We start from the raw sequence: 72,089 nt of genomic DNA, 5'->3' as shown, positions 1-72,089 counted from the left end.
TGCTGGAGTATGGAGTATGTGGCATAGCATTCAATGTCTGCCATAGGGTCAAGACATAGCATAAAATTAGAAAGACTAGAGCCATTGCTTCTTCTCCCCTCTCCACCACCATTTCATGCTTACCCTGAGAAGTCAGTCCTATATCTAGCTGGTCCTGTTTGAGTCCAGAGGCCTATGATGCTGATGATGGACTGCCTTCAAGTCAATTCCTACTAATGGCGACCGTATGAATAGGGTTTTCATAGTAAACGGTATTCAGAGGTGGTTTACCATTGCCTTTCTCTGAGACTGAGAGGCAGCGACTGGCCAAAGGTCACCCCGTGAGGTTCATGGCTATGTGGAGATTCAAACCCTGGTCTCCCAAGTTGTAGTCCAACACCTTAACCCAGCCTTTCCCAACCAGTGTGCCTCCAGATGTTGTTGGACCACAACTCCCATCAGCCTCAGCCAGCATTGCCAATGGTTGAGGCTGATGGGAGTTGTGGTCCAACAACATCTGGAGGCACACCGGTTGGGAAAGGCTGCCTTAACCACTACACCACACTGGCTCTCCCAGAGGCCTAGGACTCTTAGAAATAAGAACCTGTACTCAGAGCATTCTGGAATCCTGGTCTGGATCAAGGAATGGCTCTGCCATACATAATACAGCAATCACACAACTGGGTTGTTGTGAGGATAAAAATGGGAAGGGGTGGAAAAGGTGGCATAATAAATAAATAAATAAATAAAATGTTGCTCTCCCTCTCCCTCACACACTGTTGCTAATAACAACAGGGAGCATTCTCTGGTACCAGGGAAAATATATAAGGTGACCAACCACATACTCTCTTGCTCACACACAGAGTACACACCTACACTAAGTGTACACACACAGACCACAAATACACGTGCATTTCTCTGTCCCTCTCACTCACTCACACACACTTCACATATACACAACCACACATCTCTCTCTCCCCCCCGCAAGTGCATCTCCCCCTCTCACAGACACCACACATGCATACATACTTCCCCCTCTTTTCTCTCTCTCACACACAAACACATACACACACTACACATAGATCTCTCCACCCAAGTTCTGCCAGGTTCCCCCCTTGCCTTTCCCATTGCCACATTCCACCCTGGCTCTGAACCACCAAGATTTGCCTTTAAGAAGCAAAGGGCCCCAGAGTGTGCAGGAGAGTAGGATGCAATGGGTTAAAGCATTCTATTCTGGCTCTGTCCTACATGCCTGACCAGCTGCTATTTTGGCTTTTCCTATGAATCCCATCAGATTCTCTTAGACTCTGTGTCTGGCTTACCATCTTATTTTATTTTATTTTTGCCACAGGTATGCCCACTGGCTCTGCTTAGGGGATTCTAGTATTTTTTGGAAACCCAAAATTGGAAACCCTAAGTCCCAAGGCACAGATTCACCCTCTTCATGCAAGGCAGATTTAGCTGGCCTTCTAAACACAAACTACTTTGTAATTAGTCACTTCAATTTCTACCGCTAAACTACGAAAAAAAAACCCTCAAAAACAACAAGTAATAATTAAGCTTACAGATCTTTACCTAAAAGGCCAATTCTATCAGCAGGCCTTGATGAGAATGAAACCATCCCAGACAGATTATTGTATAGATAACAGTTTGGAATTGTTCCCTGTTAGTTGGCTGTTTGATAGCATTTCCTCTCCCCCCCCCTTTGTTTGTGCCTTGCTATTTGGGAAGTAATTATGCCCAAAGAGTGGCCAGCCAGCATTCACTCGTTAACTCAAACTATATCAATTTTATGGAACTTGCCATTCAAATGCCATTTTCTCTGCTTAAATGTCAGGCCACATCATTTAATGCAGCATCTTTCCAAAGCTGAACACTCAGTGGGTCACCACATTTGGACCAACTTGTTTGCGTAATGGTTCTTTAGAAGTGAATAACCGGTCATTAGAGACAATGTGCAACAAATTATTATTGGCTCTCATGCCCTATCTGGGTCATTTGCATCAACAACATATGCTGATTTCAGACTAGAATTGCAGTGGGAAACCAAGAGCTTCATTATGCAAGATGTCTATGTAGAGCAGAGCACTCCCATTTTGAAGCTATGAAATCCTTCTGGCGCTCTTCTAGAGAAAACAGGAGCGGAAATGGCAACAGGCCTTGCAACAGCTCTGTAATAATTCAAACACTTATTTTTAGCACCAACATCTCCCACTTACATATTTTACACTCTAGCCTTGCCAAAGAGAAACATAAATAATGAGTCAATACATACACTACATATATTTCAGGGGGGAAATGGTCCTCCAGTTAGATTACACTTTGTTTTGGCAAGATGTCATCTGTACACCTGACCTAATTAGATTGTTGTAATGATCCTTGGACTATTACAACAGTGCATAGACCTCTGCTGGTCAGAAGGGGCTTTTTTTTTTTTTTTTCATTTATGACAATCCAGTCCTAGATAGAATAGCTTCCCATGTTGCCTGAGGAATCTGATACACCTTACTTAGACCTACACCAACAAAAAGTGTTCCAGTGAAGGCCAGATAAAAATTAACTTGGTTTACTGCAAACTTTCTTCATAGGGAAAGTTGCCACCGTACCAGGGTATAAAACCTTTGGGGAATTATAAAACAAAATACAGTGAAGGGGGGGAGGCTAACTGATCCCAACTCTAATACATACCAACAGTGCATAGGAGCATTGGCCATGCCAGGAACAAAGAAACTCAGCAAGCCAGGTGTTGCAAAGGTGTCAGGAAGATTGTGGGGCACCAGAACAACATGTTTGCACATAGCCCTGACGTTGCTTTGGGACACTAACCATTTGGCAGCAGAGAGCACTCTATATAGCATAAGCCCTCAGCTATTAGAGTTGGGAGTTAGGCTGAAGGGACGCAAGCAGACTGCCATTTTGCCATTTACTCACAGCCTAAACAGGGGTTGGGACTTGGTAGACACATTCTGTCAGATGTGTATCCTCTGAACCAAGTCCCACCACCACCACATGCTTTAAATTGCCTGAGGAATGGCCCTAACAGAATATGTGGCTTTGGAGGCGTGTGTGCCCCATTGTCTCAGCAGGAACCTTTTCTCACCTATCATTCAGAACGAAGAAATGTTTTTTATAATGTTTTTTAATTGTAATTGTGTTTTAACATGTTTTTTTAGAATGCTTTTGGTTTTCATGTTATATTGTTCCCTGGATATATTTTGCTGCCCTGGGCTCCTTTGGGAGGAAGGGCGGCGTATAAATGTAATAATAAACAACAGCATTTTCAATATTCCTTTTGTGTATATTTGCACATGAAACAGTGTGGGGGGAAATATGAGGATTCCGTAACGGTCATGAATGAGAGGGAAGAGCATATGTGACCAAAATAAAGAAACTACAAAACATATTCAGATCCCAAACTCCTTCCCAACACAGGATCCTCTATGCTAATGGAGAAAGCCTCCTCCTTGCTAGGTAAATTTTACCTTTGTACAGTAGGCTAATTTCATGACACACATCCATCCATCTCCATCCTCCATTCAGGCAATTCAAAAGAGCATCAGAGTTCAAGCTAAAAACTGTTAGCTAGATGTTAGATGCTAAAAAAGAATTTGAGGAGCACATTGCTAAGAACATAAAAACCAACAACAAAAAATTCTATAAATACATTCAAAGCAGGAGACCATCTAGGGAGGCAATTGGACCCTTGGATGATAAGGGAGTCAAAGGTGTACTAAAGAACGATAAGGAGATTGCAGAGAAGCTAAATGAATTCTTTGCATCTGTCTTCACAGTGGAAGATATAGGGCAGATCCCTGAACCTGAACTAACATTTGCAGGAAGGGATTCTGAGGAACTGAGACAAATAGTGGTAACGAGAGAGGAAGTTCTAGGCTTAATGGACAATATAAAAACTGACAAATCACCAGGCCCAGATGGCATCCACCCGAGAGTTCTCAAAGAACTCAAAGGTGAAATTGCTGATCTGCTAACTAAAATATGTAACTTGTCCCTCGGGTCCTCCTCTGTGCCTGAGGACTGGAAAGTGGCAAATGTAACGTCAATCTTCAAAAAGGGATCCAGAGGGGATCCCGGAAATTACAGGCCAGTTAGCTTAACTTCTGTCCCTGGAAAACTGGTAGAAAGTATTATTAAAGCTAGGTTAAGTAATCACATAGAAGAACAAGCCTTGCTGAAGCAGAGCCAGCATGGCTTCTGCAAGGGAAAGTCCTGTCTCAGTAACCTATTAGAATTCTTTGAGAGCGTCAACAAGCATATAGATAGAGGTGATCCAGTGGACATAGTGTACTTAGACTTTCAAAAAGCATTTGACAAGGTACCTCACCAAAGGCTTCTGAGGAAGCTTAGCAGTCATGGAATAAGAGGAGAGGTCCTCTTGTGGATAAGGAATTGGTTAAGAAGCAGAAAGCAGAGAGTAGAAATAAATGGACAGTTCTCCCAATGGAGGGCTGTAGAAAGTGGAGTCCCTCAAGGATCGGTATTGGGACCTGTACTTTTCAACTTGTTCATTAATGACCTAGAATTAGGAGTGAGCAGTGAAGTGGCCAAGTTTGCTGATGACACTAAATTGTTCAGGGTTGTTAAAACAAAAAGGGATTGCAAGAACTCCAAAAAGACCTCTCCAAACTGAGTGAATGGGTGGAAAAATGGCAAATGCAATTCAATATAAACAAGTGTAAAATTATGCATATTGGAGCAAAAAATCTGAATTTCACATATACGCTCATGGAGTCTGAACTGGAGGTGACCGACCAGGAGAGAGACCTCGGGGTTGTAGTGGACAGCATGATGAAAATGTCGACCCAGTGTGCGGCAGCTGTGAAAAAGGCAAATTCCATGCTAGGGATAATTAGGAAAGGTATTGAAAATAAAACAGCCGATATCATAATGCCATTGTATAAATCTATGGTGCAGCCGCATTTGGAATACTGTGTACAGTTCTGGTCGCCTCATCTCAAAAAGGATATTATAGAGTTGGAAAAGGTTCAGAAGAGGGCAACCAGAATGATCAAGGGGTTGGAGCGACTCCCTTACGAGGAAAGGTTGCAGCATTTGGGGCTTTTTAGTTTAGAGAAAAGGCGGGTCAGAGGAGACATGATAGAAGTGTATAAAATTATGCATGGCATTGAGAAAGTGGATAGAGAAAAGTTCTTCTCCCTCTCTCATAATACTAGAACTCGTGGACATTCAAAGAAGCTGAATGTTGGAAGATTCAGGACAGACAAAAGGAAGTACTTCTTTACTCAGCGCATAGTTAAACTATGGAATTTGCTCCCACAAGACGCAGTAATGGCCACCAGCTTGGATGGCTTTAAAAGAAGATTAGACAAATTCATGGAGGACAGGGCTATCAATGGCTACTAGCCGTGATGGCTGTGCTGTGCCACCCTAGTCAGAGGCAGCATGCTTCTGAAAACCAGTTGCCGGAAGCCTCAGGAGGGGAGAGTGTTTTTGCACTCGGGTCCTGCTTGCGGGCTTCCCCCAGGCACCTGGTTGGCCACTGTGAGAACAGGATGCTGGACTAGATGGGCCACTGGCCTGATCCAGCAGGCTCTTCTTATGTTCTTATGTTCTTAAGCACATATTCCAGCCATGCAAAAACACTCAAGGAAGGTGCAAAGCGGGGCTGGTGAGAGGCCTGGCTCAGGAGGGTGTGTGGCCTAGAGAGAGCCCTGAGGGCCCAATGCAGAGGCCCACCTGGTAGCCATGGTCATCAGTGCATTCAGTGCTGCTCTGACTTGGTCCACTGGCCTGAGGGTGGTATTCAGCTAACTGTTTGCACTAGCAGAACAACTCCAACTAGCGCAAAGGTATTTATTCCCTCTCACCACCCTGCACACTCCCTAAATCTGTTCTGGAATTTTCCCCAACTCGCTGGAGTTAGGGATGTCGTGGGGGCTTGGGGGGGGAGGAGAGGGGGGGAAATCCATTTGTGCAAGTTGAAGTTGTTCCACTAGCTCAAAAGGTTATCAGAGCTTGGAAAAGTTACTTTTTTGAACTACAACTCTCATCAGCCCCAGCCAGCATGGCCACTGGATTGGGCTGATGGGAGTCGTAGTTCAAAAAAGTAACTTTTCCAAGCTTTGGCAGGTCTGATCATTTGCATGCTTATTTCTTAGTGGTCCACTGAATGTCTGTAAAAATCCAATTAAAACTCATACAGCATTTAGCACAGCACATTACAATTGCTACAATAGGCAGGAAAATCATTATGTGGTCCACCAAGATTTGCCCACCAAGAACAGATGCCCCAAAGGAATCCAGCTATGGGTTTTACTGCCACCAGAGTGTCTGAGGGCATTTTTCAGACCTTGGAAAAGTTACTTTTTTAAACTACAACTCCCATCAGCCCCAGCCAGCATGGGCACTGGATTGGGCTGATGGGAGTTGTAGTTCAAAAAAAGTAACTTTTCCAAGCTCTGGATTAGCTGAATACCACCCTGATCTTTTTGGAGGAAGTACGGGATTAAAATGTAGTAAATAAATAAACAAACAACGCTGCTGACAGGGTAGTCACAACAGCCTAGATAAATCAGATACTCTGTAAATCCACAATTTTATATCTTATACATGTGTTCTTCCTTTCCTTCCGACTGTGGGTAGTATTCAGTGCTAGTACTACTCAGGGCAGACCCACTGAATAGATATGGCTAACTTATTTTCATTAATGTATGTGGGTCTACTCTGAGTAGGACTTAGTTGGATACAACCATGTGTGTTGGTAGGATCCATTTGTCAGAGGTTATTTTCCAACAGTTGTATGTGATTTATACCCCACAGTCTCAATGATGATCCCATTGCAACTGGACACTTTCGTTGAATTCAATGCCTATCAGCGATTGCATTAACTGTCCCTGCCCACATGCTCTATCTGTTTATTTGAAGGTCTGCATGAAGCCGATGAGGACACAACTGCAGGAACATGTCTCTGTCAATGGGGCATGCATGTTCAGGGTCCCTGTTCACATGGAGAAAGTGATGTTCATCTAGACTCTGTGGCAGACCTTCAAATGGATCCACATGAGGCAGAGATGAGGCCAGATGCTGTGATCCTGCACCTCTCCCCTTGCACATTCAGTGTGCAAGGATGGAAAATATATGCCTTTATTTCCTTAATAGCACAAAGCAGAAGATCAATAAAAGCTGGGAAACATTACAGTATAGAAAGATGAAAAAAGAATTAGGAGACAAAAATGCATGCCATGTCCTACAATAATATAGGTTCATATAAAAACAAAATGATCCTCTGGGTTGATTATATGGCAAAGAAATGATGAGGACAAGAAATAAAAATGGGGTAAATCTTATGTCATCTTACCATCATTTGCTTATAACCTCTTTCACTCTTCTGGCAGGGGACATGTTAATTTCCTGTTGCCCATAACTAAGAGGCACAGTAGAAAGGCCCATTTTAAGCATTCACAGGGATTTTCAGTAAATTACATTTCATGCTGATCCCTGCTTTCCATTGTACCCAAATATATAGGAGGTAGTCGCAGCAGGAAAACAAAATATTTGAATAGAATTATCATATGGAACTAATCCTCCCAAGTTTAAATTCCCTGTCATTTCCCTATACAAGTGAGTCCAGATTTTAAAGAATTCATTTACATGAGAGCATTACCTCTCCCCTCCTCCCATGTTCCAGGCATTGTGAATATATTTTGTGCAGATTCTCCGGGTTGCATATAAAAGCTTTTAAAGGAAAAATCTTTAGGAGTCAAAAAATCAGATTGTATCAGATATAAATGGCAGGATAAGTACTTTTGCATCTGCTGTAGCAACAAATGAAAGTGTCGTTGGTAAAAAACACACACCTTAATTTAGGTAACACTTCTGATATATATATATATATATATATATATATATATATATATATATATATATATATATATGCATTATGTGCACTTAGAGCATGATGTGAACTTAATAAGCGGGAAGCTTCTAAAATTATGGCAAACAAGAAAAAATCAGACTTGTAAAGATCATATTAAAACCTAGATGATTTTGTACTGGGAAATACAAATTGTTTTTTCTTTATGTAAAATTCCCCCCAGCCAAATAAAACAAAAAGGATAATGAATCTGAATACCAGAGTGCAACATTTTCTAGCCTCCCTAGTGCCTCAAATTTTTTAATGAAGGAAATATCTCCTGCTGTGTCTCTCATCAGATGATCCAATAACACTTTTATTAAAATATAGAGTAACACAGCAGCTAGTTTTAAAGTAAAGTCTCTGTACAAAGTAATAAGATTTTGGCTTATAAAAGTGCTTAGGTTTTCATTAAAAAGATCAATGAACCAAATATAAATTTAATCTCATAAAATATACACACTGGTTTCATAGAACACAATGTAGCAGGATTGTAATTTGAAGGTGATGGAACAAATCCTACAAACATGAAAAACCACTACAGAAATGCTCAGGTGTAGGTTCACATCTCAATATCCTATGCATGTGTACTCAGAAGCGAGTCCTGATGAGTTCAGTGGCACTTACTCCTAGTTAAGGATGCATAAAGGATTGCCTTATGGAGTTTTCACAAGAGAGAGGTACCTTTTTGTTAATGTTCATTCCCGTGTTTACATTACAATGTCTCTTTAATCTGAATTGTGCATGTTCTTAACATCAATTTTTTACACTCTTAATTATACCAACTCTGCCATTTTCTAGTGCTAGATTCCAGGATGGTATGCTCTTTCTATGCTAATTCCTCACTAATAAGGTTGCACCTGTCACTCAGTCATACCCCTAAGAGCCTACTTAACTCCTCCTCCACGGATTCCAGTCAAATCAGCTGTTGCAAAGACTAGCAGTCCTGTCTCTCAGGCATAACTGGACTCCTGCCGGGAGGAAGGGCGGGATATAAATCAAATAAATAAATAAATAAATAAAATAACTTATCCTGAGTTTGAGATTGTCTTCCTTCACCCTTTGGCTTGGAAAGCGGATGGGTAAAACAAGGGTAGAATATAGTGAGGTAATGGAGGTGTGAGAGGAGCTGCAGAACTACGGTACTGAACAGCTGTTTTCTCTTCTGAGAAGCCTGATAATGAGAAAGCCTGACTCTCACTGAGCTGAGGGATGCCATGGGTCCTGGTTCACAAAAGGCAGTCCCTGATATCCAAAACGGTTTAAAGAGAGAGAACCAGAAGTGAGATCTAAGTCCATTTGAAAGATAAAGAAACAGAAAACAGGAGAGCAGTAAGTCTTGAAGCTGCATATCAACAGTTAGGATCTGAACAGCAGACTGATCAGGTACACAGGTCACCTGGTCACAGTCTTCCTCCCCACTATGATGAGATGGTATTGCATTTCTACTTAAACTATAGGGCTTTTTTCTATATTTGCATAAATTAGCATATGCAAATATTACAAAAATCTGTGCCACCCTTTTGCCCCTTTTTGATGATACATTTCCTTTTTTCATGGCAATGCATAAATGGCTTCCTTGTGAATACAGCAAAATGCTGAGGACATGATCTAGCTAAAGTTAAGCTATTTAAACTCCCATCGATTTCAACATACTTAAGGCTGCAATTGCAAAACTCACTTAACTAGTGTGACATACTTCTGAATCAACATGCATAGGATCATGTGTTGCATTTTTCCCATTGAAATCAAACGGACTAAGAGAGCAATCCAAACCCAAGATCCACCAGGATACAGCAGATCTCTGGCTCAGCCGGAGCTATGCCAACATAAATTGCCACCCTGGGATGCTACTGGGAAGAAAGGTTGGATATAAATCTAATAAATAAATTAAATATAAGACAGGCATCATCTCTGTTATCTTTATGCAGGCAGTTAAGAAGATGCCCTTTTGCAATAGTTGACTTTTGTTTTTATTGTATTTTTAATGTTTTTATTGTATGGTTGCTGGTTTTTTTAACTACTTGTAAACCACTTTGATGTTTTTAACAAAATAGCAGCATACAAATATATTTATAAATAAATAAATAATTCTGTGTTAGGAAATGTACTGGGAGGAAAGGTGGGATATAAATGTAGTAAATAAAGACCCTTCCTGATGACTGAAGAACAAACACTTTGCCCATTCAGGTTGCAAATAAGAAGTCAAGTTGAATGCCCATTACTATTTGAGCTAAGAGTTGCAAAAGCCTCTGAAAATGATATATTTTCTTGGTCTGAGAAGCAGATGAAATGCCTTGAAGGAACCTGGTGTAGTATCATCTCTGAAGTTCATAAGCCTCACTAGTAATTGGATGGGAGTCGGTCATGGAATGCCTGTACTTGCTATGAGCTCCAAGAGTAGGACATAAATGTAACAAATAATTGTCTCAGCAAGTTTTCAATCTGTGGGACTGGGTTTTCAACCTTTATCTCTGGCACATAAGTAGGATGTTCCATACAAAATGGTGGAATGAAGGACAGCTTTATAGTAGTGATGGGTATATTCCCCCAGATTTTATTGAAATCGGGCCTAGCAATTAGATCTTTCTGAATGTCATACTTTTAGCATGTATGTTTCCATAAAGAATTCTGCATTGACTTGTATTTGCCAGACCCAATCTGTGAGACCCCTGTCCCTTTATCTAGTGGTTGCTGCTGTGACAGCAGCTGTTTTTCTCCCTATTCCTCTGTGATGGCAGCAGCAGTGAGGGAGGAAGTTTTCACCTTCCATCTGGAATTGTGTTAAGGTAACATTCAAGAGTCTAGGAGCATTGGGTTTCATAATTTTCCAAGGACACCCAACATTAGTATTGAGCATGATGAGTTGCTGAGGTTCATATTTCAAATCTAAGAATTATGAACGTCAGCAACAGCATCCTCCAAATCCTATTTGTGCCCTCCATGTGTTTTTGCACTCTAATTCCCGCAAGCCCCGGCCAGGAATGAGGGGCAGTTTTAATCCAATAACATCTGGAAGACACCACATTTGCTCTCCCTGCACTAACTGATAAACTGCAAGGGGATAATCAGGAGCTGTCTTCTGACTACAGTATGTGTAGGATTCATTTTTATTATATCACTAAAATCTGTTGCAATTTCATTATTGCAAACCAGTCTTTACAGGCTGCTGCTGTCTGCCAAGGTTCAGTATGTTCCTCCAATTCTCATGTTATGGTTAAACTATCACTAAATGTACCACCTTGTAATGAATCCCTTTATATCCTTTGCATAAATTAAAATAATAATAACTTTATCATTTGATTCATTTGAAGCAATTCTCAGATTAACTGAAATAGTTATTGCCATCTTCAAAATATATTACAAATATAATTGATATCTACAAGAAATATTGAATGAGAGATAAAAACACCCTGGGAATAGTCCTGGAGTACAGAAAACATAACCCGATAAGCAAATGGAATTGCAGAAAGCTGCACATTATTAAGCAAATCAGATAAACAGAAATCCAATATAAGCTAGCTAGATATCATTTTTAAAATATGACCAAGTGGCAATAATGATTTATTAGGTTCACATTCCAATCCTAAGCAAAACTCAACAATTCATAAAGAATAAGCAAGAGCCCAGTACATTGGTAATAGGACACCATAAACCTTTGTATAATAACAGCTTAATTTAAACCCAAGATCCACTGGGATGAAAGAGTTTGGATTTGGGGGATCTTGGACTTTCATGCTGGTGTACATTCCTCACCCCAGTTGAGCTGGAGATGGGACAGCATAAATCCTTCATAAGCTGGCAGAACTTCAGATGGCATAAATCCCCCCCAAAAAAGAGGTGTTCTGGGGGAGTGGTGAGGGTGGAACAGGGCAAGGAGAGACTTGCACCTGTTTCAAACCATGTTCAGCTTGGTCACATGAACTAGGGCCCAAATTCAAAATTCAGCTCTACGCTCTACTGCCAGCTCAGCCAGCAGTAGACCATCCCAGAAGCTCCTGAACAGAGCTGAGGATAGGGCTAACTTATGCCAAGGTGGTTTTATTTCCAATATTTAGGAACTAAAAAAATAAAATGGACTGCCTTCAAGTCGATCCTTATGGCTACCCTATGAACAGGGTTTTCATGGTAAGCGGTATTCAGAGGGGGTTTACCATTGCCTCCCTCTGAGGCTAGTCCTCCCCAGCTGGCTAGGGCCTGCTCAGCTTGCCACAGCTGCAGAAGCCAGTCCCTTCCTTTTCTGCAACTGCCAGCTGGGGGGGCAACTGGGCTCCTTGGGACTATGCAGCTTGCCCACGGCTGCACAGGTGGCAGGGCACATAACCCCTGAGCCACTCACTGTGGGTGATCTTTAGCTGGCCCTTTACATCCAGGAGACACAAGCAGGGATTTGAACTCACAGACTCTGGACTTCCAGCCAGGCTGTCCTCCCCACTGTGCTATACCAAGTGTCCTTGCTGCCAAATAAATGATAGCATCATGTGGAGCGTTTGCTAGCACACCCGTAAAGAAGACTTGAGGGGGAAAATAAGTGATAAAATGGTTATATTTATTAAATATAGCAAAGCTAGAAGAACTGCAAAACCAATTTACTGAATTAACCACATCATAAGAATCCGGGCTGGTGGGTTTATGTAACAAGGAAGGATAATATCCCTCCCATCTCCTGGGCATGTTTACAACTGCAAACCATGGCCACACAGCAAAGGATTGGAAGTAAATTCTCCCTCCATGCCAAGTGAGCCTTGGATATGTAAACCTGAGACATGCACCATGGCCCTGCTGTCCAGCATTCACCAAGGTATGCATGGCAAGCATAAATGGCTCCCTCATGCCCCCCCCGTCACAGGTAATGGAAGGTTACTAAAGAATGTGTTTAACCAAATGATGCCTCTGTTCTTTAACTAACTAGTTCTTTAAAATTCTCTCACTTGCCTGGACTAAATGCTAAATAAACAAATGCTCACCCACGCCACTCCAAAAGCCAATTAAATTAAGCAAAAAGAGAATTCCTAAAGGCCGATCAGGGGCTCCCCCAAAAATTCCTACTCAGCTCCAGAAAGACAATTAGCAAAGCTGACACTGTAAAGGGAGGTTGGGCAGGCACCGCTTAAGTAGTCTGACTCATGGCTTCTCCTAATGGACTACAGATCTCCACATGTCTAACATCAACTCTTCCCCAGGAGAAACCACTCAAGGCTTTTCAGGTGAGGGGTTGGCAAATTCCCTCTCCCCTTAAGAATGGGAGCAGCATTCTCTACCTCTGTTCTGTATTAGCAACATCCCTATTTTTATACCTACAACTACCATAAAAGTCAATGCTTTTTAGTAGGGATAATGTCCTCCTAAAATTCTCCACACTGTTTGTAGTAGAGAAATTCGAGGAAGAGGTATTTTGCTGAATATTCTTTGTTGGGAGGGATTTTCCAAATGTTTCGCTCAGAAAACTCTCTTCTGAGGATGTTCCCAGATGGGTGTTATATAGTGAATCAACGCTACTCATGCATGGAAGTGTTTCACAGTATCTGCAAAACATCATCAGCATCGCTAGGAACATTATATGCTAAGGACTTTTTTTATTTTTACAGGCTTTTTCAGAAGGATGAGTTGACTTACTGGCAGTACTATTTCTTTATATAACTGTTCTATCTGAAGCACCCTGAGAAGTTTCCCTCACTGGCAAAGCACAAAGCTTCCCCTACCACCTGCCAAATGTGTAGGAGGAGCTGTCTCTAGTGGGATCATTATCCATAGTAGCCAGCATATAGCCCTAAAACGGGGTGTTCAGAGGCTGGGAGGGGCTAAGCCGGTTCAGGATCTGCTAGATCCTGAACCAGTTCCAATGCCATTGTGTGCAGCAATCATCCTGCCCCCTGTCCTGTTGTGGCCACCAGCAGGGCTGCATATGCAACCATGGCCCTGCAACACCATAAAGCCTTACTGGTCAGTGGCCAGGATTTGGATTGCCTCCTTAATTTTGAATGAAACTCTGTTGTTAGTTCATATTGGTAGATGAAGGAAGCAATGGGCTAAAAAAGGAAGAATGGAAGGAGTAAGTTCCAAGCCCATTGCTTCCTTCAACTATGTTAAAATAATGTTAAACAATATTTTATATTGATGAGGCATCCCAGTATGCCCAAAATTCATGGATGGCAGAGCTTGGGAGGCCATTTTGCCAAATATTTCCCAGGCATTTGATAGACTAAGATGATACTTGTTATTAGTGTGCTACCAAAGCTTCCTGTGGCTGTTACCAGCTATGTTTGTCCTGCTTTATGGTATAATTTATTTGTGTGTTTTAACAGTGTTGTATGCCACTTCAGCTAACAAGTGACTAACTAGTCTAATAAATAATCAGTCATCATCATCTTCTTCATTATCAGCATCATTTTGAGGGGACAACGAAAAAATTATCCAACAGCAAAGGAGGAGCTAAAATTCAAAAATGTCAGAAAATTCTTATAATTCAAGTTTTTCAGTGCCAGGAAACCTATGCGCATATGTCCATATTTAGTTGAGAAAAAGAATGTCAAGCAAAAATAGCATGGATTTTGGCATGCTCTAAGCTTGGGCAAATCTACCCAAAAATAGATTTCTATAACAACAGTTATATTCATGTTAAGGAAACATAGGCTAAATATCATTGAATGGGATTTAACACAAAATAATTGGGCTGTTGTGACAATGTTCAGAGTCCTCAGAAGTTTTATCATGGAAGAAAGGCAAGGAGAGTTGTTATGTCTCCTGTGCAAAAGATGCAGCCAAGATCACCAGTGAGTTGGCATGTTAACATAGACAAAAGCAAAGCAGTCAGATAGTTGTGTCAGTGGTAGACACATGACAGCCCAAACATGGTTTTGAACAACTTCCAAGCTAATCTAAAAGCAGACATGGGGGACCTGTGGCCTTCCAGCTGTTGAAATCCAGCTCCTATGATCCCTGACTTTTGGCTATGCTGACTAGGACTGACAGAAATCCAGCAACTGGAGAACCATAGGTTCCCCATCCCTGATCTGAAAGCACAGGTCGTGAACTCTGAGCAAAAGACTAGTTTGCACAGAGATTTTTTAAAATTATCTGTTGCTTTGTGTTATAACTTCTTTATGTAGAGCTGTCAAAAGTATAATTAGATTTTAATTACTTCTTCCTTTCATATTAGCATTAGGAAACAAAATTGAGAGATACAGAGTTTGATGTTTATGAAAAGGGAGTTTTCTGGTCCACGGTCAGTATTCTACAGAACTAAACATTTTGGTATCAACAGAAAGACTGGGGGCTCATCGATATGGTGGTTTAGTGTGTGTTTGCTGCTACTCTCATCTTCTTTAAATTTGCATGGTTAACTTGATGTTACTGGCAAACAGAAGCTATCACATAGTTTCCCGCCTGTAAATCTGTACTAACCCAATCCTCTGATAATACGAAAAAAGAAGGGAAAAAATCTTCACTCCTTATCTCTAACTCTTGCAGACGCTTTGCTCCAATGCTTTTAGGGGGATGTATCAGTCGTTCCCCTCTCCACGCCCACTCCCTCTTCCTCCCTTTGTTTATGAAAGTTACTGGCAGAACAAACTGAGCATGATCGGTTGCCAAGTAACCAGGGGGAGTGGAAATGTTAAATTAAAGGCTGTGGTCATTAGGAAATGCATGATTGATGCTTTCCTTCAGTGTGAATAGAAAACACTGTGTTTGCAGCTGGCATTGAGCTCTTACTGTGGACAGTGCACATAGAAAAAGGAGGTAAAAATAGCATATTTAGTATGAAGTAATGCTCCAACGGGGATAAGCTCTGGGTTTTAAGATAGAGCACACCAGAGGTCACAAAGCTTTTGGGCCCAAGAAAACATTTGCAAAACAGATAAACTGTTGTGAGCACCACACAAGCACACACACTACAACCCATTATATTGAGTACAACAGAATGTTTCTTTCAGAGGGGTGGGGCAGGAAGGGGACCCTGCAGGTGCCAGGAAGGTATCTGAGCCATATTGGTTATCTCTGCAGTACACAATAACAGAGCTTGAGATGAAGGGAAAAACATTGTGATTCTTTGTTTTGTGACATTTAGCTCTAGCATGTCATATATTTTAGATTTCGTCAACAACTTATGAGCATCATTGGAGAATGCTTGGGGATTTTTTAAAGAGTGCTAGATTCACTCTTAATGTAGTTCTACTATATCACATTGCCTTTACATTTTATCTTCTTTATAATCCAAGTTGTAAATACTAATTGCAGCTCAGAAAAAAAAAACTAAGAAAACATCCTGAAAGGCAGATTTTTAAAGCTCTGAGAGCTGCAGACAAGCCCCAGAAGCCCTGGGGGAGCCATGCAATCCCTAAGCAGAAATGAGTAGAAATTTAGTCCATAATTGGACCATGTGTGGTTTGTCTCAGCTTTGAGTTTCTCCAGTTTGCTGACATCTTTTTTACCCTCATGGATGATAAAACACTGCAAAACTGTAATCCTGGTGAGATTGTAGATATGTTTGAATCAAGATCCTTTTCCTTCAATGCTTTACTAATGTGCACACCTGTCTGTGTGCACCAGTAAAACATGATGCAAAAGACTCTTGATGCAACCATACATACAATCATTCCAAGATTGTTTTCATGCAGTGTTTTATCAATATACACAAAAGTCATGTAGAGGGTGTGATACGTATCATGTCTGTCTTATTTGCTTTGGCTCCCTATGATAATTCCTTGGCTGTTTTGCCTGATTAGAACCTCCAGTTTTGCTTTGATTTTTGCTCTTTGATGAAATACCAAATTTCTATCTGACATCTCTATCTGACACCAGACTGAAAAATAGACTTAGAAAATACTCCAGGTATTAATTTGCCTTTATTCTATTATATATCTATATGTATTCCCTTCAGCTTTTATGCAACCTGCCTACATACCCACTCACCCAAGACTGAAATGATCCATACCATTTGGCTAATGTCAACATGGTCATCTCTATGACAAATGACAAGCAAAGGAAGCTATAGTGGTCCATTAAAAAAAAGCCAGTATCTGTAGATGGGCATCACCTTTGACCAATTTTTTTTTTTTTTTTAAATAGCAGGTTTTCAAGTTAACCAGAACTCATCAAGCTGGATGTTACACAAAGCAGAGGGTAGAGGAAAGTGGGGGGAATGGTTTGATGTTGTATCCATGATGTTTGCATTTAGACTAAGCCCCAGATAGAACTTTCCTTCTCAGTCCATTTTGGGACTTGGTCTAGATCTACTTTGATCCCCTGCTTTGCAGAATGTCCAGCCTGATGAAAGTGTCTTGGAGAACTCAAAAGCTTGCTTGCTATTTTGTGACATTTTAGTTGGTCATAACAAAGGGATTGCTTGGCTGTGAATTTTGGAAGCCATATGTAGGCTTGACTATCAGCAGATATTGCCTGTATTCATGTGGCCTGCTCAACATGGGCTCACTAACAATCTAGATTTGTGTGCCACTGATAATGATAATGGGCTGTCAAGGAACTTAACTTTAACTCATTATTAGTGCAATGTCTATTTAGAACAATAAGCCTCCACATTCTAAGACAAAGAAGAAAGTCTAATCAGATAATAAAACTGATTAATTATACAAAGCATACCTTGGATTCATTATCCATCAGATTTTATATTATGATTATTTTTATTATAATAATGCATCCTACTTTTATGGATTTCTTTGAAAAGAAAACATTAATCCTACAAAGAAGCCCTATGTCTTTGTTAACATGAAATGATAGAAGCATTACGGAATTGTTCCACAATGTCATTATCTCCTAGCATTATCATAACTGGTGGAAAAAATAAAGAAAATAATCTTGTATTTCTATTTATTCAGAGCCACCATTGACTATAACCATTACATTTTTAATGAGTCTCTATCAAATTTTTTCCCACTTGAAATCTATTCCTTTAAGTTCCTACATTTGTAGATGCATAGAAAGAAACAATCCAGGAAAAAATTCTTAAATTGTTATTGACTGATTGGATGCATTGTTTTAAAACAACTTCTCTGTAACTCAAGGCAGCTTACCTTTTGAATAACAGCATTACAAAACACAAGCAGGGTCAGGTCTGGTCAGTGCCTGGATGGGAGACCGCCAGGGAACCATATGTAAGCCGCCTTGGGTTTCAGTCATGAAAGACGGGGTATAAATGTAATAAATAAATAAATAATAAAACCAGCCAATCTAATAACATCCGTCAAAAACAGTTTACTCATCCCAACTAAATGGCTGACAGTATAAATGAAAGGATGACAGGGAAAAAAAGAATCAGGCTGCAAAGAAGAAACCATGATTTAAGCCCTGTCCCACCCCTGCAAGAAACAGAAACTGACTTAGGCCGAAGCCAGACATGAACATGAGAGTGGCAGAGGTTGAGAAGCAGAAGCTGTTTTAAAAGAAAGGGCCAAGGAGGAAAATTAAAGGGAGAGTTGCTCTGGAAACTACTACAATGCAACAGCCTGGCAGAAATTATTCTGAATGATCTGTTAAACTGTTTATATATATTATACCCACTCTAGACTAAATTGTATATTGATGTTTTATTCTGTTGTGAACCGCCCAGAGAGCTTCGGCTATGGGGCGGTATAGAAATCTAATAAATAAATAAATAAATAACTATCCAAAGGCCTGCTGAAACATGTAAGCCATACATCACTTTCTAAAAGCAATGGGGAAAAGGTAGACTTGGTGGCAAGTAGCACCAAGATTGTAATTGGGCAATTGCTGGCTGGGAAGTGAAAAGCAGCTTTAGCCTTCCCAGCCCTTCCTAATTGCACCTGCTCTTGTTCCTGAACCTGGAGAACTGCAGCCTGTTGAAGAGTCTGAAGGATGAGCCAGCTAGCCCCACTCTGGAGAGCAACTGTGGCTTTCTGCACGATCTATTTAATGCAGTATCATGTTGTTTTAAATACTCATGGCTACCCCTCCACAAAGAATCCTTAGAACTGTAATTTGTTAAGGATGCTGAGAGTTGTTAACAGACACCTATTCCCTTACAGAGATACAATTCCCAGAGTTCCCTGGGAATAGGGATTGATTGTTAAACCACTCTGAGAACTGGAGCACTGGGAAAGAAATAGGGGTCTCCCAACAACTTTCAACCTGTCTACAATAAAGCATTGGGTCGTGGGAGGGTACTTATAAAAAATCCATAAACAGAGGATTTTTTTAAAAAAATAATCACAAAATTACAACTTAAATTCACCCAGGCCGATTAACAATTTAGCAACAATTAATAAGTGGTGATGTATAATTTAGTTTATCTCAGTTCATATCTTTAAATATTAATTAGTCTTACCTAGGCAAAAGAAATAATATTAATTATGCTGGTCTCTCATTTCATTACATCTCCCCTTGCATATACTATAGCTTTAGAGAACGCTGAAAGTGAAAAGATATGATTTGGTAATAAATTAAAATAGCAACACAGAATGATGAACTGTAGTCAGAAGGTTAACATAAGATATAATCAGTGGAGTAATGGCATATGAGGTATGCCTCGAGCCATACTAATGCTTGAATTTTAGAAAGGTTAGAGATGAAGCAAAAGTTTGGAACGTGTCAAAAACCATCAAAATTCAGATTTAGATGTTCAGATTTTATCTTCACACCTGACAGTTAAATATCAGAATTGAATTTTGGCATCAAAACTTGTAATTATTTGCTTGCTAAAACTGGCTGGAGAAATTAATGACTATAATATTTACTAAATTCAGTTGCAAGTTTATCTTTCAGATAATGTCAAACGCTGCTGCTGTGGCATGTTAGCTGTCAGGTACTATGAAATGTTGCCTACTCCATGTCAGATTCTGTCAAATACTGGCCGCAACAGTACGCCAGCTGTCAGGGAATGTCAAATACTGACAGCCATATCTCAATGGCAGAGTAAGCACTTTCCATTTATGGATCTCAGTTTCCTTCCCCCAGTCTTTACTTTAAAAGGATCTCAGGCTGAAGGGCTGGGAAAGCCCTTTGTCTTCGAGATGGGAAAGCTGCTATCAGTCAGAGTAGACAGAACTGGAATAGGTGGACTAGTGGTCTGGCTCTGTACAAGACAGCTGTATGTGTACACATGCAAGATCAGACACTGTTATTGCACATCAGATGTCAGATACTGGATGGCAAACATTCAACAATTATTCAGAGAGTTTCTATAGATGCAAACAACATTCAGAGAGGAGAATTTGATGGTGGGATGGGGAGAGGAATTCAGCTCTGGTAAAGGTGTTAGGGCTGCACCTCAAGTATTCTGGGGATCCTCAGCAGAAGCTCCTGGTTGCAAAGACATCTGGTTGGCCGCTGTCAGAACAGAATGCTGGAGTAGATAGGTCTTTGGTCTGATCTAGCAGGGCTCTTCTTATGTTCTTATTCAACTGCAAGTGCTTAAGAACAAAAAGGGAATTTTCAGGGGGCAGAAAACACACTGACACAGTACTCTTAAAAAAAAAACCCAAACATGAGCATTTGCAGTGTTCCTTCTTTAGTGCAACTGTTTTCTCTCCTTTGAGGCATGTTGGTATCGCAGTCCTATGAAGCCAGTCAGATTCGGTTATGTGGCAACCTCATTGAGGCAAACAGAGGCACATTGCCCTCACTCGAAGTTTACATCCCCATTTCCAAGGCAATTCGACCTATGCTTCTTCTCTTGCCATGCTATGATGAAATCACTGCAGCATGGAAAGACAGAGTATGCCTGGTCACCTTGGTAATGGGGATGCATCCTTTCTTGTCATCTAGTGGCATTTTATTGCATTGCTGAGGGGGCTTCATTGCACAGAGACAAGCTAGGGAACATAGACCTCATTGCCCCAGGGACAGCAATGTGTTCTTTATCTCACTTTTCCCTTTTGATCCCTCATATAGTGAAAAGCAAGCACTTTCCAAGAAGCACCATTGGGGGGCACTATTCCACCACCACCACCACCCCAAAAAACTCATGGAAGATCCCTACTTTATAGCATCATTTTGCTGGTGGTCCAAAATGGTTGCTAAGCTCTCCCTGTACTTGACAGAAGATTTGCTTTTCTCCCTTCCAAAATTGCCCCTGTTTCAGATTCCTAAACACCCCTCCCCAAAATTAAATTAAAAGTAACAATTAACCTATTTTTCTCTCAGGTTCAGAGTCCTAAAAAAAAAAAAAAAATCAGTGGGCAATTTGATGTCACCAAACATCTCATTGTCTCTTTGTATCAAAATTGAGGAGAATAGAGAGACTTGTCTTCAAATACTTCAGTGATGTGACTAATGAATGTATCTGTATAGTTTCTTATGTGATGTTCTTTGTTAGCTCACAGAGAAAACTTTTACTGTAATTATTAATTATATAAACTTGTAGGAAAATACATCATTTTTGAAAAGTTGTGCTTTTCCATTGATAGATCTGAACAAAACATACTACCATATAAGCAAGGTCTTTTTAAAAACAGTAATCATAATTGGATAGACATTTTGCCTGGTATAGCTAACAATTTGCATGCTTAAGTAGGTGTTCATATGCACTAGCTGGTGTTGCACACATTGTTCCTTGCCCTGATACAACAGCCAGGATTTTGAACATATAGCACTATTCCTTCAGGACCCACCCTATTCCTGTGAATGTAATGCATGTGGTGTTTTTTTTTTTTTTTAATACTGTATTTTAAATTTCTGGAACCTGCCCTGGAACCTACTGGTGAAGGGCAGGCAACAACAACAACAACAATAATGCTATTAGGAACCTAAGAAACACCTTACAACGAGTCAGAATATTGCTCCATCCAGTTCTGTATTGTCTCCATCAAGGGTAGCCAACAGGATGTTGTTGGACTACAACTCTCATCACCTGTGGCCATTGGCTATGCCATCTGGGTTGATGAGAGTTAAGAGTCCAATGTCATCTGAAGGGAATAACATCGGCTACCGTTGGTCTACACCAGGGTTGGGGAATCTTTGGCTTACAGGCCAAACTTGGCCTGCCAGGCCTCCCCATTTGGCCCACAAGACTGTTTTTGGGGAAGCCACACCCATCCACCCACCTTACACCTCATGTCATACATGACATCAAGTGTGGGGTAGCTTACGGCGGGCCTTCAAAAGAACAATTTGAAGCTCAAAGCACTGCTCTTTCAAGCTGCCCCACGAGGCTCCTTTCCACCTCTGACATCAGGGTTGGAAAGGAGAATGGCAGGGAGACTTGCAAATGGCATGGGATTTGGCAGGTGGGTGAGATAACCCACCCGTCAATCATGTGATTGACCGGTGGGTTGCCTCACCTACCAGTCAAAATTGGCCAGAATGGAGGGGCCAGAAAAAGATCTGGTCCCCAGAGCCAAAAAGGCTCTCACCCCTGGTCTGCACTGGCTGGGCCTTGCAGCAACTCTTCAGGGGTCTTTCAGACCTCTATCTGGAAGTACTGGGGATTAAAGCTGGGACCTTCTGTGTGCAAATGATGTGGTCTGGTACTGCTTTATCATAGAATCATAGAACCATAGAATAGTAGGGTTGGAAGGGGCCTATAGGGCCATCGAGTCCAACCCCCTGCTCAATGCAGGAATCAGTTCCCGTAACTGCCACTTCATCCACCAAATCATCTCTATTGGTTAGAATCAAGTCAAGGATAGCTGATCCTCTGGTTGCTTGCTCCACTTTCTGTAGGAGAGTTATCTGCAACACAAGTCAGAAATTTCTTGGAGGGGCCATGTTTGGCCGGATTTGTCTCCCAACAGATTTTGAGAGAATTGAAATCCTCCATTACTGCTAAATACTGCTTTATGTCCCTTCCCATATGACATTGGTTTTGCAGCCGAGGGTTGAAATAAACAGACAGACACCAAGGCTGCGTTGAACTAAGGGCCACTTTATTAAACTTTAAACTTAAATTAAAATGCCCAAAAAAACATGAGGGCAGCGGCCTGAAAAAAACACGCCTCAAAGGAGGAAGAACATAAAGTTTTCCATTGCTCTAACAACCCAAGGAGCAGTTGCGGTGAAAAAGGCCATCTAGCATCGGGGGAAGGGGTGCTCCCTGGCCCAACCCTCCAACATATGCTATACTCGGAAATCCTCAGTGGAATCCATGACACCCTGGGCTTTAGCAAGAAATGCAAGACCAGCTTACTTACCCCTTAGGGTTCTGACTGAAAGGCCCCATTGTCTACCTTCCATGGAGAATTCCAGTAAATGATCAACTAGAATGGGCCACAACTGAAGATAGCCCCTGATGGCTCTAAAGTCATGAAGCTCCCTACCTGCTCTGTTATAACTGGCCAGCGTGCTGGGGGCAAGCGATAAACCTATCACCCTCACTGACTCCGCTCTCCAATCTCCCAAAGTGAGGGTGGGACGACATCCTGCTTAGCCCTGGCGAACGGTGCCAGCTGGTGAAATCTCTCCATTTGTTTCAGTGACAGAGCATCAGCAATGCTATTATTGATGTCCAGGACATACTGTGCCCGAAAGAGAATACTGAAGCAGAGACATTGAAGGACGATCGCCCTTACCAAGCACATGACATTAGCATTCTTGGATGTAAGGAAGTTAATCACCTGAACAGTAGCCATATTATTGCACCAAAAACGGACAGGAGAATTCTGTAGCCTAACTGCCCACAAGTGCACTGCCACTACAATAGGGAAAAATTCGAGGAAGGTTAAGTGTCTAGTTAATGCAGCCCGAACCCAATCTTCAGGCCAGCCACCCTTACACCAAGAAGTGCCAAAAATCACCCCATAGCCAAAAGACCCAACTGCATCTGAATGGACCTGCAGCTCCACCTCCAGGAGGTGTTCTTCTCGCCAGAAGGAAACTCCATTAAATCCCTGCAGGAAGGATGTCCACATGGCTAGATTGGCACACAGGGCAGCCGTCACTCAAACCCTATGATGAGGCCTAGACAGCCTTGCCATGATGTCATACACCCATCACAGGAATGCCCACCTGGGTGCAATAACCCTGCAGGCAAAGTTCAAATGCCTGGCCAGCTCCTGGAGGGTGGCAAGGGACACTTTCTTTGCTCGAGTAACACTGCAAATCCTCTCTTGCAATGCATCGAGCTTAGCCCCGGGAAGCTGGCAACACTGAGCCTTGGAGTCAATCTCAATGCCCAGAAAGGTAAGCACAGGTGAGGGCCCCTCAGTTTTTCAGTGGCCAACAGGACACCCAGCTCCTTAGTAAGCTTGTAAAATTGGGACATAAGGTAATGACACTCACCGGAATCCTTACTGCCCCCACAAAACAATCATCCAAATAATGCACCACAAAGTCTAACCTGGTTCACCTCCTGAGGGCCCATTCCAAAAAGGAACTGAAACGCTCAAAAACTGAGCAAGAAATTGAGCAGCCCATTGGCAATGTGTGGTCAACATAAAATTGACCCGCAACGGAAAAGCCGAGCAACGCAAAATCCTCTGGATGGACTGGCCGGAGCCGAAGGGCAGACTTAATGTCGCATTTTCCCATAAGGGCCCCTAAGCCACACGAGTGCACCATGTGCACTGCAGAATCAAAGGAGGTGTAGCAAACTGTGCACAACTCCCCTGGGATAAAATCATTAACTGACATACCCCTAGGATAAGAAAGGTGGTGTATAAGGCGAAATTCTCCTGCCACCTTCTTAGGTACTATACCCAGGGGTGAGACCCACAATGAAGAGGTGGGGGGGTAGAAATGGACCCAGCACCTGACCAGCTTGAACCAAGTTCAAGGTTCTAGTTTTGGTGTAGAAAGCCCTATACAACTCGGGACCAAGATACCTGAAAGCCCGTCTTACCCCTTATATACACAGCAGATCACTGTGCTCTGCAGGTGAGGGCCTCCTACAGATACCATCTTATCAGGAGGTTCGTTCTGTACAATATAGGAAATGGACCTACGCTGTGGAATTCCCTCCCCTTAAATATTAGGCAGGCACTATCTCTGCTATCTTTTCAGCGCCTTTTGAAGATTTTCCTCTTCCAACAAGCCTTTTAAGTTGAGACCTATCCCAGTCTGCATCTGTGTTAAAATTGCTTTTAATATGTCTTTTAATATCATTAACCCTTTTTTAAAAGATGTTTTAAAGGGTTTTTTGATGTTTTTAATGTTGTTTTGTTTTAATGTATTTTAAGGTCTTTTTATGATGTTTTAAAGTGTTTTTAGTGTTTCTGTTTGCCTCCCCGGGTTCCTGCTGGGAGGAAGGGCAGGGTATAAATAAAATAATAATTAATTAATTAATTAATTAATTAATTAAACTTCCTTCTCAATCTTTTCTATAATGACGCCTTCAAACCCCATAATCGACTGAGATTACGAGACATGAAGTCTATCCGAGGGCCCGAATATGGGATCTGAAAACCAAAGGAAAAACCTTGTAACAAAAACTGAGCATCCTTGACGGACGGATACCCTACCACCAGCGCTTTAAGAGCATGTAGTTTAATTGGGGAGGGTCCCTTTTCCTGCCGCTGCCACTGGAGGAAGCTGCTTCCTACTGCCCTGGGACTCCCTAGCCCCACCCCTAAAGGGTCAGCCCTATGTGCAGTTGTTGCAGGAGTGAGCTCATGTTTAAAGTGGCATGGATTCCTTGTACACAAACCTTGGAGCTGAACTCCCAACACAGCAGGCAATGTTGAACCCCCTGCCCCGCAGTTATGTGGGAAGGATGTGCTACTGATGGCCTATGTAAGAGATGCCCACTGTCGCTCCTGTCCCCCATCACCAGCCTAGCAGCTGCCATAAGCCAGAGCCATAAATCTGGCTCCTCCTTGTCCCTTGGTAATGTCACATCAAAGGCCGCCCTCATACAAAAGACCTCATCATACAATGACCAGGCAGAGCCTGTAAACTCCATGTAACCCCTATATGTGATGTCTAGTTCTTTAAGAAGCAACAGCCCCTTCCAAGGCTGCCTCTGCAATATAACTCCTGCATACGTCAGGTAGGAAGGCAGCCAATTGGCTCAAGTCCTGTCCACCTTCCTGAGCTTGGGCCAATCATATTTATTTATTTATTTATTTTTATTTTATTTCATTTATATACCGCCCTAAGCCTGACGGCTCTCTGGGCGGTGTACATAAGAGATAAAAACAACACAATATATAACTACAATAAATATAATAAAGTCAAAAACCAAAAACAAACAAATAACAACAAAAAGCAAACAGCATCATAATACAACACTAAAAGTACAGTTAAAATACACTTTAAAAACAGATTAAAATACACTTTAAAATGCCTGGGAGAATAAAAAGGTTTTCACCTGACGCCGAAAGGATAGCAGCGTCGGCGCCAGGCGCACCTCATCAGGAAGACTGTTCCACAATTCGGGGGCCACCACCGAAAAGGCCCTAGATCTAGTCACCACCCTCCGAGCTTCTCGATGAGATGGCACTCGGAGTAGGGCCTTAGATGTTGAGCGCAGTGTACGGGTAGGTTCATATTGGGAGAGGCGTTCCACCAGGTATTGCGGTCCCATGCCGTGTAAGGCTTTATAGGTCAAAACCAGCACTTTGAATCTAGCCCGGAAACAAATAGGGAGCCAGTGCAGACGAGCCAGAACAGATGTTATATGAGTGGACCTTCTGGTCCACGTCAACAGTCTGGCCGCTGCATTCTGGACAAGCTGTAGTTTCCGAATTATCTTCAAGGGCAGCCCAACGTAGAGCGTATTGCAGTAGTCCAATCTAGAAGTTACCAGAGCATGAACAACAGAGGTGAGGTCATCACCGTCCAGATAGGGACGTAGCTGGGCTACCAAACGAAGATGGTAGAAAGCATTCCGTGCCACCGAGGCCACCTGGGCCTCCAGTGACAAGGAAGGATCGAAAAGAACTCCCAAGCTACGAACCTGTTCCTTCAAGGGGAGTGTAACCCCATCGAGAACAGGATGAACATCCACCATCTGGGCAGGGGAAGCACTCACCAACATCGTCTCAGTCTTGTCTGGATTGAGCTTCAGTTTGTTCGCTCTCATCCAGTCCATTATCGTGGCCAGGCAACGGTTTAGTATGTTAACAGCCTCACCTGAGGAGGATGAAAAGGAGAAATAGAGTTGCATGTCATCAGCATACTGATGACAACGCAACCCTAAACTCCTGATGACCGCACCCAGCGGCTTCATGTAGATGTTAAAGAGCATGGGGGACAGTACCGATCCCTGTGGGACTCCACAATGGAGAGTCCAGGGTGTCGAGTAATGTTCCCCAAGCACTACCCTCTGGTGACGACCCACCAAGTAGGAGCGGAGCCACTGCCAGGCAGTACCCCCAACTCCCAACTCCATGAGTCTTCCCAGAAGGATACCATGGTTGATGGTATCAAAAGCAGCTGAGAGATCAAGGAGAATCAACAGGGTCACACTCCCCCTGTCCCTCTCCCGACAAAGGTCATCATACAGGGCGACGAAGGCTGTTTCGGTACCAAAACCGGGTCTAAAACCGGATTGAAATGGATCAAGATAATCAGTGTCATTCAAGAGCCCCTGGAGCTGGCCGGCAACCACCCGCTCCAGCACCTTGCCCAGGAACGGAACATTCGCCACAGGTCTATAGTTGTTCAAATTATCTGGATCCAAGGAGGGTTTCTTCAGGAGTGGTCTCACCACTGCCTCTTTTAGGCAGTCAGGGACCACTCCCTCTCTCAAAGAGGCATTTATCACCTCCTTGGCCCAGACGGCGGTTCCGGTCCTGCCAGCTTTCACCAGCCAAGAGGGGCAAGGGTCCAGCACAGACGTGGTCGCCCGCACCATTCCAAGGATCTTGTCAACATCCTCAAGCTGCACAGACTGAAATTCATCCATACTCCCTATCCTCTCCCTTCTCCTTATCCTTTTTGGGAGGCTCCCTATAGAACAGAAAAAAATAGATCTATGTATTCCCCCCTCCAAATTTTTTCTTTTGTCATAGGGAGCAGATGAAAGCCCCGAGGTGCTGACATCTCCCCAAAGGGAATGGCACTCTCCGCCACTGCTCCCAAAAGGGCCTCCACATCTGTGGAACTTGCCAAAGCTGAGGGCTAGTTCAAAATAGTGGCAGCAGCGCCACTCACTGGTGTGGACTGGCCCACTGCCTGGGGCTGCCACACTTGGTCACAAGCCACCATAAGCGGCTGTTGGGAGTGTGCCATACCCTCTGCTCCCTGCATGCCCCCTTGAGTAGACCTCACATCGCTTGCTACAGGAGGTGAAGAAGTCCAAGCATGACCTGTAGTCCAGTATGGATACCCCCAAGGAGGCAGCCCCCACCCCGGCCAGCCTCATTGAAGAGCTGCATAGCCCTGCTCACCTGATAAGACCATTGAGGTGGCTCCACCACCGGACATTGGTCAGAGGTGAACTGAGCGCTCGCCTCCTCCCTCACTGGAACCTGTGTAACACCGCTAGGTCCTGCTTCCAGTGCATCCAGCCACGCTAAAATTAATTCCAAAGCACTGTGGTTAGCCACCTCATTGGCACCTTTCTTACCTGCCTTGGCCTGTTTAGTTGGCTGGGTAGCCAACGGCCCTGCATCTTTCCTGGCCTGCATATTCCAATTTTTCAATGCGTCCAGCTGGGTTAGTATTGCAACCAGTGCATGGTCCTCCACCTCCTGGCCGCCCTCCAAAGGTGCTCCCCCCAATCCCTTCTTCAGAGGCATGACTGCTAGTCATATAAGCAACCAAGTAATAATAATAACAATAATACCAATAATACTGATAATAATAACAATGAGAATAAAACACCCAATAGTAATTGAAATTAATTAAGTAGCTAATTGGGTTTATCAGTCCTGGCCCCAGACAGGGCCATGCAAACCTCATCTTTGCCTAAGACCACCCTAAACCAGCCTCAAACTGCCCCCCACTTGCAGCCAGCAGCCTCTAACGGCACCAAAAGACCAACAAAATCGTGCTGGCACGTAAAATGGTGGCTGTGTAAAAGGTGCTGCCGCCTAAGGCCTACTCAGGCCTAGCAGGGCCTGCAGCCACGTGGGAGGCAGGGCCATGGCACAGCACCCCAGCCCACAACCACTGGCAGGGGGGTCACTGCACTCGCCAAAATCCCTGCAGTAAGCTATCCCAGCAAAGGTGGGATGCCAGGCGAGGGTGGGATGCCCGTCCTCCACTCTGCCCCTTCCCTCCCTTCTGCCTAAAACAGCAGATCGGCGGATAGCCATCCACCTCACAGCTGAACACAGGCGATGGGGACAGATCAAGGGGGGGCAGGAAGTAAGGAGGGATGTCGCTGCCCCTCTCCCAGAAGACCAGGCTGAAAAACAGCTGATCGGCAGCCGCCGAACAGCTGATCACCCGAGGAGGGGAGGAGAGAGATCGCTGCTGCACGCAGCATCACAAAGGAGGCTGGCTGCAGGTGAGCAGGCTGATGAAGCAGACGATCCAACGGTCCTCCTCGTCACTCGCCAAAGAGGGAGGCTTAAGGGCAGTGAAAATTTAAATTAGCTCCGTCTTCCTGCCTCCCTCATGCCGTGCACGGTGCTAGCCGCCCTCATCTGGCTGCCAGGACTTCAATCCTGGGCTGCAAATATGCCCCACTGCCACAGGCCTTGCTGGGGCTACGGAGCGAGACATGTGTTTGAAAGGATGGAGAGAAGAGATGTAATGAATCCTCCTTGCCCCCCAGCCTCCTACACCCATACAGATCTATGAATTTGCTGATGATGCAGTGAATCCTTCATATGTGCAGCCCTGGGTGTGGCATCTATACAGTACTGGATTACAGCTGTTATGTAGGCCAAAATTCTGTAATCCAGAAAAGACGGCAGTGCATGTAATGCAATTGTTTTTACTTTGTTTTAAAATGTATTTATTACGTAGCTCTGCAATTGTTTAGACTGTTTCCACTGCAAAGTACATCGAATGAATAGGCTTACCCAAGCACTTACAAGAGTGTAAAATTAGAGAGAGTTATGGCTTGCAGCAAACATTAAGTGGCAAAAAGTATGACTTCTATAAGCTCAGCATTGTATTCCCATTCTGAAATGTTAATGAGGTGGAAAATTAAGAGCGATAACATTGCAATGCACTTGCTGTTTCCTAGCAGTCAAGTGTCATATTTTAGTAGTTCATGTTCTAAGATTCTCTTGGCCAACGTTTATCGTGCACCTGATTTCAGCTTCTTTAAAATGCAAGCAGTGATTAAATCAATTGTCTCCTTTATGCTTCCTCAGGATGGTGCTGGATCCTGAGGTGCTCATCTGTGAAGATAAGGGTGTAAATATTTTAGTTGCTTAGAAATGTTTCAGGGTAGGATTTGGTATGTTATGAAACTGTGCACTTCCAAAAGGATTGTGAAACAGCTCTACTGTATTAACAGGCAAGACACTTCCAACATAAATCAAAAATCCTACTGGAACAGATTATAGATTTCCTTAGTATCAGCTGCAAATGTAATTATAAATCAGTGCTAACCGATAGTTCCCTTTCGGATTTTGTTTATGCTTTGTGCGGTAGTAAAAAGGAATGGCATGTGACTGCTGCCAATTTTGCTTCTTAGCATTCCTTTCTATATGAGTTTGATAGGTTTTTTAAGTACAGAAGAAAATCACTGTGATCATCTAAGCTGCTGCATAAAATAAGCAGCACAAATTTCTCTCCATGATTCCTGCTTTGAATGCAAAACACATCAGAGAAATAACTGTATGCTACAATACTTTTAGAGAAACAAAGATTGGGTGGTGGGTGAATGAGTGGAATGAAAGGACAAAATGTGTACCTTGAAAGTCATTATTTTAATGCATATGTGCATGCATAGGGATCAAAGGTGTCATCAGTGCATGCATGTGTGCATTGAACTGATACATTGGTGGTGAGACAGCAGCAATAACATGGATAACACACACCAGCTGGGAGTTCTTCCCAACATGTATTTCTTTAGCTTTCTGATAAGAAGGGAAAATAGAAAGCTGCCTTATACAAAACTGACCATTGGTCCATCTAGCTCAGTATTGCTTACACTGACTGGCAGTGGCTGTCTAGGATTTCAGACAATGTTCTCTCCCAGTCCTACCTGGGACCTTCTGCATGCAAAGCAGATGCTCATCCACTGAGCTACAACCTTTCCACAAAGGAGCAGTAAGGATGCATTTCCCCTGATAGCCTGGATGCTGCCATAAATGTTTGCAGTTACATCCAGCACCTTGATCTATGGACAATGTTGTTCAACCAGATGGTCAAAGACATTTTCCTGCCTGACATCATGGCCCCAATTCCACTTACAGAAGCCAGAAAGTCTCATTGTTAATCCACTGTGATGACAAGACAACTTCCACCATGCCTGAGGCCAGTAGGCCAGTTTAGGAGGTACAGGGCAAGCCACATGGCATGCACACACAGCTCTGTCCTCCGACACTGTCCACTCTGCCTGGCACCTGCTTACTTCCTGCTCAAATCTAGCACCAGTGCCTAGTGTGCATAATGTGAGGAGAGCAATGCATGACAGCAACTGCTGAAGTGCATGAATTTGGACTGGTTGTCTCTCTGCCTGCTCACTTAGTCAAGGGGCATTCACAACAATGCTGTCTGCAAAGTGTTTGGCAAAGGCAGCTACAGTAGGTGTGACAACCAACTGGCCTAGGATAGCAGCAAGCAAGCATCACTGCTGCCAGAGTGCCAGCTCAGGAGATTGGGAAAGCCAGTGGGAGCAGCTCAGCAATTGCCCTCCCCCCAGCAACACCACCTGAGGCAGCTATCTGCTTCTGCTTAATGATAGGACTATGAATGTTCTGCTCCTACAAAATGCACAGCAGTATCCAGGACCACATAGTGAGCTAATTAAATCCTTCTTTGTTGCCCCTCACCCATCCCTCTAATAATTTGAATGTCATGTTCATATTACATAGTCATCTTGAAAGAGAAGCCCCATTAATACTATATGTCATCATCCCCGAATCTCTCCCCTCTGAAATTTTGAATCCTTTCTTTTTTTGCAGAACAAAATGTGGAAAAATCAGGGAGAAATTGGAGCTCGTCTTCATCTTCTGTAGAACTGCAATTTCTGTGAGCTGCATATAACACTCAGTCTGATCCACCCAAATTTTCAAAAGTTACAATGATGTCTCTGCACAACTTCCTTCTGTGGACTGCCTGTGAATTATTTCTTTATGCTGCATCAGTCAGAATTGTAAAATACTTATGAATACATTTTCCAAAAAGACAATCAAGGTGTTATATTCAGCTTTCTCTTCTGAACATCTCACAATGTGAATTTCATTACAGATTGATCTTACAATGTTTGGCATAAATTTTGCATTATATTGTATATCCCACCCCTTAAAACTACCATCATCCCCACCACTTTTCAGCATGAGGCAGAGATCATCAACTGTTGAACTGATGATGACCTCCATACATTCAGTGTGACATGAATATATACACCATAGATTTCCTGGCATGTAAAGATATGCATGTAGGGCACTTTCTGCATCGTCACAGGAAACCTGGAATATGAGGTTAGCCAGTTCTGCAATAAGGCATGTACATGGACAGATTCTATGCAAAAGATCAAGATGTCAGGAGTGTGTATTTTCTCCCTTCTACACCTGAAAAGAGCTACTGTCTAATCAGGAAGACCATTCCTCTGTCTGGCTGCTTATGAATTTGACTTGAGAAGCTGAAATTTCAGAAACCCAATATCAAACTTCTAAATTCCTGTACTGATATCATAGAAACGTTTATTCGTAATATTAACACTGCATTTGTTTTGTTGTTGTTACGTGCCTTCAAGTCGATTACGACTTACGGCGACCCTATGAATCAGTGACCTCCAAAAGAATCTGTCATGAACCACTCTGTTAAGATCTTGTAAGTTCAGGTCTGTGGGTTCCTTTATGGAATCAATCCATCTCTTGTTTGGCCTTTCTCTTTTTTACTCCCTTCTGTTTTTCCCAGCATTATTGTCTTCTCTAGTGAACCATGTCTTCTCATTATGTGTCCAAAGTATGATAACCTCAGTTTCATCATTTTGGCTTGTAGTGACAGTTCTGGTTTAATTTGTTCTAACACCCAATTATTTGTCTTTTTCGCAGTCCATGGTATCTGCAAAGCTCTCCTCCAACACCACATTTCAAATGAGTTGATTTTTCTCTTATCCGCTTTTTTCGCTGTCCAACTTTCACATCCATACATAGAGATTGGGAATGCCATGGTCTGAATGATCCTGACTTTAGTGTTCAGTGATACATCTTTAGATTGGGGAACCTTTTCTAGTTCTCTCATAGCTGCCCTCTCCAGTCCTAGCCTTCTTCTGATTTCTTGACTATTGTCTCCATTTTGGTTAATGACTGTGCCAAGGTATTGATAATCCTTGACAAGTTCAATGTCCTCATTGTCAACTTTAAAGTTACATAAATCTTCTGTTGTCATTACTTTAGTCTTTTTGACGTTCAGCTGTAGTCCTGCTTTTGTGCTTTCCACTTTAACTTTCATCAGCATTCGTTTCAAATCATTACTGGTTTCTGCTAGTAGTATGGTATCATCTGCATATCTTAAATTATTGATATTTCTCCCTCCAATTTTCACACCTCCTTCATCTTGGTCCAGTCCTGCTTTCCATATGATATGTTCTGCATATAGATTAAACAAAAAGGTGATAAAATACAACACCCTTTCCAATTGGGAACCAGTTTGTTTCTCCATATTCTGTCCTTACAGTAGCCTCTTGTCCAGAGTATAGGTTGTGCATCAGGACAATCAGATGCTGTGGCATCCCCATTTCTTTTAAAGCATTCCATAGTTTTTCATGATCTACACAGTCAAAGGCTTTGCTGTAATCTATAAAGCACAGAGTGTTTTTCTTCTGAAATTCCTTGGTCCATTCCATTATCCAACATATGTTTGCAATATGATCTCTGGTGCCTCTTCCCTTTCTAAATCCAGCTTGGACATCTGGCATTTCTCGCTCCATATATGGTAAGAGCCTTTGTTGTAGAATCTTGAGCATTATTTTACTTGCATGGGATATTAAGGCAATAGTTCGATAATTACTGCATTCCCTGGGATCCCCTTTCTTTGGAATTGGGATATATATTGAACCATTCCAGTCTGTGGGCCATTGTTTAGTTTTCCATATTTCTTGACAGATTTTTGTCAACGTTTGGAAAGATTCAGTCTCAGTAGCTTGTAGCAACTCTATTGGTATGCCATCTGTTCCTGGTGATTTGTTTCTTCCAAATATTTTAAGAGCAGCTTTCACCTCGCATTCTAAAATTTCTGGTTCTTCATCAAATGGTTCCTCCATGAATGAATCTGTCATCCTGGCATCTCTTTTATAGAGTTCTTCAGTGTATTGCTTCCATCTTCCTTTTATTTCATCTCGGTCAGTCAGTTGTGTTTCCCTATTGATTATTCAACATCCCTACTCTTGGTTTAAATTTCCCTGTCATTTCTCTAATCTTTTGGAATAGGGAGAGAGAGAGATAGTGAATTCAGTTTGCATTACAAGCCAAAACTATCAAATGCACACTTACTTGAATTTTTCAATTGAACCAAAACAGCTATCCTTTGACATTCTCATTTATTTGAATTTTGCAGTGCAGTCTGCCAACCAAACAATATTTACAAAAATGCACATGTTAAGGGCAAGTGTGCATAAAAATGAATATAGAGTGAAAATAACATACAAAAATGCAGTATATATATAATTTTATTTAATAAAACTTATATACCATTTGAATGTAAAGTCCTCTAAGGGATATGACAAAAAGTGCTTGCAAAAACTGTGTACATTAGTCAAATCTGCCTACAAAAATGTGTTTATTAGGAGAATTTTGCACTAAAATGCTGGATTATTTTCATGAGGGTTTTTTTTAAAAAAAATTGCTACAGAAATGTGGAGAATTGACTTTCTGATTGGAAAAATGAGAAATTCAGAGAACCGAAATTGACAGAATGACATCTTATAAAAAGCAAATATCTTTAAAATATCATTTAAAACATCTTAAAAAACAATTCCAGTATAAATGTAGACTGGAATAAAAGCTCCACTTACAAGACTTGTTGAAAGAGGAAAGTCTTCAACAGGCACTAAAAAGTCAACAGAGACCGTGACTAATATTTAAGGGGTGTGAACTGCAAACAGTAAGTGCCACAATACTAAAAGTGTGCTTTTCTGTTTATACTTTCTTAAAATGTGAAGTGTTTCACAACTGGAGGAATTTGTGCAAAGAACAGCTTGGGGTCGTTTGTTTGGGAGATGTGTTGTGGCTATTTGCTTTTCTTAACTTTGATAAAAATGGAGATGTAACTCTCATGCAAAATTTAATAAATAAACTATTACTCATAGTAAAAACACACATCCCAACATAATAGCCAAGTATTCCTTTCAGAACTCTGAGCAGGCAGGATTTCCAATAGCTAGCCCTCAACACACATGGTGAAAAATACTATTTCTCTCCCCTGCAGTGCTAAGAGAAAGATTGGTGCATTGCATTTATCTTCCCAAGTGACAATGCCTTCTTGGTTTTGGTGTGCTTTTGCAATTACGTTAAACACTTTTATAACAAATGTTTCTGTCTCTCTCTTCTATTTGATGTTACTTTATAGATTTGAGAAGAAAACAGCTCTTTGAAAAACAATTACCTGAATGTACACTCTTCACAGTTTTCAACTCCTAGTCTGTAGCACCAGGGGCAATGCCAAACAGCAGCAGACAAACAACATATAGATAGTCATTAAGAAACTCTCCAGTGCTAAAACAGAGAAAGGAGAGACATCCCAGAACTGCAGTTCATCCTACACATTATCTTATTAATCTGGTTTTGGATAAAGGATAATAGTCAAATAAATACATTCATGGTTATGTCACAAATGATTAATGAGAACTTTGTTTTAAAAGCCAGCATTCCACTTGGGGCTGTATTCAAAGAAGGAGCATAGTTGCCATCTCTACAGTGACCATTGAAAAATGGACTGCCTTCAAGTCAATTCTGACTTACGGCGACCCTATGAATAGGGTTTTCATGGTAGGCGGTATTCAGAGATGGTTTACCATTGCCTTCCTCTGAGGCTGAGTGGCAGTGACTGGCCCAAGGTCACCCAGTGAGCTTCATGGCTATGTAGGGATTCAAACCCTGGTCTCCCAGGTCATAGTCCAAGACCTTAACCACTACACCACACTGGCACTCTATAGTGACCATTACCGCTCTGATAGCAAAAAAAGTGAGATCACATGAGAGCAGGGATACTGGCAGAGTCCTCGTGATGAAAGCCTGGAAAAGAACTTCAGAGGCTTCTTAAAGAAAGACAAGCTTACCAGACCTTGAATTCTTCTCCAGCTTGTACTGAAATGTGAGCTGAAGAAGAATAGCTGGCTTCAACCTGCAGGTCTACCTCCTGCTTCACTCTGTTAGCTTGTATTAGGGTCAGGAGCGGGGAGAGACCCTGTAAGGACAAAAACTGAGAGTGGGTAATGGAAGTCTAACCCCTCCAGGTTTTCCACAGGGGGAGGGGCTCTCTCACTTCTAGTTGTTCTAAGACTAATCTTGCACTCCAGTGAAGGCAGGGGATGAGGACAGTTGGAATTTGTGTGTATGTGTGCTGTATGCTCTGCATTGCATGCCCTCTTCAGGCATTCATTTTCTATGTAAAGCAAATCACAGAAGGGAGTGGCTGTGAGGATGGGTATACTTTGACACACACACACACCCTCACTGTGTTCATCATCACTCATGAGTTGGGGGTAACCTTCTGAAACAGAGAGCATTCTCTACCTGTGAAGGTACCCAAGCATTTTAGAACTCTGATTTTCCAGGGTGCTGAAATGTGCAAATGTATACAAAGAGAGGAGGCTTCCTGCTTCAGAAGACCACATTCCAATTCATGGAGTACAAGAAAAACAGTGAGAGGCAGACATAGCTTGCTTATCCCCACCCATCTCTCATGTAATTACTTATATGCCTGAATATGACTCATGTATATGCTGTGTGTGTGTGAGCGAGCGAGCTCTGGCCCTTTCCACTTTGATACCATCCACTTTTGTTTGGGACCTGTCCACCTCTGGCATGCAGCTGCACAAGGTTGGCCATGGCAGACCGTGGTCCTTGGGACTACATCCCTGATTTAAAGCATATATATTTACAATTGATTTTAGCTACATAATTCCCAGATTGAGACAGACACGGAGTCATGGCCCCGTCGGAGGACTCATCAGACGAGGATGACTCGGGAGTAACAGCAGCAGACCCAGAAGCAGCAGACCCAGAAGGAGAAATGGAGGAAACTCCTGAGAACCCAGCTCCTTCTCCCCCTCAGCTGCAGAGCACCCCAGACACAGCTGAAGCCCTTCAGCCAGACGCAGAAAGTGAACAGGATACTCCCCCCTCACCTGCAGAACGTAGACAACAGAAGGTCAGGCAGAAGAGGGGCAGGCCTGTCCACTTAAGGCCAAAACGCTGATAGCTCACACCTGCTGACAAACCTGCTCCTTAAAAGACAAACCTTGGTTTCAGCTTGTTGCTGACTACAACGTCAGGCGTGGCTTCGTGTGTTTCCAGATTCTCTGAACCTTATCTTGGACTGACCCCTTGGCAATTGAACCCGGACCTCTACTGACCTCACTTCTGGACTTCTGGCTTGGCACGTAAGCTTGGAAAGGGCCTTGCCCTTATCACGCTTCATCCTTGTTAGCCTGGCAGATTTACAACCAAGCTGCCAGCTAAGGACTTTCCCACCCTGGTAAATACCCAGGAATTTCCAGCCCCTGCCTGCACTGCTGTCTCGGTGCAGAGCTGACACACAGCTCCATTTTGTAAATAAGGAAAAACTTCTCACTACCATGGTAAGCCCTCCCTCATCCCTCATCCTGAAATAGTTTGGTGGCTGGTAGCTCCCAAAATTGTCACACACACACACATCAATTTGCCAGATGTAAATGTATCCTGGGAATCAGGAGTGGTCATTAGGAATGGGGGAGTGCTGTTATTTATTTATTTATTTATTTATTGTACTTATATACCGCCCCATAGCAAAAGCTCTCTGGGTGGTTTACAGTAACTAAAAACATTAAAACAAATACAATTTAAAACATCTTTTAAAATCGATTTAAAACACAAGTTAAAAATTTAAAACAATATAAAACAAATGCTAAAATACCTGGGAGAAGAGGAAAGTCTTGACCTGGCGCCGAAAGGATAACAGTGTTGGTGCCAGGCGCACCTCATCAAAACCATCATCATTCCATAATTTGGGGGCCACCACTGAGAAGGCCCTCTCCCTTGTTGCCATCCTCTGAGCTTCCCTTGGAGTAGGCATCCGGAGGAGGGCCTTTGATCTTGAACATAATGTACGGGTGGGTTCGTATCGGGAGAGGCGTTCCATCAGGTATTGTGGTCCCAAGCCGTGTAAGGCTTTACAGGTTAAAACCAGCACCTTGAATCGAGCTCGGAAACATACAGGCAGCTAATGCAAGCGGGCCAGGATCGGTTTTTTATGTTCTGACTGTCTGGTCCCTGTTACCAATCTAGCCACTGCATTTTGCACAAGCTGCAGTTTCCGAACCATCTTCAAAGGCAGCCCCACATAGAGTGCATTGCAGTAATCTAATTTGGAGGTTACCAGAGCATGGACAACTGAAGCCAGATTATCCCTGTCCAGATAGGGGCACAGCTGGGCCACCAACCGAAGTTGGTAGAAGGCACTCCGTGCCACCGAGGCTACCTGAGCCTCAAGTGACAGAGATGATTCTAGAAGAACCCCCAAGCCACAAACCTGCTCCTTCAGGGGGAGTGCAACCCCATCCAGAACAGGTTGGACATCCACCATCTGGTCAGAAGAACCACCCACTAGCAGCATCTCAGTCATGTCTGGATTGAGCCTCAGTTTATTAGCCCTCATCCAGTCCACTGTCACAGCCAGGCACCGGTTCAGCACATTGACAGACTCACCTGAAGATGAAAAGGAGAAATAGAGCTGCGTGTCATCAGCATACTGATGGCAACACACTCCAAAGCTCCAGATGTCCACACCCAACGGTTTCATGTAGATGTTGAAAGCATGGGGGACAGACCCCTGTGGAACCCCATACTGGAGAGTCCAGGGTGCCAAGCAGTGTTCCCCAAGCACCACCTTCTGGAGGCGACCCGCCAAGTAGGAGCGGAACCACCACAATGCAGTACCTCCCACTCCCAACTCAGTCAGTCTCCCCAGAAGATTACCATGGTTGATGGTATCGAAAGCTGTTGAGAGATCAAGGAGAATTAATGGAGTCACACTCCCTCTGTCTCTCTCCCAACAAAGGTCATCATACAGATCAAGGCTGTTTCTGTGCCAAAACCAGGCCTGAAATCCGACTGAAATGGATCCAGATAATCGGTCTCATCCAAGAGTGTCTGGAGCTCACCCGTAACCACTCATTCAAGGACCTTGCCCAGGAATGGAACATTTGCTACCGGCCTATAGTTATTAAGATTTTCTGGGTCCAGGGAGGGTCTCTTCAGCTGTGGTCTCACTACCGCCTCTTTCAGGCAGCCAGGGACCACACCCTCTCACAGAGAAGCATTAATCACTTCCCTGGCCCAGCCTGCTATTCCATCCCTGCTAGCTTTTATTAGTCAAGAAGGGCAAGGATCCAGCACAGAAGTGGTTGCACGAACCTGTCCAAGCACCTTGTCAATGTCCTCAAGCTGCACCAACTGAAACTCATCCAAGAAATTGAGACAAGGCTGTGCTCTGGATACCTCGCTTAATTCACCTGCTATAACACTGGAGTCTAAGTCCTGTCGGATGCTAAAGATTTTATCCTGGAAGTGCCTAGCAAATTCATTACAGTAGGCCTCAGATGGTTCTACCATGTCCCTGGGGCGAGAGTGTAATAGCCCCTGGACAATTCTGAAGAGCTCCGCTGGGTGGCGGATTGACGATTTGATAGTGGCAGCAAAATATTGGGTTTTTGCTGCCCTTACTGCCCCTAAATACAGCTTACCATAGGCACTTACAAGTGTATAATTGCATCCACTAGGAGTTCACCTCCATCTGCACTCAAGCCGTCTCCTATATTGTTTCATCGCTCCCAGCTCTGGGATATACAAAGAATCATAGAATCATAGAGTTGGAGCTGTACGAGCTCTACCTAGGAGAGAGCGCTCAGGAGCAATCATATCAACTGCCCGGGTCATTTCTGTATTCCACAGTTCAACCAGGGTTTCAACAGAACCACCAGCCCTATCAGCCGGAAAACTCCCGAGAGCCCTTTGGAGACCATCCGGATCCATTAATCTCTGGGGATGGACCAACTTAATTGATCCCCCACCCTTGCAGTCTAAACTTCAGCAAGCAGTGATCTGTCCATGACAGAGGGACTGATGTAAGGCCCCCCACATTCAGATCACCATCTCCATGTCCAGTTGCAAAAACCAAATCTAGACTATGCCCTGCTACATGTGTTGGGCCAATGCCATATTGGGACAGGCCCATGGTTGTCATGGAGACCGTGAAATCCTGAGCTGCCCCGGATAAGGTGGCCTCGGCATGGATGTTGACATTCTCCAGAACCAACAGTCTGGGAAATCTCGACAGTACACCTGAGACCACCTCCATCAGCTCAGGTAGGGAGTCTGTTGGGCAGCAGGTTGGGCAGTATACCAACAGAATCTCCAGTCTGTCCCGCTGACCCAACATAAGGTGCAAACACTCCAGACCAGTAGTCACATGGACAGGGTGCTTGCAGAGGGAGATGGAGCTCCTATAGACCACAGCAACCCCCGCCCCGCCCCTCAGGTCTACCCTGATGCTGGACTAGGTACCCTGGTGGACATAGCTGGGAAAGACTGGCTCCTCCCTACTCACCCACCCAGGTCTCGGTTATACATGCCAGATCGGCTGCCTCATCCACAGTTAAATCATGAATGAGGGAGATCTTAGTATGCACCGATCTGGCATTTAGCAGCAGCATCCGGAAGCTTGAGAGCTGGCTGATAGGGCAACCACCAAACCTGCAGGTGTGGGGAGGACTGGAACAAGGCCTGGGCCGCATTCCCCTTACCTGGCAAGTCCTCCTCACAGTGCCATATCTCCCTCTACCCGTCACTACACTAATTGGGGGGCCCTCAAATCTCCCCACTTGGCTCTGAGTTCTCTCTCCCAGGCACATAACTGAAGACCCAGAAAAAGGCAGACAAAGCAGGAGCCACCTCAGCCAGCCGGCTTATGTATCTCCTCCAGAGAAGGGACAGGTGGATGATATCAGCAACAGCTGGCTGAGTACTTGGGGCCTGGTCCTGCTAGGCGTCACACCTGCCGAGCAGAAGTCCAACAGGGAGAGAGCGGTGGTAGTGGTAGCCGAGTAGCAGCAGCAAGCAAGCAAGCGAGCAGGCAGGCAGGCTTTCCTCCTGCAGGCACTGGGTCTATTGTGTGAACCTGCAGAATACATCTGTACTTGGATTCCTCAAGGGATGTGCAGACAACTGTTTACTTTGTTGAAGCAAAGCTCTGTGGAGACAGCAGCAGTGAGTCAGCCCCGTGTTTTTAAAATATCAGCAGACTCAATGGTGGCTGATGCTCATTGGAACTGGTTGGGCAGAGCCAATGACAGGTCCTGCTTTGGTTTCCCATATGCATCTGGTTGGCCACTGTGAGAACAGGATGCTGGGCAAGTTGGGCCATTGGCTCTTCTTGTGTTCTTATTTTAGTACACCTTTATGTTAGATTAAATCCAAAAATGTAACATGTTTACTTGGTAGTTCAGTAGGACTTACTCCCAAATGTGCATATGATTGCAGCTCTGGTTTTGCTCATTGACATTTCTATCACACTTTGCTAGAACTGCAGCAATTGAAAAGAAGGAAAGAAAGCTTTTCACTGATACTGCATTCCTTCCAAAAGCTGTACTTATCACAAAATGACTCTAATGGCACCATTGCTTCCTTCAGAACAATCATCACCTCAGTGAATTAGACATCAAGAGGATGCCCCTGAAATCATCTTTATAGGGATATATCTGTTACAACCAATTCAATTTACAGTGAAGACACAATTAAAAAAGAACTAAAGGGTGTTCATCGTAGAGTGTCATCTAACAACAACCTGCACAAGTGCTGAATTTGTGGTATCCAAATCTGAATAGGACTGGATCACACTGCCTACACAAGCCCTGGGCTCCTTCTGGGAGGAATAGTGGGGTAATTATATAAATATAATTAGATTTAATTAATTAATTACTTAAATGTTGTGCCCTCCAAATGTTGTAAGACTACAGTTCCATCTTTCCTAACCATTGGCCATGCTGGCTGGGGCTGATAGTGTCAGTCTCTGCTGACTGAGTGGAATAGTTTATGGCTGCAGTAACATAATTAGCAGATAATGGCCAGCAGCCAGGCTGTAAATCTGTCAGGCTTGAGTTGAGGCAAAGAGGCCTGCAACTACAGTCAGTGTAAATATTGGGTGAGAAGAGCCAAGAGAGTGGAGAACAGATGAGTCCTTTGGGAGTTCAAAGTCAAGGTACCAGAGATCTGATTAGGCTGGGCAGCAAGACAGCAGGCTACAAGGAGTCATGAAAGGTCAACATTGTTTCCAGCAAGAGTCCCAAGCCACTCACAGCTTTTTAAGCTTCCCTCCTTGGTTCAGGTGCTAGCAATCAGCCCTCCGAGAGCTTGTAGCCTTAAAAAGATGGAATGCCTGCGTTGCTATGCTACTTGCAGGCATCTTTGCTTTGCAGAGAGTGGAGGGGCTTCTTGTTTACTCTCTGAGTCTGACTAAGGGGCTCCAGCTGTGTTTTGAACTTCTTCCAGGGAGGTCTGGAGCTGCATCTTGGGTGAGTCTGCTTGTTTTCTCTCCTGGGCCTGCTGTGCCAATCCACTGCTCCTCATCTTCCTCTGAGGACTCATCCAAAGGAGGCATGGCAGATAGGAGTTTTAGTCAAACAATATCTGGAGGTTATCACACTGGCTATCCTGGTCTATATTCTGTTTCTGTGCTCATGGCAACATCAAGATTGCATGAGACTCCATCTCTGTAATTCTCTAGACCACAGCTGCCTTGTTTCACAGATACAGGCCTGTTCATGAGTGTTGGTACATTCACATTTAAAAAATGACAGCTTGGTTTAAGAATAGGAGCAATTTAAGAGTAGGGCCCTCTGAAAAATTCAGTGAATAACCAGAGTGAGTGCACAACAAAAGCCTCATCTGGAAGAGCCCCAAAAAGTCTGCTCACTTAAGACTTTCCCTCACTGAGGGTGGATTTTATGTGTGCACCATTACTCTATAATTAATTCAGTGATCCTGGAAAAAAACACCTAGTATAGTAACATGACCCTTGAAGAGGTAAATATTAGAACTTTGTGTTATGGGTGAGAGTTAGACTCCATCCCTTGGAATTTCCTTTGCTCTGCTTTTCTGTTTCAGTTGTGTTCTCTACCCACCCAGCAATAAAGAAGCAGGTTTGTTTGCCTGCAGTAAGAAGCAAGTGTCTGTTTATTCTGCAGTTATCATGATGAATAGAGCAGGACTGGGTGTTTATTGCTACAGGGTAAAATAAAGAGACTACTTAAAGTGATGTGAAAAAATATCTACCCTAAGCTACCTTTTTCTCTTTCAAAGTCCTCACTTTACTCCCAATCATAGTGACTATTTTGTCTTCCTTTTCTTGAGTACTTGGCAAAAGATGAAAACAGCTCTTGAATAATAGAAACACTGCTGTGCACACTACAGTTGGGCTAGCAGGCTGGCCACCTAGGCTGTAATTCAGGCCTAATTTCTGATATTCCCAATGTGTGCAGCTCAGCATGTGGCCTTTTCAGGGTTCAGTGACTCACAAACATTTAGCAAATTTGTTTTTTCTTGCATTTGAAAAAGAAAAGTCAGCTAACCTTAATTTTGATTTTAAAAAATTACATTACGTTAATTCGGGGGGGGGGAGCTGCAACTATTCTAATGTATAATTGTTAGGTTCTATTTTTTCCCTTTCTGAAAAGGTGTATCATGATCCTACCATTCACAAAGCTTTCTTGCATATTTTTCAATTATTTTTATCAGTTTAGAAAAAGAAGTCTGTTATGCAGTAAATATTGTACAAATGCAGTCTCAAACACTTCAACAAGGAAATTATGCATATTGCTCTCACCCTAAATGCTTGGCTATGGTTGCATTGCAATATGCTCTTATTCTGTTCCTAAATCTTTGTTGTTGTTGTTGCTGCTGCTGGCTATTATTGTTTTATACTGGTGGTGTTGTGATATAAGATTAAAACTGGATTTCTGACAAAACAAGCTCCAACTAGTTTTAACATTTTAGTTATAGCATAAGCTATTTTGTTTGCTTTACACCTTTTGATATCTCCTTGTTCACTGTACACTTAACATCTTTTTTCCTTGTGAAACAAAAAATATGCCAGTCATTTAATTCCTGATGTTCATACTAAATTTTCTGTTAACTTGATCTTTATATAGCCCCATTATGTAGCTTAACACACTCTCTGCAAGGAGGAGGAATGAGGGGGGAGGTCCCTGCCTTACCTTTACCCTGACCCTCACATTCAATCCACCAGTAAGGGAGGGATTAGTTCAAGCTATGCGGCTCCCCCGATGCCCCACCTAGAAATGTGGCTGCCCCACCTAACAAGGAAGGTTGACTACAGGGTTGCCTTTGCCCCTCAAGTGTGCACCACACTTGCCTAGAACATAAGAAGAGGAAGATTCAGAGACTTTTGGATGGTGGCAGCTGTTCAGGTCTTTCCTGATCCTCTGAGCAGTAGAGATGTAAGAAGGCAACAGTTTCCATTCTGACCTATTTTTGTCACAACCTTCATTGTTTCTGTTCTGCTGCAGTTTGGTTCTGCCAAATACTACATTATTCATCTTTCTGGCCATTATTTAACATAATTTATGTAACTATTGATGTAATTTACATAATTTTCATGTCAATGTAAAGGAAAGTGAAAACAATGTTTAAAAAATCACCATCACTAATTACAAATCAATTGTAGACCTAAAGTCAAGAATAATAGCAATGTGAATGAATACCTATCATATTCACTTGACTAATTTCTATTTCTAATCACAGATGAAAATGTGAACTGCAGCAATTTCTGCTTCCTTTTCTGTTTTCTTTGAACTTCTGTGCCATCCCTACCCATGAGTCTGTTGACAGAAATATCTCCTTGGGGTTCAGCGGATGAAATGGTGGCTTTGTTGCCCATGAATTCACATGGAAATAGCTGGGAAGCAGATCTGTCTCCTCCGTGGGACTACTCATGAAGCAGGACTCTGCATCTAAGAATTACTGGTATATAAAGCTGAATCTATCAAATTCACACTTTCTAAAAGAATATGAGAAAATGATGCAATCCAGTTATCCAGACAAAGAATATTTACAAAAGTGCATATATTGGGGACAGCATGCTTAAAAATGAATATATTAGTGAAAATAACATACAAAATGCATTATATTAAAAGAAATTGCTTGCAAAAATGTGTATATTAGTCAAAACTGGTGTCAATATGTTTTTAATTTTCAGGAGGACTTTAAAAAACAATGCAAATTGCTGCAGAAATGTGCAAAACCTAATTTAAGATTGTGTGTGTTATGTGCCCTCAAGTCCATTATGACTTATGGCGACCCTTGGAATCAGCGACCTCCAAGAGCATTTGTAGTAAACTACCCTGATCAGATCTTGTAAGTTCAGGTCTGTGGCTTCCTTTATGGAATCAATCCATCTCTTGTTTGGCCTTCCTCTTTTTCTACTCCCTTCTGTTTTGCCCAGCATTATTGTCTTTTCTAGTGAATCATGTCTTTTCATGATGTGTCCAAAGTATGATAACCTCAGTTTCATCATTTTAACTTTTAGTGATAGTTCTGGTTTAATTTGTTCTAACACCCAATTATTTGTTTATTTCAGGGTCCATGGTATGTGCAAAACTCTCCTCCAACACCACATTTCAAATGAGTTGATTTCTCTTATCCACTTTTTTTCACCGTCCAACTTTCACATTCATATATAGAGATCGGGAATACCATGGTCTGCATGATCCTGACTTTGGTGTTCAGTGACACATCTTTGCATTTGAGGATCTTTTCTAGTTCTCTCATAGCTGCCCTTCCCAGTCCTAGCCTTCTTCTGATTTCTTGACTATTGTCTCTATTTTGGTTAATAACTGAGGCAAGGTATTGATAATCCTTGACAAGTTCAATGTCCTCATTATCAACTCTGAAGTTATACAGGAAACTGAAACAACCAAAACGGAGAGTTCATTCCATCCCTACTGGTACAGGATCAGAATCCTACTAAGTTTAGTGAGAAAAAGCACACACTCAACCATACGTTACTGGAACACTAAAATATTGTAAGAACTTGAGAAGTACAATCAAAATTCATTTGTTTGCCTTAAATTTCTAATTTCACATGTACCTCATGCAGTGGCTGTAATGGACCAGATACCTACAGAGAGATTGCATGGCAGAGATAACTCAAAGACTAAACAACTGCTAGATTGTCTGCTAGAAACATTTTTGAGGGTCTGAATAAATGCAGATAAACAGCAGAACTTTTTTTTTGGGGGGGAGGATGTTTGTTGAAAACAAACAGACTACTACAGTGTACACATTATAATATGTTATGCCTTCCTACTCCCTATGACCAAGCTTGATCATTATTTTTACATGGCATTGTCTCTAACATTCCTGGCCGGTAGATTTGTTTTGCATTTGTGAAATTTATCCAGCCATCAGGAAGGGCCGCTTAATGAATATGCTGCTGAGAACTTAAATTTAGTAAGATTCAGTTATCATTTTTATTATCTCTGCAAGACAAATTATTGTTACCGGGTCTTTGAAGACAGGCTCCTGACCTGTCCCTGCCTGTACCTCAGTCACCTGCAACGTGTGCGCTATGTTCATCTTCTTAACGGAAACCAGACGCGATTACACTTGCAGCAAGTGCAGATTGGTGGCGCTCCTAGAAGAAAAGGTTAGGGGGCTGCAGCAACACATAGACACCCTGCGACTTATCAGAGAAGATGAGGACTTCCTCGATAGAACACAAGAGGAATTAAGGGAGCGACACAAAGTACAGGAAGAAAGTGACAAGGAAGAACAGGACTGCAACAGCAACAAATCCCCGTGGAGGACTGTCACTGTAAGGGCAAGGAAAAACAGGAGGGATTCAGAACTGATGCAACTAACAAATCACTTTCAGTGTCTCTCGGCAGACAGCACCTCTGAAGAGCCTCAATGAACTCACCTGCATCAAGAGACACTGACTGCAAAGGAAGACTCCACACCTCGGAAAAAGGAAGCTGATGCAACCACTGCTCGTGGCAAAAAGAGGAGGGTGCTGGTGGTTGGAGACTCGTTGCTCAGGGGGGTAGAGGCACCGGTATGCCAGCCGGACAAAATGAATTGGGAAGTCTGTTGTCTCCCTGGGGCACGCATCCGGGACATCGCTGACAACCTGCCGAGGCAAATTGGGAAACAAGATAGGTAACCCTTTCTCCTCATCCATGTGGGCACGAACGACACGGCCAGAAACACCTTGGAACAGATCACCTCGGACTATGAGGCTCTGGGTAGGAAGGTCAAGCATTTGGGGGCACAGGTGGTCTTCTCGTCAATTCTTCCCGTGAAGGATAAAGGACTACAAAGGGAAAGGAAGATACTGCAGGTCAACGACTGGTTACGCAGATGGTGTCGATGGGAGAGGTTTGGATTCTGGGACCATGGTCTAAGCTTCTTGGAGGGGGGACTGTTGGCAAGAGATGGGCTGCACCTCACGAGGACTGGGAAGAATCTCTGGCAGAAGTATGGCAAAACTCATCAAGAGGGCTTTAAACTAAAGCCTCTGGGGGATGGAGATGATAGCTTAAAGACCAATCCAAAGACAGCAGGTTGTAAACGCAAGGATTTGAAGGGTACAGGAGACACTGGAAGAGAGAAAGGGATGCACGGCAAAGCTCATGGTATATTAACGGAGGAATCCAATTGGGACAAAAGAGACTTCTGCTGTCTATATACCAACGCGCGGAGCTTGGGAAACAAGCAAGGGGAGCTTGAAGTCTTAGTGCATCAAGGCAAATATGACTTCATAGGGATAACAGAAACTTGGTGGGATGACTCCCATGATTGGAATATAGCCATTCAAGGATATAAACTCTACAGAAAGAATAGAAGCAACAGAAAAGGAGGGGGAGTAGCGTTATACGTCAAAGACAAATACACCTCTATGGAAATCCAAGAGAGTGAACAAAGTGGTCCGGTAGAGACCATTTGGGTAAAAATAAATGGAGAAACAAATAAAACCGACATGGTAGTAGGTGTCTACTACAGACCCCCTGGCCAAGAAGAGGTGGTAGACGAGGCCTTTCTCAAACAAATCTCTGAAATCTCAAGGAGGCAAGAAGTAGTAGTGATGGGGGACTTCAACTACCTGGATATCTGCTGGGAGACAAACTCTGCGAAGCACAAAGCCTCCAACAAATTCCTGATGGGCCTTGCTGATAATTTCCTCTTTCAAAAAGTAGAAGGAACAAGGGGATTGGCAATCCTGGACCTGATCTTAACTAACAGGGACAAATTGGTCACGGGAATTAAAGCGGTCGGTACCTTGGGGGAAAGTGACCACGTAATGCTGGAATTCGGGATTCTGGGGAAAGCCAAAGAAGAATATAGTCAAACATGGACCTTGGATTTCAGGAAAGCCGATTTTAGCAAGCTCAGGGAAATGATGGGTAGGATCCCATGGCTAGATAGACTAAAGAAAAAAGGAGCCCAAGAAGTGTGGGAGTTCATGAAGAACGTATTACAAAAAGCGCAATCGCAAACAATTCCAAAGAGGAAGAAAAACGGAAGACATTGGAAAAAGCCAATGTGGCTACACGGAAGACTGGTGGAGGAGGTAAAAGTAAAAAAGAGCATGTATAAAGAATGGAAGGAAGGACACATCACCAAGGAAGAGTACCGACTAGTGGCTCGGGCTTGCAGGAATAGCGTAAGGAAAAATAAAACCCAGAATAAGCTGAGGCTGGCGAGGAAAGCGAGGAACAACAAAAAGGGGTTTTTCAGATATGTTCGAAGCAAGAGAAAGACCAAGGAAATGGTGGGACTGCTGCTCAATGAAGATGGCAAAATGTTGACAGATAACGAGAAAAAAGCAGAACTGCTCAACACCTATTTTGCCTCCGTTTTCTCCCAAAAGGAACAGTGTGCAACCTTGCATCGGTAGCAATCTCAGTAAGGGGTCAGGACTGCAGTTCGAGATTGATAAGGAGATAGTCAGGAAATACCTAGTTAACCTAAATGAGTTCAAATCTCCAGGGCCTGATGAACTGCATCCCAGAGTATTCAAAGAACTTGCGGATGTACTCTCAGAACCTCTTGCCATCATCTTTAAGAAATCCTGGAGAACGGGAGAGGTGCCGGAGGATTGGAGATGGGCAAACTTCGTCCCGCTCTTTAAAAAGGGTAAAAAAGAATTACAGGCCGGTCAGTCTGACTTCAATACCGGGAAAGATATTAGAACGGATAATAAAAGAGTCCATTGGCAACTATCTAGATGACAATGCTGTGATTAGAAGGAGCCAGCATGGGTTTGTCAAGAAAAAATCCTGTCAAACTAACCTCATCTCTTTTTTTGATCGGGTCACTAGCTTAGTAGATGGTGGAAATGCTGTAGATGTCATATATCTAGATTTCAGCAAGGCGTTTGACAAAGTCCCCCACGACCTTTTGATTAGCAAACTAGTCAAATGCGGACTACATGGAAATACTGTCAGGTGGATTCACAACTGGTTGGAAAACCGTACTCAAAGAGTGGTCGTTGGTGGCTCTGCTTCGGACTGGAAGGAGGTCTCGAGTGGAGTGCCACAGGGTTCTGTCCTGGGGCCGATACTCTTCAACATTTTTATCAATGACTTAGATGATGGGGTGGAGGGAAGCCTTATGAAGTTTGTGGATGATACAAAACTGGGAAGGTTAGCTAACACAATGGAAGAAAGGAATAAAATCCAAAGGGACCTGGATAGACTAGAAAATTGGGCTGAAATTAATAAAATGACATTCAATAAAGACAAATGCAGGATTCTGCATTTAGGCCACAAAAACAAAATGCACGGGTACAGGATAGGAAATACCCGGCTTAGCAGTAGTGCGTGTGAGAAGGACCTTGGAATTGTAGTGGATCGTAAGTTGAACATGACCCAGCAGTGTGATGCTGTGGCAAAAAAGGCAAACGCGGTTTTGGGCTGCATAAACAGAGCTATAGTTTCCAGGTCGAGGGAAGTAATAGTCCCACTATATTCTGCATTGGTCAGGCCTCATCTGGAATACTGCGTTCAGTTCTGGGTGCCTCATTTTAAGAAAGATATAGACAAGTTAGAGCGGGTTCAGAAGAGGGCGACGAGGATGATAGCCGGTATGGAGAACAAGTCTTATGCGGAAAGGTTGAAGGAACTTGGCATGTTCAGTCTGGTGAAGAGAAGGCTGAGGGGTGACATGATTGCACTCTTTAAGTACCTGAAGGGCTGTCACGTAGAGGAGGGTACAGATTTGTTCTCTGCTGCCCCAGAGGGTAGGACTAGGTCTAATGGTTTTAAGTTGCAGGAGTGTAAATTCAGATTGGACATTAGAAGGAACTTCTTGACAGTAAGGGCAGTTCGGCAATGGAACCGACTGCCTAGGGAGGTGATGGGATCCCCTTCGCTGGATGTCTTCAAGCAGAGGCTGGACAGCTATCTGCGGGAGATGCTCTAGCTGTGGATTTCCTGCTGTGAGCAGGGGGTTGGACTCGATGGCCTACAAGGCCCCTTCCAACTCTATGATTCTATGATACGAATCAGTAAGAACACCCTGTTCTTAAAGATATATAATGATGTTGATTGTTGTGACAGTTCTCTAAAAACTTGCCAGAGGGTTGGCACTAATAGAGCAAATAATTGCTTCTAAGGAAGCTATAAACTGACACCATGAGCCAGATTTCATAGAAGTCAATATTTCTTTTTGTTTAAATTCAGTCTTGTATATTAATCTTCTGAAAGACATAAGCACATAAAACAACCCATACACGATTTAGGCCAATTTCATTTCTAAGGTTTATTTATTATTTTGTATTTGTTTAAAAGCATTTCTAAACAGCTAATATTTTAAAGGACCCTAAACAATACATGATAAATACATGATAATAGCATGATAAAAGCAGAGATACAATATAAAACTCAGAATGGCAGCCTAATGCCTCTGAGTAGATCCAACGAGGGTATGAAGACAAAAGCCTTCCCCTCAGTTCCCAGCATCCAGGATTCAGTGATATACCTAAGAATGTGGAATATCAATATATCTATTCACTAATAGGCAAAAAACCACCCTTGTGGTTTAAGAACATACCTATAGCCAACAGATATTTCCATCAAACTTTAAAAAGCAGGGAAATTGGGCAACTATAGTGAATGCACCAGGGAAGCAGGAGACCTGATCTCCTCTCTGGGATATTGGACTGCCCTACAAATTTGTCAAAATGAAAACACAAGGAGGGAGGGAGGGGCAGGGGAGGAGATTGGGTGGGTGGGCAGTGGGGAAGCCCTTTTCTTTTCCAAAAGGAAAACATTGTGAACAGTATCATTGCTTTGCAGCGTTTCCACCACCTTTTTATTCTACAGCAGGCACATGTAGCCTCCCACCCAAATTTAAACCAAAGCTGTCCCTCACCACATCTGCACCCGACCTTTACTTCACTTTAGACTGTCATGGCTTTTCTCAAAGAAGCTTGGGAAGTATAGTTAGTGAAGGGTGCTGAGAGTTGCTAGGAGATGCCCTGTTCCCCTCACAGACCTTCAATCAGAGCGGCTGGCTGTTAAATCACTCTGGCCACTGGAGCTCTGTCAGGAGAATAGGAGTCTCCTCTCAGTACCCTTCACAAACTACACTTTGCAGGTTTCTTTGCAGGAAGCCATGACTGTCTAAAGTAAGATGATTGTCTGGTGTGGGTGTGGCCCCTGACTAGTCAAGGGAAGCAGCTGTGACTCTGCCTTTTAGAGGAGTTGGTTTTTACTGAGCGTGCCTGGGCTTATCATTGACTTTAATGTTAAATGTCTTTAATTAAAAATCAGCTAGGCATTTTTTAAAATGTTTAAACTGCAAAGGATGAAGGTCAAAGTATGGGGCAAGGTCAGTAATAGGATTACAGGTACTCTGTGAACATGGCTGATTTTTAATTAATTTTAACATATTATGAGAAGTCTGACAGAAATAAGTCCAAAAGGGGTCTGGTTTTTTTGAGCAAAGAGGCAGAAAATAAATGAGGCAGACACATGTATGGGGTAAACTAGGGCCACTTTATTAACTACAACTTAAGAACTTAAGTACATATGAACTCAAGAACTTCAAAATATTTCTAACCAGTAAACTGCATAGGGAATTGAAAATATGTGGGAAATCCATTAATCCCTATCAAGCTCCTAAGCCTGCCATGCCCGGGTGAGCCTACCCTGCAGGGAGTCAATCTGGCCATGCTTCCAGCTTTTTTTCCCCTGCCACACCCTTCAGGTGCAGAGGGAGGTCTTCTTGACTCATGCCCCCCTGAAGCCCCATAACTCCAGGTGAGTGACACAGGTTGAGGAGAACGTGCCAGGTAAGGGGGAACTCGCCCCAGACAAGTTGTGTCTGTGCCTTGTTCCGGTTCTCCTCAAGGCCACAGAACTGCTGGTTGTTCTATCAGCCAGCCCTTAGATCTCCAGGTGCTGCTTTTGAACGCCAGGTCGGTATATAATAAAACCTCCCTTGTCCACAATTTAATTGTGGATGAGGGTGCCGACCTGGCATGTATAACCGAGACCTGGGTGGGTGAGCAGGGAGGAGTTGCTCTCTCTCAGCTTTGCCCACCTGGGTATATGGTGCAACACTATGGTAGATCTGAGGGCCGGGGAGGCGGGGTCACTGTGGTCTATAGGAGTACTTTCTCTCTCACCAGGCATCCTGTCCAGATGGCGACTGGTCTAGAGTGCCTCCACCTTGTGCTGGGCCAAGGAGACAGACTGGGAATCCTGTTGGTGTACCACCCACCTTGCTGCCCAACAGCTTCCCTAGCTGAGCTGACAGAGATAGTCTCGGAGGTGTTGTTGAGGTCCCCCAAACTTGTGGTGTTGGAGGATATCAACATTCATGCCGAGGCTGTCTTATCTGGGGCGGCTCAGGACTTCATGGCCTCCATGACAACCATGGGGCTGTCTCAATTTGTTACGGGCCCAACGCATGTGTCAGGTCACACTCTTGATTTGATCTTCGCCACTGGTCATGGAGATGGTGATCTGGAGGTGGGGTGTTTTTCATCTACTCCATTGTCATGGACAGATCACCGCCTGCTGAGTTTTAGACTCACAACGACTCTTTCCCTCTGCGAGGGTGGGGGACCTATTAAGTTGGTCTGCTCCCGGAGGCTTATGGATCCTATTGGTTTTCAGAGGGCTCTGGGAGTTTTTCCAGCTGATAGTACTGGTGCTCCTGTCGAGGCCTTGGTCGAACTGTGGAATACAGAGATGGCCCGGGCTATCGACACGATCGCTCCCGCGCGCCCTCTTCGATGCAGAGCTCATACAGCTCCATGGTATACCCCGGAGCTGAGAGTGATGAAGCAAGAGAGAAGGAGGCTGGAGTGCAGATGGAGATGAACTCCAGATGGATGCAATTATGCTTTGGTAAGTGCCTCCACGAAATCGTATATAAAAGCGGTAAGGGCAGCGAAGAAGTCCCACTTCGCTGCCTCTATGAGGACATCTCTCTGCCGCCCAGCAGAGCTTTTTAGGGTTGTACGAGGACTCTTACATTCTGGTCCTCAAGATACCATTGAAACATCCGAAGCTCGTTGTAACAACATTGCAGGGCACTTCCAAAATAAAATCGCATGCATCCGTAGGGACCTAGACTCTGATGTTATGACAGATGAATCCATTGAAGTGTCCAGAACACGGTCTTGTCTTTCATTATTGGATGAGTTTCAGTTGGTGCAGCTTGAGGAAGTGGACAAGGTGCTTGGAATGGTGCGGGCGACCACGTCTGCTCTAGATCCTTGTCCATCTTGGCTAGGGAAGGCTAGCAGGACTGGTATCACCGGCTGGGCCAAGGAAGTGATAAATGCCTCCTTGAGTGAGGGAGTAGTCCCTAGTAGCCTCAAGGAGGCAGTAGTGAGACCTCTTTTAAAGAAACCTTCCTTAGACCCAGATAACTTGAACAATTATAGACCGGTGGCGAATGTCCCCTTTTTGGGCAAGGTTCTGGAGCGGGTGGTTGCCAGTCAGCTCCAGGTACTCTTGGATGAGACCGATTATCTGGATCCATTTCAATCCGGTTTTAGGCCTGGTTTTGGCACTGAAACAGCCTTGGTCGCCCTGTACGATGATCTCTGTCGGGAGAGGGACAGAGGGAGTGTGACTCTGTTGATTCTCCTTGATCTCTCAGCGGCGTTTGATACCATCGACCATGGTATCCTTCTTGGGAGACTCGCGGAGTTGGGAGTTGGAGGCACTGCTTGGCAGTGGTTCCGCTCCTACTTGGCGGATCATCGCCAAAAGGTAGTACTTGGGGAACATTGCTCGACACCTTGGACTCTCCATTGTGGAGTCCCTCAGGGGTCGGTTTTGTCCCCCATGCTTTTCAACATCTACATGCAGCCTCTGGGTGCCGTCATCAGGAGCTTTGGAGTGCGTTGCCACCAGTACGCTGATGACACGCAGCTCTATTTCTCCTTTTCACCTTCTACAGGTGAGTCTGTGGATGTGCTGAACCATTGCCTGACCGCGATAATGGACTGGATGAGAGCTAATAAACTGAGACTCAATCCAGACAAGACTGAGACACTGTTGGTGAATGCCTTCCCTGCCCAGATGGTGGATGTTTACCCTGTTCTAGATGGGGTTACACTCCCCTTGAAGGAACAAATTCATAGTCTGGGGGTTCTTTTTGATCCTTCCTTGTCTCTTGAGGCGCAAGTGGCCTCGGTGGCAAGGAACGTGTTCTACCACCTTCGGCTGGTAGCCCAGCTACGCCCCTATCTGGACAGGGATGACCTCGCCTCAGTTGTTCATGCTCTGGTAACTTCTAGGCTGGATTACTGTAATGCGCTCTACGTAGGGCTGCCCTTGAAGACAGTTCGGAAGCTCCAGCTAGTGCAAAACGCAGCAGCCAGACTGCTGACGAGGACCAGCCGGTCAGCGCATATAACACCTGTTCTGGCCCGTTTGCACTGGCTACCCATCTGTTTCCGAGCCAGATTCAAGGTGCTGGTTTTGACCTATAAAGCCTTACACGGCATTGGACCGCAATATCTTGTGGAACGCCTCTCCCACTATGAACCTACTCGGTCACTTCACTCAGCATCTAAGACCCTCCTCCGGGTACCAACCCAGCGGGAAGCCCAGAGGACAGTTACTAGATCTAGGGCCTTTTCTGTAGTGGCCCCTGAACTGTGGAACAGCCTCCCCGAAGAAGTACACCTGGCGCCTACGCTTCTATCTTTCCGGCGCCAGGTTAAGACCTGGCTATGCTCCCAGGCATTTTAAGCGTTTAATGTTATAATTTTAAATTTTCTACTTTGTTTTGTTGCTGCTTGTGTTCATTGTTTGTAGGCTGATTTTATTGTGATATTTTGTATTTTAACTTTTTTGTACACCGCCCAGAGAGCTACTCGCTATGGGCGGTTTATAAATGAAACAAACAAATAAATAAATAAATAAACAGTGACCCATACCCTGACCCACAAGGCCCCACAGCCCTGTGTGGAAGTCTCTGGGATAACTGATCACCTGAAAAGTGCCTCAGGGTATTCACTGCTTGTACTCCCCTCTTCCCTTTTCCTGCACACACCTGCAAAGTGGCCAAACTAAACCAATTAACCTATTTATCCAACACCTTCCCCTAACTGCCCCTGCCCAGGTGTTGCAGTATGGAGTAAGTGAAAAATCTCTTTCCCCCCCTGCTAGGCAATCACAGGAGGGGTCAAAAATCCCTGCTCGGCCCCGTGCATGGCAACCAGCTAATCTCATACCACTTGCTTGGAGGGCGGGATGGGTGTTGCGGTCCCCCGAGAAAAAAGGAGGGAGGTCAGCAGAGGCATGGACCTAAATAGCCTCTCCTGCTCCTCCCACACATTGGTGCATTTGGCACCAAAGAAGCGGAAGTAGTTTCTTGCCCTACTTCCCAATCCCTGCGCAAAAGTGCTCCCACCTGGACCCCTTTTGGTGCCGGATGGAGAGGAGCAGAATTCTCTCTCTTTTTACACTTTGAACTCTTGATTCTGTTTTGTGTATCACCATGAAAATATAGACTGTTATTAAGCAAGCATTTCTGAGTTCAGGACTATAAGTTTTGTAAGGTTTTGTTTTGAAATGAGCTTATGGGAAGCATCAGAATGGCATGCGGAGTATTTTCAATTTAACATTGTGGAATGCAAAAAATCCATGCTGACTGTATATACAGCCACTCTCATGGCTGTATAATCCTGGCTGATAACCTTTTGTGAAGTCTCTGGGGTCCAGCAGAGAGCCCTGGCCCCTAGAGTTAACTGGGAAAACCAGAGTAACTAGGTCTTGGATAAAACTTCTCCATGGTATGTTTATTAATTAGTTTAAATCTATGTCAACAGTCTACACCTCTGTTGGAATTGCTTTTTAAAATGTTTTTAAAGCTTTTTTTTTAGATGTTTTTAAAGCTTTTTTAGAGATGTTTTCAAATATGTTTTTTATTTATTTATTATTTATTTAATTTGTATCCCGCCCTTCCCCTAAGCAGAAGCCCTGGGTGGCAAACAAAGCACTAAAAAACTTTAAAACACATTAAAACAAAACAGCATTAAAAACATTTTAAAAAACAACCTTAAAAAGGGTTAAAAACATTAAAAACGTATTAAACAATTCTGACACAGATGCAGACTGGGATAGGTCTCAACTTAAAAGGCTTGTTGAAAGACGAAAGTCTTCAAAAGGAGCTGAAAAAATAGCAGAGATGGCGCCTGCCTAATATTCAAAGGGAGGGAGTTCCACAGGGTAGGTGCCGCCATGCTAAAGGTCCATTTCCTATATTGTGCAGAACAAACCTCCTGGTAAGATGGTATCTGCAGGAGGCCCTCACCTGCAGAGCGCAGTGATCGACTGGGCATATAAGGGGTAAGACGGTCTTTCAGGTATCCTAATATGTTTTTAAGGATGTTTTGTAATGTATTTTAAATCCTGTTTTTATGATGTTTTTAGTGCTTTTGTTTGCCATCCTGGGCTCCTATTGGGAGGACGGGCAGCATATAAATCTAATATATAAATAATAATAAATAATAATTTGTATCCTGTCCTTCGTCCCAAAGAAGCCTGAGTAAACTCCTGGAACTACCTCCTGAACTATGGAGTAGTAAGACTCCCCTGAAATACTCTTGACTATGTAGATTAGGGATGGGAAATCCCTTGGCCTGCCAGGGAGTCCAATTTGGCTTGTGACTCTGAGGCCATTTCCCCCAAACTACACCCACCTGTCAGTTAGCTGACCTCACTTCAGGTGCCTGTTCCAAGCAGAAAACAGACACTTGCAGCCAATGCAGCAGAATCAGTTGATGAGTGGATGTTAAATTCTGCTCAGCCAGGAACAGGCACACATGCAGCCAAAGAAAACCTGTTCAGTGCAGACTTCTAACCCCTGCTTAACCTGCATCTCCCACTTTGCAAGCCCTGTGATCAGACTTCCCAAAGCTGGAAGGCACATGCTAAATATGTTAAATTCTGCTCTGTTTGGCTGCACGTCTCCCAACGAGAGATGAGAAATAAGCCTTTTGCAAAGCTTTGGGAAGTGCTGATACTTTCAAAAGAGATTCCTTTTCTTCTATCTACATGAAAAGAAAAGAAGGGATTGTGTACCCTAAACCATCTGTTTAATCTTGACCACAGAATTCAGAATCCTCACAAACATTGGTAACTTAACTGGTTCATTTACAGGACTGTATACAAATTTGGTACAGGTTAGCAGGATAATTCCTGCTAGGCCAAGGACAGGGAGGGAGGAGAACATATGGAAACTAGGTTGTTCATTAAGAAAACAGCAATTAATTAAGTGTGCCTGAATGCAACACAGTGTGGGCCTGTGAGAGCTCTGGAGGCTTCTTTTACAATCTTTTGAATGGGCCCCAAGTCAAAACCCCTAGATACTAATGCCAGATTCATAGAAAATTCCTGTGTGGGTCACATTGGACTCTCGTGTGACCCTTCAAAAACCTCAGCAATTCATTTACCACCTTCAGTGATATGTATTTTCTCAGTAATCACATTTGTCAATGCTATTGACAAATAAACTATTCTTTCTTCACACAATGGTATTTTCCTCTCCAAGAAAGAAAAATCTCCTCTGTACTAACCCAAAATAGATCCTCAGGGCTGAGAACATGAATCATATAAAGCTCCATGCCGAGAACAATATTTTCCCTCAGATGTCAAGCCTCCTATTTCAAATGCAACAGGAGACACTATGAGAAGTTTTACAGCCAAGTTCAACATGCAACTGACCTCCAGAACTATGAAACCACTAAGAATGTAAATGTGTATTCTTAGTTTCTTTGAAATTATTTATTTAATTTATTTAAGGCATTTCTAGCATATCCTCCATCCACATAGATTCCATACCAGGTACACACTAACAAGAACAAAAGCAAGATATAATCAATCAATGGAACTGGCATTGTTGCAGATACTGTTTGTTTTGAACTTTTAGCTTAGTAGTACCTACACTTTGGAAACCATTGCCTATTGACAACAATCAGGTGCCTTTGCTGCACTCTTTTTTGGTGCCTGCTAAAAACATCATTGTTTCGGCAAGCCTGTCTAGACATGGAGCAGTTGACACATGTTTTAATTGGCTTTTAGCTTAAGTGTTGGCTTTAATTATATTGATTTTTTTAAAAAAACCTGTTTTTAATGTTGTCATCTATTGAAAGTCAAGAACACTAAAGTAATGAGAACAGAAGATTTATGTAACTTTAAAATTGACAGTGAGGACATTGAACTTGTGAAGGATTCAATACCTTGGCACAGTCATTAACCAAAATGGAGAAAATAGCCAAGAAATTACGAGAAGGCTAGGACTGGGGAGGGCAGCTATGAGAGAACTAGAAAAGGTCCTCAAATGCAAAGATATGTTATTGAACACTAAAGTCAGGATCATTCAGACCATGGTATTCTGGATCTCTATGTATGGATGTGAAAGTTTTTTGTTTTTAGTGCTTTTGTTTGCTGCCCTGGGCTCCTGCTGGGAGGAAGGGCGGGATATAAATCAAATAATATAAACAAACAAACAAATAAAGTTGGACAGTGGAAAAACTGGATAAGAGGAAAAATTAATTCATTTGAAATATGTTGGAGGAGAGCTTTGCAGATACCATGGACCCAGAAAAAGACAAATAATTGGGTGTTAGAACAAATTAAACCAGAACTATCATTAGAAACTAAAATGATGAAACTGAGGTTATCATACTTTGGGCGCATAATGAGAAGACCTGTTTCACTATAAAAGACAATAATGCTGGGTAAAACAGACGGGAGTAGAAAAAGAGGAAGGCCAAACAAGAGATGGATTGATTCCATAAAGGAAGCTATAGACCTGAACTTATAAGATCTGAACACGGTGGTTTATAACAGATGCTATTGGAGGTTGCTGATTCATAGGGTCGCTATAAGTCGTAATTGACTTGAAGGCACATAACAATAACAATGTACCTCACACCTTGCCCCTCTCCCTCAATGCACAATGCTGGGAAGCTGTGAGAGTAATGCATTCCCATCTGTGCGGCCGTACTGGCTGCTACTGTTTCTGTGTTCCCGTTAATCATTTATTCAACACTTTTTAGTGTGTTTCCCCATCAGTTGGTGGTGGGGAGGGGAAGGGAAGGGTGAAGGGGGAGATTGAAAAGGGAGGGGAGGGAGGGCCAAAGGAAGGGGGAGGAAAGCGCCAAGAGGGAGTGGGAAGGAGGAAGGCGAAGGGAGGGTGGGATTGATCATTTGCCTACTTTTTGAGTTCAGCGGGATTTATTTTTGGGCAATCATGTTTAGGATAGGTGAAAGGGACCTGGGGGAGGGGCAGGGATGGGAGGAGGAGGGAGAGGAGAGGAGATTGAATGGGTGGGTACTGGGCAGAGGGAAGCCCCTTTCCTTTCCAAAAGGAAAACATTGTTAACAGTATCATTGCTTTTCAGCAGTTATCCCACCTTTTTATTCTACAGCAGGCAGATGTAGCCTCCCATCCAAATTTAAACCAAAGCTGTCCCTGGTCACATTCACACCAGACCTTTATTTCACTTTAGACAGTCATGGCTTCTTCCGAAGTATCCTGGGATGTGTAGTTAGTGAAGGGTGCTGAGAGTTGCTAGGAGACGCGCTGTTCCCCTGACAGACCTTCTGTCAGAGCAGCTGACTGTTAAACCACTCCAGCCAATGGAGCTTTGTCAGGGGAATAGAAGTCTCCTCTCAGTACCCTTCACAAACTACACTTCCCAGGATTCTTTGAAGGGAAGCCATGACTGTCTAAAGTGAAATCAAATTCTGGTGTGGGTGTGGCCCCCTGATTAGCCAAGCAGCTGTGAGTCTTGCTTTTAGAACACTGACAGTTGGCTCTTACTGAGCTTGCCCGATGTTATCTTTCAGTTCAATGCAAAATTTCTTAAAATAATTAAAAATCAGCTAGGCATTTTTTTTAACTTTTGAACTGCAGAAGATGAACGTTAAGAGTATGGGGCAAAGTCAGTAATAGGATTACAGGTACTCTGTGAACATGGCTGATGTTTAATTAATTTCAACAGATTATGAGAACTCTGACAGAAAAAAGTCCAAAAGGGGTCTGGTTTTTTCTTTCTTTTTACACTTTGAACTCTTGATTCTCTCTGACTGTTTTGTGTATTGCCATGAAAACTGAGAGGTTGTTAAGCAAGCTTTTCTGAGTTCAGGACTATAAGTTTTATAAGGTTTTGTTTTGAAATGAGCTTATGGGAAGCATCATGGTTGGTCTTGTGACCGTAATAAAGTGATGTATGTATGTATGTATGGGAAGCATCAGAATGGCATGTGGGGTATTTTCAATGTAACATTGCAGAATGTGAAAAATCCACGCTGACTATAGTATATACACAATCTTGTGGCTGTATATTTCTCAGCCTTTAGAGTAGGAATGGACAAATCTGTCAATTTCAGGTTCTCATTTTTCCAAAGTTAAATTCAGTTCTTGATATTTCCACATGAGTTTGTGAATTTATTTTTAAAGACCTCACAAGTCACCAGCATTTTAGTGCTCATGTCTCCTAACAGACACATTACTGCATGCAATTTTGCCTGGTTTGCACATTTTTGCAAGCAATTTTCCTTTTTTGTATGTTTTGTATGTTATTTTTGCTAATAGATACATTTTTATGCACACTTTCCCCCAACATATGCCTTTTTGTATATATTTCTTTGGTTGAGGAACTGCATCCCAAAATTTGGAGAAGTGCCAGTTCTGAAGGATAGCTATGATTTGTTTTGCATGTTATTTTAGGAAGCACAAAGTAGGTAGGTTTGCAATAAGTTGGAAATTGAATTGAATTTTCTCTCATCCCTAACCTAGACTGACTCACCCACCCAGACCGTCTGTTGGATCCATCTGGACAGGGCAGTGCATAAGAGAGCTTCTTGCTCCAGTTCACCTGTGCTTGAGAGCAGCAAGGTCTTCCTGGGTTCCGGTGTGTGCCTGTATTATTTGGTTATCCCTTTTGGTCCTCAATCTTGCCTCCTGGCTTGTTCTACAGTCCTCACTTCTGGCAGGACTGATTCTGTCTCCTAGTTTGTCCTTTGGCGGCTCTGACTTGTTCTTTGATCAGCAAGTGGTTTGTTCCATGACTCCTGATTTGTGGGTCTTGCATTCACCTCAGATGGCTGCTTACAGCCAAACACTGAAATACAATATGTATGCAAACATACAATATGTATGTTTACGATAGACACAGGACCTGGGAAGGGATGTAGCTCAATGGTAGAGCATCTGCTTTGCATGCAGAAGGCCCCATGTTCAATCATCAGCATCTTCAATTAAGTCTGAGAGAGAACCTGCCCTGAAACCCTGGAAAGCCACTACCTGTTAATGTAGACAATACTGAGCTAGATGGACCAATGACTTAGTATAATGAAGCTTCCTATGTTCCCAACTGGAATGAATATTTTTACATGCACACATATGAAGGAACATCATCAGAAGAAACTCAGTGAGGGTATTTGTGATCCTTATTAAGGTCTGTAGTTGCCCCATTGCAACTTGACATTGTATGTAGAGTTTTTTTCCTTAAAGAATATGAATGAGCTATGCTTTTTGAATTATGCAATCATTCTACAAAAAGAAATCAAATGCAAGCAACAGAAGCTGCTTCCCTAAATACAGAAGGAGCAGAAAGAGCAAATTAGCAGATCTGCCAACATGCACAGTATTTGCAAAGAAATTTGATGCAATGGAGGTCATAAAGACTTGGCACATTTTGGGAAATGGCTAGAGTCCTGAATTACAAAATATCCAAAAAGGCATGAAAGACAGACTCAGCAAGTTTGGAAGGGATGCTGCAATCAGAGAATCAGAGACCTGAAAAAGAAAAAAGAATGGTTTATAGAACTTCTGAGTAATGGAATTGCAAATGAACAGTCACTGGGAATGACAGCTCAGTGCAAAGAGCTAGGTGGAACTGTGAAGCCTATGATAGAACAAGGCCTGATTGTCTGTGAAGTCATCATGCAGTGAGGTACTTTCTGATCAAGTCTGCTAGGCCCTTACAATACCACTGTACTTATTCTTGGTTTTACTTTCAGGGGGATTTAGGATTGAGATATTTGAATCTATTCTTTTAGCACTGTTACAGTTTCAGATGAAAGAATGAAGGTGGAGGAAGGAAAAAAGGAGATCAGAGAAATTCAAATGTGTACCTGAATGAAGGAGAAATTTATCAGGGAAAATGGATATGGTTGCCACCGCTAGTTGCTATGTTTATCTATGGCTAAGCAATAGATAGGAATACGATCAGAGATTCATCCTTGAACATTCAAGTTGCATAATGCTGGACCCATTATCAAGCTCCAGAGGTCCTAAGTGAATACATAATCAAGCACTGTTTCAGAAAAATTCTACCCCTTTTCCATAACTTGTAAATGTGGTGACTATATGCCCTGCTTTACAGAGGACAGTCCATTTTGAAGGGTTATCTGTTCCAAGTCCATTTAAAGATTCACAGCCATAAGACAGGAGATCAGGGGCCTTAAAGGTGTCCACTGATAGTCAGCACCTGGACAGCAGGCTGAGCAGGCACACAGGTCATCTGCTCACAGTCTTCCTTGTCCCAAAGGGTCCCAAATGGAGTTTGGCATAGGGGTAATTTATGCCGTTGTAAATGACACCAGCATCCTATTGTTAGGATTGCTCTATAAATATATTTTCTCTCAAAATACAAATGTTAAAACTTATGCTGATAGTTGTTTGAGCTGAGAACTATGTTGGAAAGTTGGGAAGTACAAATGCCACAGTTTGACTGTCAGAGCAATCTAAATTATAGGAAGCCACCATAATTTATGCCAGGGTAAACTATCATGATGAAATGTACCCCAAATCAGTCAGCCGAGCCTGGAAGAGGGAAAACAAGCCTTTAAAATAGACCTTGATGTACACTTCCCTTTTTGCCACTATAACATCTGCCAGGTTTGTTAGGTCACGGGACCAAGCAGAATGAAGTTTGGAATGGGGTAAGTCTCCCCCTGCCCTGTATTGCCCCTGCCATGCCTCTGACACTGTCTGAGCCAGGATGGAGGACTTAAGTTGGAATACGTTTGGGTTTTGAGGATGGAATGTGGCTGAGCCAGGATGGAGAACCTCATCTGGCACAGCTCAGCTGGAGATCCACCTATTCTAAACTCCACTCTTTCTGGTGGATCTTGGGTTTAGATTTCTCCCTTACGTCTGATCCACACATTGATCTTGGAGGCATAGATCAGGTGACTTCCTAGCAGTATTTGCAATGTCAAATTCCTCATGCTTCCCTAGCAAACATACAGTAAGTTCAGCCGACATCAGACTAACTGGTGGTCAATATATTATTCATAGTCATAAGTCCTCAGCTGGCCACATTCCACCCTCAAAACTCAAAGGTTACAGAAACCAATAACGCTAACTTACAGAGCAATCCTAACTATAGGAAACCAGCATAAATTACCCCCGGCACAAATTACCCCTATTCCAAACTCCATTCAGGAGCCTCTGAGGAAGCTTACTTCTGGCTGAGCTGACAGGTAAGTGAGGGTGCACATTTTGAGGACTAGGCCATAAGTCACATGACTAGGTGTAAGTCTCTCCTTGCCCCATCAAGCCCCCACCACACATGCCCCCTCCACTCCCTGAGAACACTCCTTGTGCCAGAGTAAATTATGCTGGCTGAAGTTACGCCAGCTGATCCCCAGGTGAGCAGACAGAGCCTTGGCCAAGTCAGGGTTAAGTAGACACTGACATATTTCTGGTACAGCCAGGATGAGGGACTTATGTCAGTGCAGTCCCGACTCAGCCAGGAAAGCCCAAACTTTTTCATCCCTGCAGATCTTGGATTTACATTGCACTGTTAGACATAATTGTAGTGATCATTCTATTGACAATGGAGCAGGAAGTTTTTGCTATTGCAATTAGAACAGATTCCATTGAAATACTGGGAAGACATTTCTATTGCATTTGATCCATTTATTGTTTACTACCACCATCTCAAAATTAGGCTACCCAAGATTACTTGGAAGCCATATAGCAAAGTTTCTTTAGAAAGCTTGAGCAAAAACAAATTTCAATGAAAGACTTGAACATCTATTTCCGAGGACCTTTTGTCCTTTCATCCAAAGTGGATCAAGAAATGAAGAGAATGCTTTACCAGTTTGGCACTAATGTATATCTCATTAACTAAAGCTTTTCAGTCTAAGACGGGAATTTGGCCAATCCCTGTGCCATATTACAATGGTGGTTAGACATTGCTGACTCTCTGCCACACTTAAAAATCCAAGCCCCTTAATATGCGTAAGCGTATACTACACACTAGAGCGCTCTGCAGTTCTGACTCCCTTAACCACAACCTCACTCTGGTGGAGCCTGACCCAAGTCCCCTTCTCTTCCAGATTAAATCCACATGTCTTAAATTCCTAGCTGTTTGTCTCTGTCCCAGCCATACAAATTAAGAATACTTTGTTCCCAAATATTCTCTTAAATTAATGTTGATGTTGAATATTCAGTAGCTTTTCTGTGCATATATGACCATATGTACATATATGTGAAGCTGTCTTATGCTGACCTAATCACTGGCACTTTTTTGCACAGGCCATACAAGATGTGGTGATGGCCACCAACTAAGGGCGCAATCCAAACCCGGGCTGCTACCTGGCGGGCAGTGGCAGCTGGTGTGTCCATGTCAGTGGGGCAGTCAAATCTGCTCTGGGTTTTAGTCCAAACTTGCAAGCAGCTGACCAAGATGCTGAAGCTCCTTGGAAGCTTGGACTTAAAACCTGGAGAGGATTCCACTGCCCCACTGACATGGAGCTGCCAGCCACCATTGCTGGCAGGGCTTAATGGACGTAGAGGCTGCAGGAAACCAGCAGAGCTGGGTGAAGGGTCATCTCAGCCCAGTCCAACTCACCACCACCCCATGCCTGGAGCAAACGGGTTTTGAATTGCTCAGTTAGATTAAAATGTCATTGCCCATATCCGTGGAGAATAACAAAGCAATCCAAACTATTGGAAACCAGAATAATTACACTGGGTAAACTATGTCAGTGTCTTACCCCTGTTCTACATTCCATTCTGGATGGGGCTAGTGCCAGCTGAGCCAGCCCAAACCTGGCAGAGGGGAAACAAGTGTTTAACATAGTTTGACTTGCACCACTCTTTTTGCCAGTGTAACTTGTGCTGGGTTGCTAGGCCATGCGACCAAGCTGGATGGAATTTGAAATGGGGTGTATGACTATTACCCCATCCTGCTCCACCATGCCTCCACCACTCTCCCAGAATGCCCCTCTTGGGGGGACTTACCCCTAATATAATTCATTTTTGTTTGCTGTTTTCACTAATAAATGCATTTTTATGCACACTTTACCCTAGTATGTGCATTTTTGTACACATTGCTTAGCTGGAGAACTGCATTGCAAAATTCAGAGAAGTGTGAATTTTAAAGGCTGTGTTTCAGTTTGGGTCTTGTTTCAGAAATTAGGTAAATTGGGTAGGTTTGCCTTCAAATATGAACTGAATAAAATTTCTCCCCCATCCCTATTCCAAGATGATAATGACTAGGAACAAAATCTTGGTAACGCAAATAATATTTGTCTTAGCCTTGGGAAACAGTTAAACATTAACTGAACCAACTCCTCATCCAAAAATGCATACAAAATTAATTCTGATACGTTACATGGTATTCCAATAGCCCCTGAGTTCAGAAGTCCTTACTGAAAGGAAGATCACAAATTATTTTATTTTAAACTGAAGTCAAAGGATTAGTGTCAAGCCTTTAAAGAAACTGTAGTGCAAACCGAGCACCATAAAATGCAGTGGATCAGTTGTAAATTTCCCTGGCAGTTATGTCTGTAGTCCAAAACCTGAACTACAATGAACATTGATGCAATAATAATAAAAAGCAATGCAGCATAAGTTTTCGACATGCCAGATTTATAGATCCGATTCTCTATCATGAAAGGGGCATGTGAAGCAAAAACTGCCCAAGAAAGGGATGAACAAAATGATGTTGACATCCTGTATCTGAAGTCTGTTTTTCATGTTACTTTTTCATATAGCTAAAAGCTGCAAGATGATTCCCTCTGTTACTTGGGCATGATGAGCCTTTCTTTTGGATGTAGTCCTGCCCTAAGAATGAGTGCTGAGTGACCCACAGGTAAGGATGGGTGAGAAATTTGATTCCGTTTGCATTTCAAGCCATATCTCTCAAATTTGCACTTTCCAAAACGATATGAGAACTATTCAAATGTTGCAGTTCAGTTTGCCAACCAATGTTTACAAAAATGCATATGTTAGGGGAAAGTGTGCATGTAAATGAATGTATGAATGAAAATAACATACAAAAATGCATTGTATGATGAGACGTTGCTTGCAAAAATGTGCACGTTAGTCAAAACTGCCTACAAAAATGTGTTTATTAGGAGAAATTCACACAAAAATGCTGGAGAATTCTCATGAGGATTTTTTTTTTAAAAAAATGCAAATTGCTGCAGAAATGTTGAAAACTGAATTTAAGACTGGAAAAATGAGAGACTAAGAGAACCAAAATTGACAGATCGTTCCATCCCTATCCACAGGTGATATGAGGTTCTTGAGGTCAGACCCAGCTATACAGGATCAATTCAAATGATAGTCATGTTAGCAAAGATATTAGGTAGCCACTTTGGCAGGACAGGAGCAGCAAGAACTCAGAGGTCACTTGGGTGACAGGGTCTGGAACCAAAATAAGCCTTTATATTGTCTACTGGCTGCCTATCCCAGGCTATGCCTTCACTTGGATCTGTGAAGAAATTATTGATATAGTGGTAAATTTGAAAGTGCATGAGCTTATTCTGACAGTCCCCATAGTCAGGCCCCAAGCAGCAGCAGGGGATAGTATGGTGGGGCTGTACCACTCACCTAACCTCCACCTGGCTGAATCGTTACAGCATACTGGAACAGAGACAGGGAGTGATGTGGTGCAACTGCACCCATGGAACCAATTTGGTGCTCCTGCTGGTGCTTTTGCATTGCACCAACCTTGCTGGTGCCCCTTCTTCTCTGTCCCAGTATGCTGCAGCGACTCACCTGGATGGAGATCAGGTGAGTGGCAAAGCCCGATCATGCCATTCACTGCTGCCAAGGAGAATTCAAAAATGGGGATAGCTGTGTTGATCCATTATTTTACACACACACACACACACACACACACACACACAGACAAGGTTCTACTTCCTTTCAAGTGAACACAAGGAAAAGTCAAACTCACACATTATCCACTTGTAGTCTATCATGTGGAAAATGGAAACTGGGAACAATCCACTGGCTCTATTGCAAACATCATGTTCGCTCTGGCCCCACCCCCTTAACATCCACATTTTTAGTGTGGATCTCTGGAAAAGAGCACCTGTACATGAGTAGCTGAACACACATAAGCGCTCTGTGCAATCAGCTACTCACTGGTGGGAATCTACATGTGAATGCCGTGGGGACTGGGACAGCTAGGTATGCATTATTGGCAGCAGGATCAATGGCCTGGATTCACTCATTTTCTATGCAATTACTTGTGGATAGGATTATATTAATCAGAGAGGAGGGAATCCCTGCATCTCTCTGTTGAAAGTAGGTTCTCTGTCAAACCCAAGGTTAGGTCTATAGAAATAAGTTTATAAACACATTAGTAGTACATAGCGAAAATTCAGAAACAAAGTATGTTTTTGTGTCTTCATGCATATGTATAGCCTTCACTGTGTTTGGATATTTGCTGACCTTTCTATCCTCCTCTGCAGTCTCATGTAAGGTCATTCACTAAATAAAAAGCAATTAGTAAACTTAGAAGCTACCAATTTACACCACGGTCTGTCACTTTCAAAGAGGCTTAATTGGATAGATTTATCTTGTTGTACACATTCCATTTGCTTTAAGTGCTTGCTGAACAATTTAGACAATCAAAACCTGTTTTATGTTTACAGCACATACTGAAATGTTGTTAATATATATTTACAGGTATGCCAATTTGCTCCCAAGAAGTGTTCACTAATTGAAATGAGAACGTTTTTTTTAAAAAGCTCTCCCATATTTCTATAACAACTTTTTCTCGTATCATCTTTTCCATGTATAAGTATTCCCTGAAGCATGTTTTAAAAACAACAATTACAAAGATAAATTACTTCAATAAATCCCTTTGAACAACAATGAAAAATTAAGGTGCTAATAGTCTCTCATTAGTGAAGGATTAGGAGGAGAAATGCCCTCACATTTGTTAAATTTAAGTAAAATCTAGGATTACTCAGCTGAGGCCCCCAAGAGAAAAGGTAATTTTATATGAATTTATTTTACTTTATTTACAATATCAGTATCCCTCGGTTTAGCAAAAGTACCCTCTGAGTAGTTCACACATAAAAGTTAAAGTTTATACCAACAGTAAAATGCAATATCTAAACATCAGATTTTTTTAAAAAAGAACACCTAAAGATCAACAACAAAGACAATGAACAAGAAGAAGCAGTCAGACCAAAAGTCAAAGCCTCAGCTGCTAAAAGCTCAACAGAATAGACAAGTTTTCATCTTTTTCCTAAAAGACAAAAGGAACTCCCATACTGGTATCCAAAGGAGGGAACTTATGGGACAGGACCATAGCTAAGCAGTAGTGCATCTGCTTTGCATGCCAAAGGTCACAGCTTCAATCCCTGGCATCACCAGGCAGGGCATCTCTGAAACCCTGAAGAGCTGCTGCAAGTCCTTGTAGACAGCACTGAGCTAGATGGACCATTGGACTGACTCAGTACAAGCCAGCTGCTTGTGTTCATATGAACTCCATAATTTGAGAGGTGTGGGGGGGACCCCATTCCTAGTCATAGACAATCTAGCAGCCCTGTTGGGTGATATCTTTGGGCTAATCTGGGCCATGGCATGGAGTGGAGTCAGTTCCCAGTGCACTGATCATACCTCTGTGACCAAAGAATAAATGGCAGATGCCAAGTCTCTATCTAACGGAACCAATCACAGCTGGAGCACATACTGAAATTGATATAAAGTACACTGGGAACACATGTGCCATCTAGATATCCAGGAGCAATATCAATTCCAACAATACTCCCCCAACTGCAAATCTGATCCTTAAATGGGAGCATGACCTCTTCTTGAACCACCTTTGCTGTTTGTCATATCTCTCCGCAGAACTGAGCTCACACCAGTCAAGGGGAAGTGGCACAAAACAGGTGTCTCCAAAAACCACAGTCACTAACCCTCACCACATAGAATCTGGGACAATGCTTGTACACATGCCACACAAATGAAAATATTGAGGATCCATTCCAGATCGTCTCAATTTTTTGTGGTAGAAGAAAAAGCTTGGGGTCTTTTTTGTTCCTTATTCCAGAATAGCTGAATAATGATGATGTCATGTGGCATCATGCAAAACAAACAACAAAAACCAACCCCCCTCTACAGAGCAGCAAGGTGTTTCCATACAAGAGTTGAATGGAAACTGTCATTTGGGACAAAGTGTGCAGCAACAAAGATTAGCAGCAGCACTTCTCCCATCTGCAATGCTCAGTAAGGTAGCATCTGAACTGGCTCTTAATTCTCACAACTTGTTTTTAAAAAATAATATTTCTAGAGACAGGGAGTGGGGAGGAAAAAGCCACCTTATCTCTCAATGTCACTTATCTTGGCAACAACAACAAAAGGGGATAGTATGATTTGGTATAAAGTTTCTGCTTCGCTGCTACTTCTCCAAAGCCTCTTAGCAATGGCAAATTCTCTTTGGAGCAGAAAGATCCCTGACAATTTTCTAAAATATCCCATTGAACATTCATAGCTGAGAGAGAGTTCCTCCAAGCATTTCCATTTTATCATCTAATTTTTGCAATTCGTGTTGCCTAAGTATCCTATTCAACATCAAATTCCTTTTCCATGAATTTAATAGCACTTAGTAAGGTACTTATGGAAATTTCACAGGTAGAAGCAATCTTTGTCATATTCCCCAGGGTAGAAATTACATGAAGTGGGAGAGAATATGAAGACATGGAGTGAGCACTCCCTGGAGACACCTCCTGCCTCTCTGCAGTGTATTAGCAATCATGTCTCTAGGAGTGTAGGTATCATTTGAGCGTCAATGACAAATCACAAGGGGGGAAATGTAACATGATCCAAATATCTCACAGTGTCAAGGTTATAGTCTTTATTTAAGACAGAATCTTAGAAAGGGTCAGGGTTCAGCATCCAGTGTTTTCTTTCATGAAACTCCTCTTAGTTTCAAAAAATGGTTTTTCAAGCAGTGTAAGGAGTTGCTTTTTGCTGGTAGGTGGGGGCAAACAAACCCAAGGCAGAACTAGCTGTGCCCTTCTTTGGACTCCAGCTGTAAAATCCACAACTGCCTTTTTTCAAAGTGATGTATCACCAGCTTTTAAGCAAAGTTGGATCACTATAGGGAAACAGGAGTTTTAAGGTTCATGTCTACACATGGACAGATACATATCCAATAAGATTCTGTCAAGCCAAGAAGCATAAACACAGCCATTCTGCAGATGGCTTGCAATTCTTAGGCAAGATGTTTCAGCCCCAGTTCCCAACACTTCAGGAAGAATCCAAGTCAACTTTGTCAAGCACTGGACAGATGAGGTGAAAACACAAGGACCTTGCAAGAGGTCCACAGTATTCTGACTTTTTTATACATGCAGATGGGGAAGACATTCTTTTAAATGCACATTTAAAAGCAAAGTGACCAAAGCCACACTTTCCTAAACAATTTGTGAACCAAACCACAGCCATCCTTCAAAATTCACGCTTCTTCAAATTTTTCAAAGCAGTTCTCCAGCCAAGTAATGTGTACAAAAATGCATAAAACTGTCTATAAAAATGCATGCATTCTTGAAAATAACATACAACAATGCATTATATTTGCGGAAATTGCTTTGCCAAAATGTGTAAATTAAGCAAAATTGCATACAAAAATGTGTTTATTAGGAAAAAAATCACACCAAAATGCTGATGAATTTTCATGATGGTTTTTTTTTAATCACAAATTGCTGCAGACATTGGGAGAATTGAATGTAAGATTGGGAGAATTAAAAACTGAAAGAACTGAAATTGACAGACCCTTCCATCCCTAGATCATACTCTATGAGTCATGACAAATGTTCAACATATGGAATGCAATTTCACCAGAAGAACTTTAGGATGGTTCAACAGTGGATTCTCTGAACATTTCTGTAAACTTGTGGGGGGGGGGAGACTTGGAGTGCTCACAGCTGCAGCAGGTTTACGTCTGGCACACTCAACCTGCAACCTCACTAACATTTTGTTCATGTAGCACAACTTGTTTCAAATCTGTGGGAGGTGATTTTGTGTTCTTTGTCATTCCCAATGGAAATGTACAAGTGGCACCAAAAGAGCAATTAAATATAAATATGTCCATATGTTTGCAAGCAGGGTTATGTACAAGTAAGGGATTATGGTGTCGATTCTCATTCTCTTTCTATTTTGCACTTCACAGGAAAAGCTAGCAAGTTAAAATGTTTCAACACATCATAACGTTAGTGCATTGAAAGTTTCCTGACAAACGAACAAAATGAGGGGAGCATAAAGGCTCTGTAGAGGGA

General features: G+C 42.9%; 1 long non-coding RNA gene across 2 annotated transcripts; it reads left to right on the top strand.

The window, feature by feature from the left end:
- The first annotated feature begins 42,454 nt into the window (after window positions 1–42,454).
- On the top strand, window positions 42,455–68,659 carry LOC133388505 (uncharacterized). 2 transcript variants are annotated; one of them, XR_009763836.1, is made up of 5 exons: window positions 42,455–42,563; window positions 44,812–45,033; window positions 61,348–61,462; window positions 66,564–66,661; window positions 68,491–68,659. It is a non-coding gene; the product is annotated as an uncharacterized LOC133388505 (long non-coding RNA). The 2 variants fall into 2 exon arrangements; XR_009763837.1 differs by lacking the exon at window positions 44,812–45,033.
- Window positions 68,660–72,089: the final 3,430 nt, after the last annotated feature.

This window comes from Rhineura floridana, chromosome 7 (assembly GCF_030035675.1).
Source record: "Rhineura floridana isolate rRhiFlo1 chromosome 7, rRhiFlo1.hap2, whole genome shotgun sequence".
Classification (NCBI taxonomy): domain Eukaryota; kingdom Metazoa; phylum Chordata; class Lepidosauria; order Squamata; family Rhineuridae; genus Rhineura; species Rhineura floridana.
Note: the sequence above shows the minus strand (reverse complement) of the source record. Positions and strands in the feature narration are given on the sequence as shown.